Below are 72,089 nucleotides of genomic sequence, written 5' to 3'. Positions count from 1 at the left end.
GAGAGCAATGGGTGTAACTAAATAATGAGAATGATATGAAGTTGTAATTAACTAATTAGTGAAAAATGATAGAGAGATGTAACTAAATAATGAAAAATGGGAGATTCAAAATACACATAATCGATGGGGGGATTCTAGAATGTTTGATAATCATATAGTGTAGAGATGTTCTTGTCTTTATCAAAATAATTAAGGGATTGTTTGTTAACTTTTAACTAATGGAAAGGAAAGGAAATAAGTGGTCTACTATGGAAAGGAAATGAATGGAATGGAATGGAATGGAAAAACAGTTTTAAAATTATGTTTGCTTGGTAAATTGTGGAAAGGAAAGTAAATTGTGCCTGTTTTTTTTTCCCTTTCCTTTCCCTAAAATTTTTAGGCCTGGACTATGAACACAAAACCATTTCCATTCCGCACGGAAAGCAGCATTTCCTTTCCATATGTAAACAAACAACAAAAAAACTATGGAAAAGGTGGACCACACCTCTTTTCCTTTCCTTTCCTTAGCATTTCCTCCAGAACAAACATGCCCTAAATGTTCTTGTAGAATTCTACCGGGGTGAACCCCATGTAGCCACCATGTGGCTTCGCCAATGTCTTTGGACATGGTAAAGTGAACCAATTATCACATATGAAATCAGATTAAGATGTTAAATATCAATGACAGTAGGTTCAATTATTATGTTTAAGTATAAATTTCAAGGTTTCTAGATGTGAATAGGTTTTGTAAAACTGCTCATGCAACAATGCCACAATGGTGATGTAGTTATCTTTCTTCTTTTTTCTTCCCTATTTTTGTTGGGCGTTTATCTATGAGGACGTCTAGGGTACGTCGGGTGCACCCAAATTTCGCATGTGCAGGATTTTCAGCCACATATTTTGAAGGGTAAAATCAGAATAACCGGGTGAAGAAGTTCCAATTGGGTCACTAAGCTACCCATTAAACCACTAGTTGCATCATACTTTAGTTAAACTACTACATATAGCATATACGTTAGTATCGAACAATAAATGACATATTGAATCTAGTGAACGAGATTAGGCACAGCTGGAAGAGGAGATAATGTTGATGGAAAATTCGGTGGGACAATTGGAGCTTCAGGAAGCACCTGTGACCTATTAGCTCGAGACATAGTTGCATGTGGCTTTTTGAAGGGTGTGGTGAAGTGTTAGGGTTTATACCAATACCAATCGATTTCCCCACTACACATGTATTTGAACACAATTCAACTTCAGACAAATTTCTAAATATCAACTACAATCTATGCTAACATGCCCAACTCGCTAAACAACTATTAACAACAGATAATAATGTAAAGCAGAATTAAACGCATACCACAATACAAAGATATACCGTAATTTGGCCAATGATGTCTACTTCCACAAGAGCTAGTCCTTTTATAAAGTGGGAAGGAATATTACAATCTCTCATTTCAGTCTCTCACCTTACTAGATCACTCTTATTTTTTTATAGGGTTGTCTCTCTGTAAAGGTTATCTCTCAATCTTGATAGCTTTGAAGATTAGGTTTTCTCTGACTTTTGTGCTGTCTCTCGTGTGTTTGGTTTTGCCAAAAACCCAAACTTATGATGCAAAACTCGCGGTTCTGCAAAAATAGAATCCTACCAAAATAGGCATGGGCACGTGGCGCGTTCAGAATTGTACTACAAAAGCGCAGGGTGCGCTCTTGTCTTGGACGATGTCCAGGTGCTTGAGCGCTGGGTGCGCTCCAGATTTGCTTATGGAGGGCGCGGGTCATGCCTTGGGCGACGATGTCTTGAGTCTTGAGGGTGGTGCGCAGAATGGCTTGTGGAGGGGCGGCGGCCTCGTCTTCCACACAAGCTAAAAATAAATTTCTCTCCTCTCCTCATGTGAGGGATAACTCTAACATGAAGCACTGTGTTGACTATTGTAGAGAGTCCATGCTCGTTGTCCTTCTATAGCTCATTGTCCTTCCTCTATATAAGCAAAACTTTTGTGCAAAGTATTAGGAAACCCCGTTACTTGCTTGTGGCACTCAAACCATGTCCTATATAAACCCAAGATTAGGTACTTCAGCAATATAATACTTTTACTCACATAGTCAATAATATGGTACTCAAAGTTACATATACTTCAATAGTATGATACTATAAATCACATATTACATAAGATGATACTATTCATTACATATATTGCAGGAATATGATACTATAAAGCCCATAATACTTCAATAATATGATACTCTTAGTCACAAATTCAATAATATGATACTCTAAGTTACATATGCTTCAATAGTATGATACTATTAATCCCATATTCAATAATATGATACTAGTAGTTTCATATATTTCAGGAATATGATACTATCAATCGCATAATACTTCAATAATATGCTACACTTAGTCATATTTTCCATAATATGATACTCGAAGTTACATATAATTCAATAGTATGATACTCTGAGTTTGATATACATTTAAGTGCTACAAAACTGGTGTTGAGATTGCGTTTAATCATATGATAAAAGTTTGTGTTTAATCATATGATAAAACCATTATATCTCAAACTATTTTTCCTAAAAAGTCGGCATACTACCTGAGATTGCGTCTAGTTAGTGCAACTTTGTTTTGTATGTCATTACATTATGGATTCCAAATAGTAAAGAAGATTTATGTTAAAAAGAGAGTTATGGAGTTCTGACAGGTTATTTTCATATTTGTCATGTGTTCACAGTGCAAACATGTTACATCAGATTGTATCTTAACTGCTAGCATGGCTGAACAGACATAACAAAATGGGCTATTACCGAAAAAGTTACAGCAAAATGAGCAAAAAGACACAGATAAGTGTTTCAGTTTAAAAAAGTTGTCAAGCGCTTGTCGAGTGCTTTAGATATATACATTGTGAGCATTATAGAGTTGCAATCATAAAAATGTCAGGTTACATCTTACCAAGTTAAAACTTGCAATCAGAAAAAGAGAGCAAAATGTTATAATACATCTTACAAGGAGCCATCTTACAAAGCTATAACTGTGCAGAAGTTCAAAGTTGAACTTTGCATTACACTTTACATTTTTCAATTTATTTTTAGGTTTGAGAATTCAGACAGAGTCATTTTCAGTGTAACAATGGGTTCCACAGTCAAAGTGGTTGTTTTCTTTCTTGATGCCATCTTCACTGCATCACGAAGCCATTGAAATCCCTGGCAGCTCTTGCATTTCAAATACCTTTCTCCAACATTTAATCCATACTTGGTAGTTGATAAGAGCCTAAAACTGTAGTTTTAACCCCTTAACAATAATACTTTTAGACCAATTATGCGAGTAATAAATAAGAGTTAATGCTAATTACGTGATTTTATGTATTTTAGGCATTGAAATCAATTATGTGCAGAAATGTGCCACTTTGGCGATAACAAGGAGCAAAGGGTTGGTTGCTAAGAAGTTCTAGGATTAATGGCCAAGACGGGCAGAAGCAGCATACAAAAGTCAGAAGAACTTCCGAAGATTGTATCTTTGGACTCAAGCCTCAGGATTGGGCGTACCTTATGTCAAAACGACTGGCTCAGAAAGAGCTTTCCAATGGTCTAAACCTTGACCCAATCAGAGGAGCAAAAGTGGATGAAAAGCCTGTTGAAATCAAAGCCAGCTGAAAAGGGCCCTGTGGACTGAAGAAATTGGGCTTTGGGCTCGATTTTCCAGCCCAAAACATGGACCCTTAGCCCATGCACGAAAATGTGGATCTGGTCTCCTCCATTTCCACATACAAGACTTAGCTCTTAAGAATCAATTAGTTTAGGTTAGAAGGTAGCCATTAGAGTAGCCATTAAAAAGCTTAGTTCTAGATCGAGTTTTTGGATTTAATTAATTAGTTTCATTCTTTGTTTTAGATTAGTTATTTGAATCATTGAATATCATTCATTAGATAAATAAAATAGTTAGTTCTTGTTAAATTCGATCTTGTTAGTTAATGATTGTTTAGATTAATTTCGATTATTGTTATTTAATGATTTCTTAGTTGTTAATGTAGATTTTAATTATTGTTTAGTTAAATTTAATAAAGTTAGGATTTTTATAATATGTCTTATTCAATTTCATTTGGAAATGATAGTTTGATGAATCGAGGCTAAACCTCCATTAGAGGGGTTTGATAAAGCCTTGATGAAAACTTGATTTTGTTAGCTTAGAATTGTTGTAAGAGTCTATTCCACTCTAGAAGGTCATTGATTCGCCATGAGAATGGGTGAACGTCCTCACATGCTAGTTATGAATTGGTGGAGATGCCATGTATAATTAGGGATTAGAACGACCAATTCTTATCGTAAGAACGTAAGAATTGGATTACAACAATCTATGCTAGTTTCTTAAGTTGGATTCAAGGTGGATTCAATTCCCCCCTAATTCTTATTCTAGATTCAACCTTAGTATTCCGTAGCATTTTGTAGTATAATTCGTAATTCTCTCATAGACTTTGGTAGGATTGATAGTCGTAGGAAACTTGAATGCTAAAGAACTAGGAGTGGAACGAATCTTCTATTCCAACTCTACTTCAATAGTATCGAGAGTAGAAATTTTGATAAGTCTAGTACAAGTTCAGTTTTTAGTTTTACTTGCATTTAGAGTTTCATCGCTTTATTCATTAGTAAAACTATCATTTTACCATTATCAGTAGTCTTAACAGTCTTCCTCCCTTTACAGTCTTTTGTATTGCATTCACAGTTTACCCAAGGGCACTCGTTCATCCAATAGCCTGGCTGACCACACTTAAAGCATTCGTTTGTTGATGAGCTTGATCCAGAAAGTTGATTAGAAACAACTTCATCTAACCATTGCAAATAACTTCAACATGAATCATGCTGACACTTCAAGTACTTCCTTCCTGGATTGCTTGTTGTTTGCGATTTGCCCAACAATCGGATCCCATCACATGTAACTTCTTTACAGGGAGAGTACATAAATTGGCACTCAATAGCTGAGTGTCCAAGTTGATCATATACCTGACATTCAACTTGTGGTGAACGAAACATGTACTTCTCAATTTGAAACTCATGAAGATAGCGACAATGAACAAATGTCTCGATCAACAACTAATGCAGAAATTAAACTTCTTAATAGGCTACTTCAGACCAATAGCTCAACCAAGTTCAATTATTCAAGAATTAGTAATTCATGAAGGAAGGAAAACCTTCACATAACCAACAAATTTTTTCATGCTCTTTATACTTGATAAATTAAAATTTATCTCTCTTAACATTTCAAAGATCAAATTCTTTGTGCTCTTTATACTTGATAAAATTATAAGTGAAGAATGCACTCAATAACTCAAAATTTTCTCTTATTTACCCCTTAAACTTAAACTTAATCAAACTCATGAATTTAAAGGGAAATTATCTTTATTTTTGCAAAATTAACGTGTTCTTATGCTTGCTTCGTGCTTTTTATGCTTGATTGGATCTTATGCAGTAGCAATAACTGAGATTTTTTTTAAAAAAAAAAGGTAAAAATCCACCAAACCCTAACCCTAGATGTTTATATAAGAGAAAGGTAAAAGAAGGGACGGGTTATACTGTTGGAGCATACAGAGGGAACAAATGCATTGATTAACTTATATTAAAACAATAGATGTAGCATACTCCAATTAAGCCACTAGATGTAGCATACTACTATTAAATTACTATCTGTAGCATACTCCTATTAAACTACTATCTGTAACAAACTCCCATTAAATCACTATATTGGATTTAATAAGTATTGCGAGCGATGGCAAAGTGGTAGAGCTATATTGGAATAAGAGTCTTTTCCAATGCGTACATCATAATGAAATATGCATGTCGACGATAATTTGAACGCGAAAACGTAGCCGTAATTTGAATGTGAACACTCAAGTACCACACATACCTGTAATTTGAATGTGAACACTTAAGTACCAAATATATTCGTAATTTCATTTAAAAACATAGCCGTGATTCAAAAACCAAACCACAATATTTAGGCATTGAAACACAAACTTAAACACTTAAGTGCAACCCAAGAGTGAAACACCAAACTACGTTACAACTAGTCAACCACAATTCTCATATGCTATTTATTGTATCACAGACACATGCTATAATGATTAAAAGAAGATGAGGGCTGCTCACATTGTGTTTTTCTACATTTTGATTTACATTTCTTTTCATAATTACTTGTCCTACTTTCTACTATATGAGGCCCTAGTATATATGCTATTATTTGATACTAGGACTACCAAATGGCATTGCATATAGTAGCCTAATTACAATTTAGTAGAAAGTCCATTCTCTTTTCTCTTATTTTATGGTTGTCTCCATCAAATGAAGTCCAAATGTATGTTAATTACCAATAAGAAAAGAAAACAATACAAGTTTACAATTTGATATTATGAAGGTCAGCTATACAATACATAATATTTATGTTCTACCTAATCTAACATGAGCAGAATACTTATGCTGTCATTTTCTTTTCATGTGCAGAGTACTTATGTTGTACCTAATCTAACTTGAGCAGCCATCTAACTTCTATAAAGTAAATAAAAAAACAAAGGATCCATCAACAAACACGCCCAAATCTGAAACAATTATATACCTAAGATATGTGACTTTTCTAGAAAAATTTCGGCAGAGTCTCCTCTGTCATTTTCAACATTTTCATAAAAAAACTTGTCATAACCTGAAAATTAAAACAATGTACTTCTCAATCATTAACCCAGCTACTTAATCGTCTCGACGAATGCTAGAGCAGTTAAATAACCGGTTGACAAAAATGAGATCATTGCAATAGAAAGACTTAGTACACCAAAGAACTTAAATGTCTCAACTAATTACAGATCATCCAAGCACCTCGTACAAAGCCATTACTGAAAACACAAATTAAATATATACTTCTATGTCCGATAGCTATCAAAAGGTTTACATCATTAACAAATGGTACTTACTATACAACTTTCAAAAAGAGAAACAAAAGAGGTCCAAAGATAATACCTAGGGACCTTCTGAGTTCTGGTACTTACATCAAAACCCTCCAATTGGTTTGTATAACACACATGTTATGGATACTAAAAATCATACTCCATCTAAGAACTAATACACGATATCCAACCTGCGACATTACAATTGATATGTCAAAAGTAACCTCTAACAAAAAGAAAAAGTTTCCTGTTTTTACCTAGAACTCTACCCCACATTACCTACAATGGTACCACATCAACTATCCAACATTGCACCTCCATTACACAACTTACACAGATATAAACATAAGTTATAAAGTTGTATCATCCAAAAACAAGTTTTATTCCCAAGCTTAGCAACCTAGCTCTCATTCCTGTAACAATTGCCTCTTTGACCTAGTTAGTCTGATAGGTGCTTGTTCTTTTACATCCTTTGCCTTGATGCTTTGCTTCCTCAGATCGGGTATCGGTTCACGGATCCCAAGGATCAAGCATCGTGTCGAGACTAATGGAAGAGTAGCACCTAAGGGAGCAAGACATGGAGGCATAGTCAGAATCCTAATGTGAACTAGTATAATATGCTATACAGCTGAAGCTAGGTCGTACAAGAACAATCTTACATAAGGAATTACAAGCTATTCTTAATGGTTTGAAATTGTGTATACTACCAGGTAGGTTATAAGAAGATAGAGATTGCAACTGACTCGAGATTCATAACAAGAAAGAAACCATGCCATGGTCTATTAAAAATGAGGCGATAGAGATTTGGGAGTTAATGCAACAGCCTAGCCAAGTGAAGGTTGTTAATTTTTTTTAAAAAAAAATCTAATAGAGCAGCTAACTTTTCAGCCTCCCTAAGGGGTCTAGAAGGGAAAGATAGATCTTACATGTAGTAATACTGTTTATGTGGGAAATAGAAATAGGTTGTTATTAGCACAAAAACATAAAATATTCATTAAGTGTTAGTAGAGTTTCACCAAGTTTTGTCGGTAATGCATTTGTTTCCTTTGAAGTCTTCTTTTTCTGTGGGTATTTTCTCTGATACTTTTGGTATTCCATGGTGACGTTGTAATCAGGTTGGAGGAGCTCTGAAAATATTTTGAATTCATGTCATTACCACTTGCAATAATAAGATGCTTCAGAGTAGTGTGGCTTATAAAAGCCCCACGCCGTGACGATAACAATCTCATTAGGAAATTTAAAATTAATATTGGTTAGACAAACTACCTGGAGTGACATCAAGTGAAGCATGTCCGGGTCGTCGGCCCAGGCAAGTTTTATTTAGGAGGCCAGCTTTAATTGCTTGGATTTCTCTCTGTTTGTCCATATCTGGCTTCTTCTTCACTAGACCAACTAGAAAGGGAAATAATAAACATTTTAGATGATAAGTCCTCAAGTCCTTATACCTTATAAAAATTTCTGGAAAAATTTAACTTTCATGATACACAAATAGATAAGGATGATAAGACAGTATCGACTTACCATCCATTCCACAATCCCTGGTGATTTCCACAGTAGTCACAACAGGAGGTGGACTTTGTGGATGACAACCTATTGAACCTGTTGCCTCATCAACGGAGATTGGAGCTGCTTGCTCAATTGTCTCGAACCTCTTTTCACCAGAACATCTATATACGCCACAAAATGATATATATTAAAAAGGCAAATGAAATGGGCGTATATAAAACATATTCTATTTAAAGAAATTCACACTCTATAAAGCAACAACCTCTATTTTAACATTCTCTACACAATCTTAGAACATCACTTAATTAACTCCCTATAATTGGTCCATGTAAAGACAAGAGCAGGAGTACTTCTATTTTTTAATTTATCAAGGCAAATTCAAACTTTGAATATGGTAATAAAAACACATTAAAGTTGCTACGATGAACAGACTTCCTTCTCCTCTCTCCAGTGCGCCTTCCGTGTCCATAGAAGTAGGGAGTGCCTCTGTGCTGCAAAAGGCAAACATGGCTATGGCCCAAGAGTGAAGAATGACGACACCCTACTTCATTGGAAAACCCTATTTGTCACACCCTCCCATGATTTTGAACACATAACCCCTGAACTCCTCGCCAAGAGCATCTCCATTAACCTCTAGTGAAATTGTCTTTTCATAATTATAATTGTAATTGTTTATTGATTTTAATTATTATACACATACATTACTTTATAATATAATAAAACGCGGGAAACACGTTGTTCAATACTTGTTCTCGGTCACTTTTAGTGGATTCTTAGCTTTGGCATAGCACCAACCTTGGATAACATGTAAAAGCCTCAAAGGTGTTCCTATGTCACGAGAAACCGCATCCAACACGCCCTGTGTTAATTTTCCAAACTTATTTTCAATGGAGTTATTATGCACACAACCAAGTTTCAATTTTTTAATAGAGCCCAGATTAGGTGATCATGAGACTGTAGAAACTACATAATCCTCTACAAAACATGCACATCACATGAAATGAAAATGAAAATATCAAAGACCTATTTGGTGAAGAAACTACGTATACATTCCAGTCCAAACATTCCCAAAATTTTACCACTATAACCCAAGTGCATGAGCATGGATCACAATCTAAAGCATGGTTTAATCCTAGGTACAAAAGGAGTTTCCAACTTGCCACCACAGAATGAGCATGGTTTAATCCTAGGAACATAAAAACGTAGGGCATACAAATTGTTTTGCGCTATAAGATGTAGGACCCCATTAGGATCACTGGCCACAAATCCACCCCTGCAGATCTCTGGCTATAATATTAAGGCTACTCTTCTGTCCCTTGTAAGACCAACCGCATTCTTCTATATATCCGAGTGCTAGACAAGTCTTCAGCCTTTTTATTTTCTTATGGCTATTAGCTCCATTTTCAACTGTTAGGACCATGATCGAGCTGTCAAGCAGCACCCTGTTTGTCCATCATGATACCTGAGTAATCAACTTAGGCCCTGGCACTCGTCCTCGTAAGACTACCCATGAGTTTTGAGTTTTATAGTTGACCTTTCCGGAGGTGTCAACAAGAGACGCTTTGGCATCCAAAGAAGCAAGGGTGAGCTAAAACCCCGCATTCCATAATGGCATAAAAATAAGACTCTAAGGGCTTTCGGGCTTAGCATCTGAACAAAGACACGACCCGTATTCTTTTCTGTTTCCAGTTAGTATTTTGTTTTTTGGGAATCAGAGGAGCAGCCAAAGGGGCACCTATTTGCATCTGAAAAGCGGTAGAGTCCTCCCTTGCTTTTCGGGTTAGGAAAAGACTCTAACCTCACCATCTAAAAAATTAGAAGAAAAGTATACCATATCGAAGCGAAGACCGATAGATTTCAGATACATGATTGACCACCGCTTTTCGGCGGCTACAAGAAAACTAGAGTCATGGACAATTACAAGACACTTTTCCCGATTACCCTTTTCCACCAATTGATACAGGGACCTTTGGCTTAACACCAGAAATGCTTTACCAAAGGGAAGTAGGTTCGAAAAAGGCTTGTCCCGTCTGGCCCAAATCAGCTTCATCACTAGCTGCAATAATGACTGCTAATGGCCTTTTCCCGTAAAATTGAATGTAGTAAATATTTTCTTACATAAAGAAAATATCGCCCGGATGTGAATGACATTATAGATATTCTATAGGTCTATTTTCTTCTTTCTTTCTTATTCAATTGATAGTTTGTGATCGAGGAGGTTAACTGAACACCAATTGAGATAGGTTGCAGACTATAGTCGAGAACTCCAACTAGGCCAATATATAATAAAACATGACCATAACTCTTTTTCTCTTTATATCGTTTCTATTATATATAAATAAAATATAGGGTAGGGCTTTTCGCGCCTCACTAATACTGATAAAACACTAATTTGGGGATGTTTCTTTTCTTCCTCTCTTATTAGTATTAATGCCTTTGCCCGGAAGCCTTCTTGCACCAGCTCTTATAGATAAAATACTGTCTTAGTGTATGTCCCACGACAAAAGGGACCGACAGTAGTTGGAATCATCAACTTTATCGATCGCAGCCCTTTATAGGCACCACTCTATATCCAATTTTTACGAATCTAATAGCCAATGTTGAGGGAAACCCTGAGTGGACTCATTGCAGATGAACAAGGAGCCTTCATAAAAGGTAGGCTGATTTATTACAATTCACCGTTTGGAGTCTTTTCACTCTACGGGGAGAACCACCCATGTTAATCAAACATCGACATGGCCGCGGCATACGAGTCAACCTTTTTAAAAATGAAGCAAGAAACGAAATAGCCTTTGCTGAACCTCTGAGAAAATGGATCAGAGCATGCATAGCTAATCAATCTATTGAACCTTTTCGAGGGAGCGGGATTCATCCATGCGACCAAGAGCACAGGGCAGGGATGCCCGTTATCCCCGTAAGGAGTTAGTGGCTAAAATGTTGAACAGAGCCCTCAAGAAAGAACAACAATAGGGGAAACTTATGGGACTAAAAAAACCGGGGATTTCGGCTAATTTGCTGATGACACTGTCATCATAACGGACACTGGGGGAATTTATTATTATTATAGTAAATAAGATTCTATTTTTGAATGTTCCGTCTTGGATAGGGCATTTGATTAAGGATACTAAACCCTTGAGAGTCGGGGATAAAAAAGCTCTGTTTTCCTAAGACTACGTGGATAAAGCAAACTATAGAGCATAGTTACGTCGGGTAGAGCGTAAAGGTGCATCGAGTCTTTGCCGGTCTAAAGAGAAAGAGCTAATCCGAGTTTGTAAGGAGGTTGTAATTTCCTTCTAGCTTCCACCCTCAGATGAAAGAAGTGCACGGGTAGAGCAAGAACTATGAGCGGGTAGACCGGGGATGGGAGTTGGCTATGAGCTAGACTAGAGAGAAAGCTACGAATCTAAGAGTAATGCACTAATCAACCTAATAGGATTGTGTAGGTAAATTAATTAATAAGGGGGTCACAGGGCCTGGCGATGAAAGCTTTTCAAATAAACCTAATAGTGTTAAGAGGGGGGTTTCCCGATTCCTTATCTGATGCCTTTATTTGATCCCGTCCCGAAGTTCCTTTGGCATGATCGTTTCAAAGTTCTTTCTTTCATAAGATAGTATTTTGATTTTCAGAAATCAGAATAGCTGTTGAGCAGAAGGGTTTTGTATTACTTGGTTGGGATAAGGGTGCAACAAAGAATGGTAAAGAGCAAAGAGAACCGATCGCAATGGAAACAGCTTGAGCAAATCCCTTTCTCATTATGAACCTACTTTCTTCCGCCACGGTAAGAAGCCCAAGCAAAGGAACTACATTGAAAGACAAAGAATTTCCCTCCCTCACTACCATCTCTAGAGCAGCACGAAGAAGAAAAAGACAGACGGACAAAGAAAAGCAACTTAGCTTTCTTTGGGTTCGCTTCCAACTAAGGCTAAGGGACTTGGATAGTAAACCTGATAAAAAAAAGCCACCCTAGTGAGGTGCAATGCTGAAACTGTTACCAGTAAGCCCTACAGAAGTCGGAATGGGATCGGGTAGAGAACTAGTCCCTTGCCCGGCCGGGATTAGAGGGGGTCAATTAGCACAGGGACAAACCTGTTAGAAGAATCCCTACGACATCCTTAAGAGGCTCAAAGATCTTGAAAAAAGAACAAGTGAGGACGTGTCCAATCTCTTTTGTGAGGAACCAAGCGAAAAAAGAATAAGGCAGCACACTTTTTGTCGGAATGAAGGCAAACTGGCTTTGATGACAAGATGCTTCTGAATAGTCCTACAAGACTAAAGAAAAGAGGGGATATGTAAGAACATATTAGTATGGATCCTAGGGAATCACGAACCAAAGGAGGAATCTCACAAGCCAATTGTCTTGAACATTGTCTTTGCGGAAACTATCGCCCTAACTAGAGGACTTATATTGAACACAAACATGTGTATGCCTTCCAAAAGCCCTTCCCATAGCAATTAGATTCTTTACTTCTCAATACTCAAGACTGTGCCCTGGAAATCTAACCCATACAAGAGCATGACTTTGAAATTGTTTATCACCAGAAAACTTAGGTGACCACTGATTTAATCTCAAAGATGGAAGTGCCTTGTTCCCAAACCCTATGGTAGTCACTTTCATCAGAAAATGTTACCATGATATAGCCTCTACCGAGAGGGGTTACCAAACATTATTTTTTGGGTGCCCATAAAACCTTAGTGATGAACCCTTTAAATTTTGATCTTTTGGAAGTCTAGTCTACCTACTAATGCAAACTTGCAAAAGTCAGGACCTTTATCCACTTCTTTAATTAAGTTAAGTTAATACAAGTTGGGGTGTACTAAACCTTATAATTTTTTTTTTTAAAAAAAAACTGCATCATTAATAAATTTGAAAACATGTTTACCTTCACGCATGTCTTGCATATCATATTCTGCATGCACTGAGGTGATAATATTGTCAACCGGACTTGAAGAATTACCTGCATAACCAATTGTCCCTAATTCCAGCCCGTAAGCATCAATGATAATTATTACTTTGGGAATTCAATTCTTTGATGCCTATATGTATTTAAACAATTCCAGGTTACCATTACGTATTTCTGGCTCGACTTGGGGACGACCACTAGCAATGCATCCTTCTACATTCTTTACACATCAGTTCAAATATGTGTTTATTCATTTACACTAAAGAGTACATCATTAATTCGATAATACTGTACATCACAACCTAAACTTACCACCACGAGAAGCAGGCAGTGTTGTAGTCAGCGGCATATTTTCATCTAACAACCGCACATTGACTGGAGATGGGACATTGACTGGTTCGTTTACTACATTGATCCGCTCACCTTGTTCATTGACTTCTATGTCATCAGCGCTATCTTCACTTTCATAAGTTGGTACCAAAAAAGGATCAGGCTCACTACTAATGTCATTGGAGCTTTCCTGAACACCACTCGCACTCTCATCACAATGCATATCTTCACTTACATCAGCATCACTCCTGGCTTCACCAGCTCTTACTATTTCTAAATGCACGGTGAGCAAATCTTTTGGCCAGGATTACTTGCTCAGTGATACTCTCAAAGAAAGGCACAAGCAATTAAGCAAGGCAGAAAGAGCGCTTCCTCTACACCAAAACACAAAAACAAATGCAGTTTTAGCTTCACAAGATATACATGGATAACTATCCACATAACAAAGGTTGAAGTTACTAGCAAGAAGAAGTTTTAAGGGAAATCTCATCATATCATAATCAAGCTACTTTCTAAAAGCATGCATTCTAAACAAATGTCGTTAAGAACATGCATTCTAAGCAAACGTCATTCTAAACATAAACATAGTAAACACACGGAATGAATTCATAACATATTAACTTCTTCAGTCAACTTTTCCCTCAGCAATGCCTCATGAGGGTGTAAGGGTCGAATCTACGTGACACTGTGGCTCCTATACCACTCCAAGTAAGCTGCATGACCTGCCTCGGTAAACTCTACTTGTTCCTCCCCAGTACAGTCAGACGTACACCAGATTTCCCAGTCTGCGCATATTTCTTTGGACGGCTTTCGGGATTTAGGATCATCTCTCCACCTAGGAGGTGGATCCGGTATGTGTTGCTTCCGCCCAAACTGCCTCATGCATCTTTCTGGCATATACCTCTCTACAATGTCGAAGTGTATAAGCCATGTCGATATGGGCTTCGTATATGAAGTGTTCAAAACAAACTGGGGAGCAGTCACCCAGGCATCCCATGACTGCCATATTATCTAAAATAGCAAACATCATACCAAGAATAGCATATACACTTCTTTGGCATTCACATTCACACATAAATAAGTAGTGATCAGCTCCAAACAACCTAATTGCACTGGTTTTTTTACAACGTGGTTAATTTGTTTATGCATGACAGATATGAAGTATAAATGCATATCGCTAATACCTAAATATCTACTTAAGATAACCATTGCACGACTAACCTTATCCGCACGTAGCGTGTCCATCTTTGCACTTAGATGCTCATACGTGAGCTTTGAAGGTCTATATTTGACGTGTTTCCACCGGTAAGCAGCTGGGAATTTAACAAAAGCAGGACACCTTGGCTGATACATACGAATCCTTTCGTAAAACCATGCCTAGAAGCGAACATCCACAATTACAATCCAATACATAGTTAATTAATAAAGAACAGTCCATAAAAGAATTTGAAGCTACATTGTTACAACACTTACCAACAGTAGAGTTAAAGAGCCACAAACGTTCAAAACAAAATTATAGTCACTTTTGTGGCCTTTGTTATTTTCTTTACGACGAAGTGATGCCCGCATGAGTGACCTGAATAGGAACGCAAGCACAGCAGTGCCCCAAGCATACGAGACACAATTCTCCATATCAGCCAGGAATGGTAGATACTTTGTATGCACATGATAACCTCCTAGCTCTGAAAAAACTGTGCTTCCAATGAGGGATAACACAAACACAATCACGCGTTGTGCTTCGCTCACACACCGCTTTCGTCGCATCGAAGGTAGTTTGCACCCGGCACAATTTCAGCGATTTCCCTCTTACCTCTGACTCTGGAGGACTTAGGCCCAAATATTTCTTACATGCTTCATGAGCGTCCAATTTTGAGTTGCCCACAATTGGTTTCCCAATTACATTTAAGCCTAGAATATAGGCAACATCCTCTAGTGTAATTGTTACTTCAAAAGTTGGAAAGTGGAATGAATTAGTCTCTGGTCGCCAACGGTTAACCAAAGCAGATATCAAGTCCCGGTCCCCATGGAACTGGTCTATTTTTCTCAGGTGCTTGAAGCCCAAACCCGAGACCATTTTCTTTTGGGCTTTAGATAATATCCAGTCATTTACCTTTTGATTATGCTCATGTGTACGGACCACTGGTCGAACCTGTTACTCATTTAGACAATTTATTGAATGTTAATTAATAGAAGCAAACTGAAAACTTAGAATTAATAAATAGTTGAAGATAGCTAGTCCGTCCATGAGCAAAGATGATATATGATCATCTTGTAAGTATAAATACTGCATAATTTGTAGTATGTTGTCCATGCTGCAGGGTGTAGTAGGAAGTACATTAGTAGAAAAAAGTTAGAGCCGAAATAATTAAACTAGAATAGTTCATACAAGATATAAGAGATTAAACAAATTGCACGTTATATGGATTGAATATCTTATGATAAGGTAGTTAAAATTAATGAAGGGAAAGTAATGGCCAAATCACATATCGAAAACAATCTTAGGCAAATGAGTTGAATGTTCTTATTAATTGAACATTTAATAGTTGCAACATAATTTAACAGAGTTTGCGCAAATGACTTCTGCAGCTGATCAGCAAAACGCAGCCCCAATTTGAAAATGAATAAAGACATCACAGAACACAAGCAACGAGAGCATGACAGCTTCTCAAATACTTCTTAGTAAGTTTCACATTAAATTGAATAGAATATAGGTGTTAGTCGATGCATTTTGCATGTTGTATAGGGAGAAAGTAAAAGTAATCTACACAATTAAAAGGTTACGCAACTCACAGTTTAGGATAGTTCTTCTTGTACTCCAAATACTCAGAATATACCCACGCTACAAATATTGGGATAATCCCGATGAAGAATGAGACCTACAATAAATACATATTTTCAAAACCATATCAGTTACAGACTAACATATAATATGAAAAAATGTGACAATTGACAAAGAAAGGTATTGATAGAGGACTAGATGCATACACACACCCACAAAGATAGAGCATTGAAAATAATTATCATACTTATTATGTGAGAAAAGATATGTTGCAAGATTGAAATGTACACGATCTGAGAGTTATTAATGGTCTCATAATTCTTCTGTTAAGTAAACTGCAGACAAAGAAGGCAAATAGTCATCTTCTGACTATTCTTTTATTATTTACCGCGATCAAGACAATCATGACTTCATGGGAGTTGGGGCTACTTTGGATGTATTTTAGGTCCATAATTTGGATTTCTTACTTCCCTCAATCTAGAGTACTCTCCTCATCTCTAGTCTAAAAAATGATGCAAGAGTAGACTAATGGGAAGAAAATGTTACTGTAAGTCCTTTTTACTCTATTTTTCTATTTTTCGGTTTGATTAAAGGAGTAGTAGCTACTCTATATATCAATGAGGATGAGATATCGTACAGTACAAAACAGACACACGAAACACAAGTAAGACATCAACAAGACAGACCACACAAACAACAAAATACGCCCAAAAGGTACAATACTTCAAGCTATATATCAAAGATATCCAACTGGGAAAAAAAATAGTAAAAACGGATATCTCTCTCAACCTGTGTTGCATAAGTACGGCGTGGACACAACATATCTACCCTAAAAATGCATTGACAGCTCTCTAATTGTCTTCTCATATGACTTAGTCGTTCCCTCAAAATGCAATGACAGAGCTCTAATCGTCTTCTCATATGACTTAGCCGTTCCCTCAAAATGCAATGACAGAGCTCTAATCGTTTTCTCATATGACATTACCCTTCCCTCAAAATGACCTGACAGAGCTCTAATAGTCTTCTCATATGACATTGCCCTTCCCTCAAAATGCAATGAGAGCTCTAATTGTCTTCTCAACACAACATGGCCGAAAATGGCAATGCTTCATAAACCAGTGCCTCTCTAAGGAAAGTATTCGCTGGAACCAAGCAAGAAACTATAACTCCTTCACCAATCCAGGGACTTCCAAATAAACCTCAAACAGAGAGCAAAATGACACCAAATATGCCAAGAAAAATGGAGATTGAATGAGAGTGACTGACACACTCCCCATTCGACATACACAAAAGCCTAAAGCTCGCAATTAGTTTTCTCCTCCCAAAAAGGATATCTCTAGTACGGATATTATTCTTGGTGGTACAACCAAGTAAGAAACGAGAATCAGGAAAGGACTTACCATGCACAAATTTGTGCTTCTTAGTTCTTATGTACAGAGAAGGCCTGCACAACCTTCTCAAATGATGGAAGACTCTCCTCTGAAAATCTAACCCTCGCCCATTCTCAAACCTATATGTGAACTCCCGCAAAAAGATCTTAAGACCTTGGCGAATACCGCATCCATAAGGATCAGGTGATGACCCATTAATATCTCGTTTCTATCTCTCTCCAATTCATCATTAGCCAAAGCAGATATCAAGTCCCAGTCCCCATGGAACTGGTATATTTGGGTATTAATCATCCAAACAAACATTAAATAGATTTCCCAGGACCAAGGCAACTGTTAAATATATTGCCCCAACTAAATCATATATATATATATATATATATATATATATATATATATATATATATATATATATATATATATCCCCGCTCTTAGACGGACGTCCGTTTACGGACTTTACTTAAAAACCGAAATTTCGAAATACTAAATATACTCTCACGAAGGGTTTTCTCATGACTCACTCCTTTTCTCTCCGAAGTCCAAACATATATTACAATTTCCCTCCCTCCTGGTACTCTCTTTCTCTCTCTCATGGGGTTCCTCTTCTCTCAAATTCAAGGCCTTGACCCCTGACCGCTTTGTTTGTACCATGTATTTGAGTGTTTGGCTGCTTGGAAATAACCGACTTATTCATGTCTAGTAGGCTCTCTAGGCTCTTGTTGGTATCCGTCCGAACAAATTGTGCCATTGCTTGCACTGTAAATTTTTATGTGCAAATCTTGGCAAACTTGTTGTTTCGGTGGGAGTTGATCTATTTATGTAAATTTGATACTAGAAAAAATAATCTTAGCATGTTGTCGGGGTTGACGACAATTGGAATAAGTGAATTAGAGAGAGGAGGACGGTCAGAATGAGAGACTCTTCTTTGTGTTTGACGTTGGTTTGCTTTGGTTTTGTAGGAACCAAGTCTGACATTTTTGTATCTGTCTGCACAAGAGACATCACACAACACTACAGCAGTGACCTTTTCATTTTTTTTCCACAATCCAGCTGGTGCTCTTTCGAGGGAACCTTTTTTCGTAACAACATGTATATTTCAAATCGTTCCACAGCAAATCTATAAGTACATTAAAACACTTTAATAACCGTCTCACATTTAACAATTCATCGTTAGTAAATCCACAAATGCTGCTCCAACATTTTATCTGGGTTGGTAACTTGATCTAAATCAGAACTAAAGTGAAGTACCAATCTGTGAACTAGTATGAATTACAAAATAGATTGGGTAGATTGGGATGAAGTAGCAAGTTAAAGATGTATTTTGTTTGTTCTTGGGCGGAGTTTTGTTCTCATCTACGATATAATTTCCATGTTACGCAGAGGGAACCATTTAGCTACTAGAACTTAGATCCTTTAAATCGCAATACATACAGGTGGAATCAAGAACCCAAGTTAAACTAATTACCCATGCTTCCAAGAGACATTCTCTGAGGTTTAAGTAGTTGAGGATGAAGTCCACTCCTCCACTAGCAACGAGTTAATTCTGTCTTAAAACCTATGAGCTCTGAGCTACCTTCAAAAAAGCACATTGTTGTCACAAACACCAAAAATAAAAGGAAATAAAGAAGGCTGAAGAAACTCAAAAACCAGGGAATTGCCAACTCAGTTGAAATGATGTTAATACATCATGTTCACTGAGACTAATATTTGCTAATTTTTCTTGGATGAGAAGTGAAGAGGATTGGTTAGATCTCACTATTACATTCCACATGAGAGATATTTTGGCTGGTCCAGCAGAAACATGAAACCTTGGGCCTTGCATGAAGAGCAGAAGTGAGCTAGATAGCATATTTCTGGAATCTATTGCTACACGAGGCACTATATTAGGATTCACGAAGTTGAGGAATGGCGAGGAGATATTACTAGCTTCTTCCATTAAGAACAAGAATAGACATACTGTCCTTGTATAATTGCTCTGGATTCCACCTAGCAATCATTAGTTCCTCAACAGAGTAATGCTCAAACAAGAACATGAGATTGAATCAAAAGCACTATTCCTGATGTGAAGAACCAACACTATTCCCCATGAGAGAGAGAAAGAGAGTACCAGGAGGGAGGGAAATAGTCACGTAAATTTGGACTTCGGAGAGAGAAGGAGCGAGTCATGAGAAAACCCTTCGTGAGAGTATATTTAGTATTTTCAAATTTTGGCTTTTAAGTAAAGTCCGTAAACGGACGTCCGTCTAAGAGCGGGGAAAGAGAGAGAGAGAGAGAGAGTCCCGCTCCCAAACGGATGTACGTATACTGACTTGGCAAAAAATAAAGAATATCACGCGTGAGAAAAAAAAAAACCCATCGCACTACATTTTAAAACCCCATAAATGAAAAGAGGAAAAAAAAAGGAAATAACCAAAAAGATAATAATATATCCTATATTTCCTCAACTCCTACGTGACTCTCTTTTCCACTCTTTTCTCTCCCTCCAATTTTCTCTCTTTTCCCTCACGTCCTCTCATGGTTCTCTCACGACCATTTTATTTATTTTTTTCTTCACAACCTTTAAAAAAAAAAAAAAAAAAAAAAACTTATTGTTACTTGCCGAGTTGCCGAATAACTTGAAGAGTTGCTGAAGAACTTGGCATGTTACTACCCCTTTACAGCCTTTACTAAATTAGTTTTAAGGACTTATTTCAATTGTATATATATACTAAGTGGGTTATTTCCTTATTTCCTTTTTTTTTCTCTTTTTATTTATGGGGTTTTAAGTTGTAGTGCGGTGGGGTTTTTTTTTCTTTCTCACGTGATATTCTTTATTTTTTGCCAAGTCCGTATACGTACATCCGTTTGGGAGCGGGACTGTATATATACTTAGTATTCTCTCTTCTTCAGTCCTTCGTGACTCTCTCTCTCTTCCGTTATTTTTTCTTCTACACTATTTTCTCTCTCGTCTCTCTCACTCTTTAGTTTAAAAAACAAATGAACAATTCGAGACCAGTCGTTGATTTGTTCTATAGTCCTGTTACTCCTGATGGATTATTTCTCATCAGTTCCATCAAAGATTCAAGTCCGATGCTGAGGAATGGAGAGAAGGGAGATTGGATTGGAGTTGTTGTTTCGATACTAATGCTTTACGTGCTGCTTCTGGGTCAGCTGATTTTACTGCGAAAATATGGGATGCATTGACTGGTGATGAGTTGCATTCATTTGAGCACAATGTCTATTCCTCTTCCAACCAAATTAGGCATGTCATAATTGAGTGTTTAGCCTTTGAGTAGTTTGAGATTGGAATTAAATGTCCATTTTTTGTTCTTCTGTTTCTTTAGGCTCTCAAGCTCTGGTGGAATAATGTTCAATTTATACAACATCCTAGGTATTTCTGTCCGAAATACAGAGAGGAGGCTAGATTGCGTAATAGGATACTACAATGTTGTCAGACAACTGAAGAGAATGAGAACAGTCGTCTTAAGGTTGACAGGAGCCAGTCAAATGGGTTTCAAATGGGTTGGCAGATAGAGATATGATTGGCCGTTGGTGTGTGTGGAGAGATGCTCAATGGCCATGGAATTGATTACTCTGACTATTAGGATTCCAAGTCCACTAGTGTTATTGAGAGCTTGGCCATAAAGAATGCGAAAGAGCACTAAAATCTTAGTAGCTTGACAAATGCCATGCACCAATTTTGGGCTACTTATCCAAAAACAACAGGTGACGCCTTGGAGTTTTCCATAAACTTGTGCAGGTTCATAGTTTTCTATATTGTTTTTGTATGTAAGTTTGTTCATTGATATCTTATTGCCAAACAATTGAGTTGTTCTTATATATTATTTTCCATTGATTATGCTTCATTCGCTTGAATATATTGATCTGTAAGACTTTAACAATGGGAGACATTTGTTCTTTTTCTATCTGTCCTTTTTTTAGGACTTCTCTCTAGAGATTTCATTCTAGACCACCTATGCAAATCACATTCATTTATTGGCCAAATAATACATAAAAACTAAACGCAACTACCTAGCAATGTCTATCATTGTTCCTCTCTTTCCACGCGCTAGGGCTCTTGTGAGTTGTGACTTGGTAGATCATCTCACACCTGCTCCATCTTCTTGTAGAGACTGGTCCATTTACAAGGCTTCAAGTCTTAAAGAGTTGAGGGCATAAAGGGATTCCCCAACCTTTTACTAATCCATACCAGCTGTGCAAATACGTATCAGCTGAATCAGGCATGTCATAATTGAGCACAATGTTAACGCGTTCAATGTCTATCCCGCTTCCAACCAAATCTGTTGCAACGAGCATTCGTTTATGATCCTCCTTGAAACCCTTGTAACGAGTCAACCTTTCTTCCTTAACATGGTTATTCCAGCTTGCGATGTCCAAGCAACAAGCACAATAAAAAAGAAACAAAATACTTAAAAGAAGATCCATGCACTCTTCAAAATACACCCCTCCCAGTATCCTTTAATATGTAAACTTCAAAACTCATCCACTGATTGTTCACCCAAAGAATCATCATCTGTTGCATCCTCATCTATTGCATAATCGTTGTATAAGGAAGATTGTTCACTGGTAGTCAATTAACACTATAATAAGTATGTGGTTGTTTTACAAAACAACAACAACAACAACCAACGAATAATGCAAATTTAATTTCTTACTGATTTATGAGCTCTGGACAATTCCTTGCATCTTCGTCGCATAAGGAAGAATGTGCACTGCAAGTCAATTACCACTATAATTATAAGTATTTGGTTGCTTTACTAAAAAAACAAACAAATAATGCGAGTTTCTTACCGATTTATGAACTCTGGACAATTTCTTTTATCATGAGTCACTCCAACCTGGTTACAACCATTGCATCGTCTGGCTTTATTTTGTTTCTCCTTCCTGAGTGCTTTCTCTTTTCCCCTCTTAAGCCTTTTTCCGCACCCTTTTGCCCTCGCTTGACTTGGTTCACAGTAATTATTTTTTTCAGGTACTCCTAAACATGTACCAGAACCAAAATTTTGACTACCTTTATCTAGCAGTGCTGTTGCACTTGTACCACAACTAACCAAGCTGTTAATATTTTTAAGTGCACTACTTAAAGTATCAGTAAATACTTTAGTTGCTTCCTTACTTCTAAGGGCTTTATCAACTACAAGTGTAGACATGTGAATTAATTCACTCCACTTCATAAGATACGATTTATCATCTGTTATCTCAGTTCCACCATCATCAATGACTATCCCTGTCTTTGCTGTTTTACACCAACGCGTTAAAATGTAATGGTCCGGCAACTTATCAAAATCATGCATCCTGTTCAAATATGACAAAATGTGCCTGCAAGGGATCCCTGAGCTCTCAAATTTTTTGCAAGTACATGAAGCAAAATCTAAATCCTTTTTATACATAATTTCCCGCACCCTAGACTTTTCTACCATTTTTCTTTGAACTTTATGAACTCGACAACTTTCATTCTCACTAAGAAGCTCAAATCTATAACTCAAACTCTCCCACAACTCGTCTTGAAATTTAAAAAACATCTTATGTGTATAAACTTCAACCATGTGTACCAAAAAATTGTGGAGCATTTTCATTTTTGGTTTTTCAACCATATCTTTATTATCCGCCATTAGCTCTTCATGGCATTGGTGCACAAGTCCCATACCAAACTGAACCATAAAATCTACCAATGAATTTTCTTTTGAAACATACCTTTTGAAGAATGAATGGGCACTTTTTGCTCGTTGGCTATTGGACATGCCAGCAGAAAAAATATGATTCACATATGCAGGCACCCATTTGGATCGGATATCATACATTGAAAGTAGCCACTTATTTTCATGTAAGCCACTCCTCTTAACCAGATCCGTCCACTTCAAATCAAACACTTCCTTCGTCTCGAATCCCCATATGCAGTTTGAGAACTCCCCATAGTACTCACTGTATTTAGTTGTATCAAATTTCTCTGAAAACTTCATTAGTATGTGCCAACTACAATACCTGTGATAGAATATACAAAGGCTTTCAGATAATGCGAGTTTCGAAGGCATTCAGATATTTAAACAAAATGCATGCATAGTCTATATATACTCTCCACAAGATTCAAATATCACAATATCAACAATTCTTACAAAATGATTCAAACTAATGCAAAATACAAAATGCATGCATAGTCCTTCACCTTGAACTTTTTGTTCATTTTCTTTGAAGTATCAGATCATGGAGTAGCATGTTGTTTTGTTCAAATTGTTTAACGAGTACGTACTTCTCTTCCCAAAAAACTGAGTCCATTACTCGATACTGCAAAGTTGCATTAAAATAAATGCAGTCGCTTATCTCAAATCAATAGAGCTCGGTTAGGGAATCAGTTTTTGGAAGTCGGCATATAATTGTCGTTCTTTAAAATTCTTTGGAAGCGGCAGCATCAATGGTACCTTCATCTGTGAATTTCAATGCAGAAGTCTCAAAAACCCAATCAAGATCAGTGTTTGAACTTTAAAGGGCAATTTAAATGACTTCTAACTAAATATCAATGTAGAAATGTCAGAGCATTATACATCCCCAAATCAGACATTGTGTCCAAGCAGTACTGAAGCAGAAATAGGGAGAATATAGAAATCAAAACAAACTTAAATAACAAAGTGCAAGGACTAGGAAGTTTACATCATCAAATTGTTTTATTTCATTGACGCACAAATAGAAAAAGCTACCGCAGAAAGCTTATTTCAATAACTCTGCATGGTATACAGATTGTTGGAATCAATTTGTTATAAAGTAAAATTCATTTACTGGTCTGATCAACAACATAGTTCTTGGAATTTATTAGAACTGTAATAGCTAGGCTGGCCTACCCATCCCCGCTTTCCAATGTCTCGATGCGCGATAATCTGCCTTCAGATTTCAGGGGTGCATTTTGTATCTTAGTAATTAGAATCCACCAAGCAAAAAAAAAAAAAAAAAGAAAGTCACACGCTTGTTTCTGGTATATGTTGTCATCACTATTTATTGCTTCACCTATTTGCACTAATGATCAATTGAGATAAATGAAAACTGGATCATCTTATGATCATGTAGCAATGGTCACCTATGCTAAATGACTCAAAAGTCATGGGACATAAAATGTGCTGGCAAACACCTGTCGGTCAAAAGTACATCAAGAAAGGTTGTATATCTTAGCACGCATTGATAGTTTTTACTTCTTGTCTTGTTCCTTGCTTCCTTTATTATACTTCAAAAGATTATTGCAGCATATGTTTTAATCTTTAAGAAGAACAAACATTTTGCTAGTAGATACTGAACTTTCATAAAAAATAAATGCATACAAATAAGTTTCCATGTTATACCTCCTTCTAACCTCATAGCTACCTAATACTTTATTTGCATTTCCATCCAAACAATAGGTAACTCACAAGAAGTAACTACACATAGATACACCACAACGTCACAAACACATAGGAAAGAGGGAGAAAGAGAGTATACCCTACATCAATGAATCCCAAGATCCCAAGTTCCACAAGATACAAAATGCATGCATAGTCTATAGATATGTTTCTAATGACCTAGATGGACATGCTTTAACACGTGAATAACTATAAGCATGTACCAGTACAGTTATGAAATTCTGAATATCAAAACCCTATAACATGAATCCAATGACTTTACATCATTCAAAATACTAATTTAAACTTGCTAACAATGTAACTTTATAATACCTGTGAAAAGTAGTTTGAAGCGTCTGAGAAATTGCTTTTGTCATTCTTTGGATCCCCGACCGTTATAATCATCTTGAGGGCCTCACCGGGCATAGCTTCTAAAAATTTGTTGAATAACCAAACAAAAGATTCCGTAGTCTCATCACAGAGAAAAGAGCAAGCAAAAAGAACGGTCTGACCGTGATTATTAACCCCGAATAATGGTGCAAGTATCAACCCATACCGATTGGTATTGTACGTAGTATCAAAGATGACAACATCACCATAAAACTAGTATGCTCGTCTAGAGGTCGCATCTGCCCAAAAACAATGAGGAATTCTATGTTCATCATCTGCCTCAATTTTATAAGTGAAAGAATGATTCTTTCCATGCTCCAATTTCATATACTCATGAAACATATCTCCATCATGGCCCTTCTTCTTCTTGCGCCTATCCCTTTTCTTATTGTTTAAATCTTTTTGCATGAAACCGATATGTTCTATCCCTCCAGATTGCACTCTAAGAAGGCTAAATTGTTGATGCTGCGGTATATTTACCATGTCAAACTGTTGTGTTAAGCACTTTTGGGCATTAGAAACACCACGATGAGATCTTAGAAATTGTACTCTACTAGGGGTTGACAACGAGTGAGTATGCCCTTCAAAGAATACACTAACTGCAAACAGACCAGAATTTAACTTCACCACTGCAATTCTTGCTTTACAGTATTCTTTTATAATGCCCCGACGCCTTTTTGCCGCAATGTCTGCTATCACTGTACTTTTTCCTTCTTTAAAACAGACATACTCCTTCCTTACAATTTCATCATTCGTTTTTCTCTGAGACCAACTTCGAATACTAAACCCAGCTACTTTTGCATATGCATTGTAAAAATTCTTAACAGCATCAAGTGATTCAAACTCTTGACCCTTTTTAGGCTTGAGATCATGTGGGACTTCAGGACAGTAAATCTCAACACATTCCACAGGCACACTAATAGTCTCCATATCAAAATCTTCATTCTCCATTTCAATATCCTCTGACAAAATTCTACCAACATCAACATCAATATCAGAAGCTTACAAACAATTAAAGCACAAAATAGAACTGCACATAGTCTATTTTTACGTGAAATTTATATGGCGGAATATGATATGACCATCCTCTATTCAAATTATTGAATATGATATGACCGTGATATTAGTTTTGTGAAATCAGTTGTATGTCACAGTGTTCACAGGTCAAAAGAAAATTAACGGTTAATGACTATGTTATTTGAACTTGGCACAATGTAGCGCCAAATATTACGTGTAAAGAGAACACAAAAAAAAATAACTATAAAGTTTATAGATACTTACAATTGAAATAAGTCAGCCAAAAAACTAATTTAGTAAAAAGGTGTAAAAGCGGTAGTAACATGCCAAGTTCTTGGCAACTCTTCAAGTTATTCAAAGAACTTCGGCAAGTAACAAGAAGTTTTTTTTTTTTTTTAAAGGCTGTGAAGAAAAAAAATAAATAAAATGGACGTGAGAGAACCAGGAGAGGACGTGAGGGAAAAGAGAGAAAATTGGAGGGAGAGAAAAGAGTGGGAAAGAGGGTCACGTAGGAGTTGAGGAAATATAGGATATATTATTATCTTTTTGGTTATTTCCTTTTTTTTCTCTTTTCATTTATGGGGTTTTAAAATGTAGTGCGATGGGTTTTTTTTTTTTTTTTTTTTCTTTCTCACGTGATATTCTTTATTTTTTGCCAAGTCCATATACGTACATCCGTTTGGGAGCGGGATTCTATATATATATATATATATATATATATATTTGGAGTACAATCTCTAATTGTTTCCACAGCTAATTCAAAGCTAAAAACACAAAAATCAAAACAAACTAAACTTAAACCAATAAAACTCAAACCTCTTACCTGAAAACCGAAACATTCAGTGGAACTCCCTATACCAAACTCATCCAAATTAGTGTTCCCAAAAACAATCCCACCACATTCCCTCACTTTCTTAACTACCGTGGCATCAAAAGTCGTGACTCCCCATCCTCAAAACACTGTTTTTTGGTGGAATGGAAATGGAGGGTGGATGCACCATTGGACTCAGCCTAAGAGAATTTTTTTTATCCTCTTTTTTTATAATACACATATTTTAAAATATTCCTAATGAGAGATCGTATCCAAATCCTTTAAGGTTTGGAATCAAGCCTTATATATCTTTTAATTCATTTCTAGAATTATTCCTCTTTCTAGGTTTTCTAGGCAACTTGTCAAAGCAATAACTTTCCCTTCATTCATCCAAATGGTACACCAATTGTTAGCATGTCAGTTTTAACAGGTATTGGAAATTCAAAATATATTATTAGAAGATACTAGTAATTACAAGTAACTTCTTAAGAATATAGTCATCCTGAGTAATATATCATTTACCAGAAATACCTGTAACTAGTATCTTCTTATAATTTAACAAGAAGTTAGCCGTTCTTAGAAGATCCCAGTAACATGTACTTCTGGTAAAGTATATTAGACTCAGGATGGCTATATTCTTCAGAAGTTACTTGTTACAGGTAACTTTTGAGAATATAGACACCCTGAGTCTAATATAATTTACCAAAATACCTGTTACTGGTTTCTTTTTAAGAATATAGCCATCCTGAGTTTTCTATTATCCTTTACCAGAAATACATGTAACATGCATATCACTGTCGGCCTTTGGATTTTGCATGTGGGGGATCATTAACCGATTGCCAATGTGTGGTTTTAGGCGGAGTAAAAGGCATCTCAAAAGGAACATGTGGGCTACCTTCATAAGCTGGTGAAGTTTCATCGGTTATTGGATTTTCCATTGGACTGTTAGGCATCTCAAAAGGAGCATGTCAACTGCCTTCAGAAGCAGATGGAGTTCGGTTCTTTGTAGAAAAAGAAGCTAAAAAAACTTTGAAAGCTTCAGTGTTTTCCGCTGTTTGGGAGGCCCACGAACATATCTGCCTACATTTGGTTGTAAGATCACTGAAACGTATAACAGAGGCCACTCGGTCAGAAAAGTTGGGTTCTCCTAATCGAACAAACGATTTAGCATCCCGTGTCCATCTCCTTAAAAAGCAGCCCTGAGGTATCACACCAACGTCTTCATGTTTGTAAACTGAAATGATATGTCTACATGGAAATCCAGACGACTCAAATAGCCCACATGAACAGTTAGCATCCTGCAATACAATATTGTATCTCACAGTCGACTTTTTTTGCCTATTCAAATGGCGACTCATGGTGTACACACAAATATTGTCACCCACATCTTTTTTACCGTCTATAGTGTACATCACTTCGTCCTTTAATTGCTTCTTCAAACAATCAAAAGCGGCTCGCGTATATATAGATGTAGCCTGATTTGCATAATCGGACTGGTTTGGTTACTTTCGTCATCACCTCTTCCTCGTGCTCTCGATGCCGGATATTTGCAACTACCACTTCCATTTTTCCAAACAGCTCAAACAATTGCATTCCAACTTTCACATGAAGCCGGATTACGGAGTTTAACTCTCACAACGTTGGGTGCATAACTCACCATGGAGATATGATTCTGCCCACATCTCATTTTTCTTGTATATCATGTTCACCCATTTGTTATTACTGACTTGGAATTTCTTCACGAGTGTTTCCCACCTTTCTTTGAACTCATTGGACGAGCACTTCATAAACATAATAGAACATAAATCTTTTGAAAATCCAAGGATGTGGATATTTTTTAGGCAATTTTTCATAATGTGCCAACAACACAAGCGGTGTTTCGAATTTAGGAGAGTAGATCTCACAACCTCGCATATCGCCGGGTCACCATCAGTGATCACTGACTTAGGGTGTTTGCCATACATCGCGCCAACTAAAGATTTCAATACCCACTTGTAAGACTCCACACACTTACTCGTCAACAATGCAAAACCAAACGCTATTATTTGTCGACGGTTGTTCATTCCAGCAAACACAACAATCGGCATCATGTACTGGTTGTTCTTGTATGTTGAATCAAACAACAATACATCTCCAAAGCAACTATAGTCCGCACGTGAGGTGGAATTTGCCCAAAACAGTCTAACCAGCTGCCCACCCTCATTTAAGTTATAATTTTAATGAAATAAAGGGTCTCCCTTCACCTTGTTATCCATGAAAGCCAGCAGTGTGTTGGCGTCACCATCAATACATCGATTTCTCATATCAAGCCCCATATGATTATACAAGTCTTTCTTCAAAAAACTAACACTTGAGAAACCTCCAAATTTCTATGTACAAAAAACATCCATCACCTTGCATTTACGAATACCAACATCAACTAGGCTCGTAGCAAATTGCAAATCTTCTTCACTTACATTTCTATGTGATCTTAAGAACATCGAGCTCAGATCTGGTACAAGTGGATGTGTGTGTTCCCCAATAAAATCCTTTACAACCCACAAATTTGATTCAAAATCATAACCAACTTCAAAGCGGGCTTTACATTTAAACCTACTGATGGCCTTCGACTCTCTGGATTCGATGTCGCGTTTTCTGGGTGTCACCCTGTTTACATTTCGTTCACCAGCAGCTGAGCATAGAAATCTCCGCTTAACACGAACACCATCTTTACGCATTCTATAAGTATCTTTACGAACAGTAAAACCGACTAACTTTGCATATTGATTGTAAATTGCAAAAGCCTCCTCAGTCGTCTTGAACTGCATAGAATAGAATGTTGTTTTGTCTGCTTCGAAAACTCTACTAGCCTCACACTCATCACTGTCTCTATCACTGTTCTCATGAATTTCAACATTTTCACCCTCCCCTATAGATGTGACATCCACAAAATCACTATCCTCATATGTAAAACTATCAAAACAGGAATTTCGAAGCCAATCTTATTCGTCATCAGAGAAGTGATTCATCATCGGATTGCTACATGAAATAAGTGCACTTTTATATTCACTCGTTTTCTTACTCTACGAAGTAATCACAGTGGTAATAGTAAAAAAAAAAAACATAAATGCTTGAATAGTATAATGGTCAAAACCAAATAACTATGGTGTTCAAACCATATACCACTTTGAAAAATTTCAATGTCAACTTCATTTGATTCAATGTCAACTTCATTTGACATTAAATCATACACTATTCAATTGTGAAATATTACCTAGACATGAAAAAGAGGAGGAGCCAAAAGAGAAATCAACTAACCTCATACTTATAATTGTTGAAGATCAAAGTACACTACGAGAAATGGAGGCAAGAGTTCTCAAGTTGAACGGATTTTAGTGAGAGGAAAAAGTTTAGTTCGCGCCATTCTAAATGTTAGAGGGAGAGAAGATGTGTTGTTACTTCCTTACCCTTAACTATTCATTTTGCTTGTAGCATACTCCTATTAAACTACTACATGTAGCATACGCATATTAAATTACTAAATATAGCATAACACTATTAAACTGCTAGATATAGCATACTAAAATTAAATTACTATATGTAGCATACTATTATTAAACTACTATATATAGCATATAATTAAGTATCCAACAACAAATGACATTGTAGTGTACTTGTCATTAGATATATCATCCGACCTCATATATCTAATGGCATCCGACCTCATATATCATACTATTTTTGTTTTTGATAAGTGAATTCGGTTTATTGAAATGAGGTATGATCCGACCTCAAACTTATTAATTCGACCTCAAACGATTCAAGCACAACTCTTTTTTGTATGTTTTCTGACTTTTTGGTTTCTGCCATTAAAGCACAACTCTTTTTTGTTTATGGAACATTTATGTTTTTACTCTCACTTGTCGTATTGACATTTTTACTCTCACTTATTGTTCAGTGTTTTTTTTTCTCAAAACTTAAACACCCCGTCAAAAATTAAAAAATATGTGGTTCACAGCCCTGCGCACCCTAGCTTTTCGGTTTACACACCACCCAGACAGGTGAAACATCGAGAGTTGGCGCCGTCACATTGAACCACGCTATCCTCATTAATTAAAGAAAATAAGTAGTTAAAGAGAGAATATTTTTTGGACAAATGAGACAAAACGTAAGCATAAGAATATTTCACACGTTTTCAATCGCCGTAAGCGCGTCTTTTGACGAAAACCAATCATAGATCTTCTTCGAGATTACCATTTCCTGGGCTCCACCAAAGCCACAACCAATGAGAACGCAATAGTTAGAACATGTGGTGTTCGGGCTTCTATTTTTTTTCAAAATTTACGTACTCCCAACTAACACACGAAAAACGAAAAAATAGTATAAATAAACTTGTACTTAATCTTGTTTATAAAGAGGTTAACTAAGTTACGAGTATTTGACTTGTTTGTTACTGCATGGTTTGATTTAGATTGATCGAAGATTGTTGTTACTTTTGTTGGACGTAGTGATGGGTGATAGTAACAAACAGTTTCTAAAGGAATTTTACATTCCTAATTACATACTTGTAGCAGAACCGGAGGTTGAACAAGTTTCTTATGTACCAACTTGCCCCGTATTAGTGTTTATAAACTCCAGAAGTGGCGGTCAATTGGGCGGGGAGTTACTGAAAACATATCGCTCTATCCTCAATAAGAATCAGGTATAATATGTGAGGTCATTAACATTGTATATATTAATTACTTGTTATTCCTTTGTGTTGAATTCCAGGTTTTTGACTTGGGGGAAGAGGCTCCTGATAAAGTGCTTCACAAAATTTATGTCACTCTAGAAAAGCTAAAGTTCAGTGGAGATAACATTGCCCACGAAACATACAATAGATTGAGATTAATTGTGAGTTCAGATTCCAATGTTCTAACTAGGCTGCATTATATTGTAAATTATTCTGCTAATATTTTTAACATTTATTACTTACTTGTTTAGGTTGCAGGTGGCGATGGTACAGCTGGTTGGCTACTTGGAGTTGTTTCCGATCTCAAGCTCTCTCAGCCACCTCCAATTGCAACAGTACCCTTGGGTACTGGAAACAACCTCCCTTTTTCTTTTGGCTGGGTAGGACACTGAAGAATTGATTTTGCATTATTATAAATAGAACTGGTATGACTTTATTTAAAATTGAAATTTCTCAACAATGTCTATGTCTCCACTCACCAATCTTAATTTTTATTAAGATTTCACCTGGGAACTCTCATATATATCATTTTTGTTGTCACATTTTCTTTTTCTCATAGCCACTAAAGCTTACTTCTAACCTTGTTCTTCCTACAATAATGTGGGTCAATGAAGTGTATTTTCTTCACATGGAGTAACATATAGTCATCAAGGCGCGTGTTGTTTGACAACACTTGCATTTCTGACACTGCGTTTTGAGGATCTGAGTATACATGTCTAACGGCACGTTTTTGAGGATCCAATTTTTTAGTATATAGATGCAAGTGGATAAGAACTTTTTATATGGTTCGAAAGACATGAATTTGAAAATGAGAAATGAGATCCACTTTTGATTTGCAGGGAAAGAGGAACCCTGGTACTGATCATCAATCTGTGAAGTTGTTCTTGGATCAAGTATTGACAGCTAAAGAAATTAAGATAGACAGGTACGCCATTTTGTATTTTTGTATGGTTCAATGTTTCATTTAGTAAGAATCTTTTCAACGTATCACACATTAAAAAAATTGTGCACATGACACTGGAAAAAAGAAACTGCTATGGCTTTTCTCTTCATATTATTATGGCTTTTGCATACTTTTGAAATTTCTAATTGATGGTTCGAGTTCACTTTTCTTGACAGTGTCACCTAGAGTTGACTCCTCTCCTATTGTTTAGTTTAAAACTTTATTCTGAAATCTTATTGGAGGCTCCATCAATGTGCACAACTCAAATGCTATGGCTTCTAGAACAGTCTTTGAGTGCTTAGTTTTATGTCGATACATAGCCTTTATTTTTACCTAGCTCTTTAGGGTACTTAACTAATTGACCAGCAAAACATTTGATATAGGTTGCGAGAGAGTGAAATAAAGCTGATACTCAAATAAAGAATTAAAGTAATCAAAGCATGAAGACATATAAGTCATCTTTAAAGAGTTAAGAACATGAGAAATGTGTCGAAGATTATTATTCTGACCACTTCCACAATGGTTCTGCTTTATCAGGAATTTGGCCAACTTCTTGATCAATGTTTTTGCTCACCATCTAATCTTCACCATAATATGTATCCGAGCTCAAGTCTTATCTTGTCTGGAACTTTAAATCACGTAAAAATCCAAATCCAGTCTACGTAATAGCTTAGATTCTAAAGTTACATGTCAAAAGGGTCGTAAGTGCCGTCTTGCTACCCATATGTGAGGCACCGTCTTAGCCTTCCTTGACCAGGATCACTCCCACAGGTCTTTTGACCTGTCAATTAATATTCTCTCTCATTTTTTAAGATATTGTAAATCTATCCACGTAGTCCTTTACTTTTTGCAAGGTGGAACTATAATTTATGAGATTGGCGGGTACTAGTGGTTTTGTACTTCTGTGTGCAAGCACAAATTCTTTTAGTATGAGCATACTAGCATAGTCATTGCTGCTTTGATCTCTGCTATCAACTTCTTCTACTCCAAGAATGTAATGCTGGGAGATTCCTAGGAATACTCAATAGGCCTTCCAATTCTATTTGTTTTTTTTTGTAAAACTTTTATTCTATTACTAACTTAAAGATGTATTTCAGCTGGCACATTCTTATGAGGATGAAATCACCCAAAGAAGGTTCTTGTGACCCAATTGAAGTTCCAGATTTACCACATTCTTTACATGCATTTCACCGTGTCTCACAGACAGACTCACAGAACATGGTAATACACTCCCCTAAATTCTGTACCTCTTGATTCAAGTCTGACATTCACTTGTACAGCATGCTTGCCTAAACTTAAAGAGCAAATGAATAAGATGAAAAAAAATAATGCAAATGAGTAACATGACAGATCGTCTTATCTCTGTTTTTTGTTGTTCCTCTCCCGATATTAAAATATACTGTGTTAAAATATACTGTGACTTTTCATAGCACTAATTCGGAAGATATGAGATAAATCAAATATGAAAAAAAAAACCCTTTCTCATGTAAATGTTGAATTGTACCCGTGCTCATATGCATATTTTTTGTTGATTGTAGGAAGGTTGCCACACATTTCGTGGGGGGTTCTGGAACTACTTCAGCATGGGTAACTGTTTTCTTTTGCACACATTTCTAAGATGATTCTTATCTTTGTTAAGCTTCTATGATCTCAGTAGTTATTTCACTATTTGAGAATATGCGCGCACACTGATAAATAAAATGGCACCTAGGGAAAAAAAGTGCTTTACAGGCTTACGGAAGCACTATATAGCAATGTTTTTCATGAAAATTATTAAATCTTGATATCTATCATTGCTTTACTTTTATGTACTTTGAAATATATGTTTTTACCTGTTTATATATTTTGTGTGGGCACATCAAATTGTTGTCTTTTGCAAAGGATCACAATTTGAAGAAGAACAAACTTTACAGATTTGTTTACGATTTGAAAATTTGAAAATCCTTGACTAAAGAACTGGATGGATAGCTCTGGACAGATTGAACAGATATACAGGATTCCCTCAGCCACTACTAGACATTTGGGATAGGGCACAGTTATGGTTAAAGTACAAAGAAAATTACATGCATGGACAAAAAAATATAGAGAGAGAGAGAGAAAGAGAGGGAAAAACCATTCCATCTCAGAGTATCAAGATACTTTAACAAGCTTGAGTTTAACTCGTGAAGTTTCATGTGTTCTAAATCATCTGATGTTAATACTGGAATAACAAAATAATAGATCACACAGCTATGATGCACGGATACTCCTAAAATGTCATTGCACCCGTATTAGTCGGGTACGATACCAATACGGGTACTGGATACTTTTAGGATATTTGTCCCTCACCCAAAATAAAATAAAATAAAAATGAATCCCAATAAATTTTGAGAGAGAGGTTGGCAGAGGAGATTTAACAAAATTCTTTCACTACTAGAATGACCAAAATTTCCAAATCTCTCTTCTTTCTCGAAAGAGATTGAACTTCTCTAAATGGATTCCAGCTGGAATCCCTGAGAATCCCTGAAATAGACCCGATCCGATAGTTCTGCTCCATTGAAATGTATACTGTTTCTTGAGGCTTCAAGCTGTATTGACTTTGACATGTGTTATAATAGTTTTTCACATGTTCCTGACTTACTTTACTCAAAGAACTACTAAGAGAATTTTCAAAATACACATATATTTTAAAATATTCCTATTAATTAGCCGTACCCATAGGCCGACCCGTATCCTAATATTTAAGAAAAGTCGTATCGTATCCCATACTGGTGTCACCGTATCGATATATGTATCTGTATCCGTGCATCATAGTCACACATAGCATATTCTGTGTTGGGAAATATTAAGTAAATATGCAATTCAACTGTAGTAAGGTATAACTGAACAAACAAGTATTGTTCTTACCTTCGCAGGTATGGATGCTCAAGTATCATATGCATTTCATTCGGAGAGAAAGTTGCATCCAGAAAAATTCAAGAATCAGTTGGTTAATCAGGTATTGATTTATTATTCTACTTGGACTAAGATGTCAACCTTTATGATGATTATATTTTTCCTTGTTATTTGGGACTACAAATTGTAATTCATAAACATGAAAAAAAAAAACTAGAGTAGTTCTTTAGATTGTTAATGAAGTGGAATCTTGATCTTATGGTGTTTGATTGATAGGAAACAATTTATTGAGGTGTATATACTTGATGAAAGTGGAACTGTAGCTCAACCGATTAGATTCCAAACAATCAAAGATTGCAATAAATTAGCTATAATGCTTTTTCTTTTTATTCGCATAGATGAATATCTTGGTTGGTGGAGGAAAGGAAATGATAGCTCAATCATAGTGTCCTCGGCACACCTTTTGGGAAAAAGAAATAAAAGCTATTACGAAGAATATCAACCGTATGTACCTCATGTTGCATGTGTGGAACATACATTATCATACATAGAGGATGTAGTGAATAGGGACCGCTTCTTCCAAACGTTTTGTGAGACTGAACATACAATACTAATTTCTGCGATCATCTTTCTAAATAAATTATTCCACCTTTCCCCTATTGGTCGAGAATGTCCTCTTACTTCCATCTTATGCATATAAATGTGGTGGCTTTAAACAAGTTGAAATTAATCTCTAGACTGTCCCGAATTCCCAACAATGAAAAGCCAACTCATTGATCTGGATTATGGTCACAACTGTTCAGTGTTGTATGAAAATATGAACGCCATTCCTTGTCTAAGAACTATCCATTTGCTTGTTGGTCTATCCAATATGCGAGTCTTGGTGTAGGCGGCATGGTTGTTCCTGACAGGTTTTCGTTTTACGTGAATAGGTTTAATTCTCTAGTTCAATATTGATGTGGTATACTTCCTTGGCATCATTTTGGAATCCAACCTGGACTTTTGACTTTGAAATAGATAATAGCATTCACTACAAACTATTTAATGCTATACTGGATTGGATCTTAAAGTCCTAATTCTAATTTGTGGTAAATTATACGAAAGCCTTCCTTTTCTTTTTCTTTTACTTTTTTCTTTATTTAGGGGTCAACCATCAAAATGAAAATGGTGGTACTTATACTTTTTACTTGATCAGAGTACTTACGCAAAGCTTGTATGGAAACAAGGATGGTTTTGGGCTCCTCTTTTGCATCCTCCATCAAGGTGAGCATTTCAAGGGATAGCTGTTATGATCAAATGTCCAGAGAGCACATATTTAGTATGTTTTTATTGTCTTAAGCATCTGCCTGAGTACTCGGTGCTCAGACTTAAGGTTGCCCAAGTCCTTCTTTATATCTTCACTAGAAAATAAGGTATTTTACGAAATGAAACAAGAGTATTTGCAACTACTTGATATTTCTTAACTATACAATATCGATTGAACAAATCAGGTCAGATCTGGCCAAGGATTTGCACACATTAGGAAATGTGGGAAAGATTGCATAATCCTGATTTTCCCAGGTCATATGAAGTGTGTATGAGAAACTTTGTTGTGCCAAGTGGAGCTCCAACCGAAACAAAAATTAACAATGGGCACAAGGGAATTTTTCTTAGGTCCTAACCTTAGATTATAGTTATCACAATGTATAGACTTTTTATACTGTTTAATTGCAATGTGTTACTTATTTAAACTACTGATAAAAAAAAATGTGTTATTTATTTAAATTATTTACTTCTTGCTCAGGAACATAGCTCAACTTGCAAGGGTCAAGATCATGAAAAGACATGGTCAGTGGGAAGATCTGCACATACCTCGCAGGTAATGGTGCTTTTATGTATACTTCTTGTAATTCCAGTTGCTATATTTTCTTCTTCACTCACAATTCGATTCCTCAACTCATATTTTGGGCAGTGCACACATTAGTATTATGCTGTAGTCCTTTTTATGATATAGACTTTCTTTTCATATGTTTTCTTGCACCCGTATAAGATTTTGGTAAATTTATATATCATGTACCACACAACCTAGTTCTATTAAGTATTAACTCATCAGAGATTCAGAGGGGTGATTTTATGGAAACAAATAGAGACCTATATTGTACAGCATGTAAGCGCATATAAATCCTTTTCAAACTTTTGCTTGACCGGATCTCGCAATTTGCTTTCTGATTAAACCTCTACGTTGCATCTATGATGTTTCATCTTTGTTCTACTCATTTTATGGGCACTTTAGAGTTTAATTTGTAATATGTTCAGTGGAAACTCTTCTGCAGCTACCAGGTATTCAGAATATACTATAAAACTAGCAACTATGTGGAGGACTTTTTAGTAAGAAGCGATGTATTTCAATGGTGGATAAACAACAATCTTCTAGATGGGTCATCAAAAGTTTAGTTTTTTACGATTGCATCTTCTTTTATCAAAACTGTTGATCTTTCGTTCAGTCGACTGTTACAACAGTCAAGACTGAAGAAATAAATAGAACTCCAGATTCCGCTTTCCACTTAAAGTTCCTTTCTGTAAATGAACGGAGCGTCACACGATCCTAAGAAACACTAGACGAAATTCGTCCTTTTTGCTACCAAAACCTGTGTTGCTTTCGTTGGTTTTCTTTGTGGATTCATATATGCTATATAAAGTGAGAAAAGTTACATTCTCTAAAATCACTCTGCTACTTAAAATACCTAATTTTTTTTATTATGGGTTTTAATTAATGAGTAGTCTTGCTAATTAATTTTTTTTTTTCATCATACAGCATCCGATCAATTGTCTGTCTAAACTTGCCTAGTTTTTCTGGTGGACTAAATCCTTGGGGCACACCAAACAAGAGGAAGACACGAGATGTGAGTTCTGATTATTCTATTGCAATATCTTTATCTGTTTCCGGTTAGAATATTAGATGAGTACAAAAACTGGTGGTACCTACTTATAGTTGAACAGGTGAACAGCTTCCTTTGCAATTTGTTTATCAAGAATTTTTTGCTTATGAATCTTTTACGAATTTTCATTTGATGCTGTATTCTATAGAGAGACTTGACAGCACCATTTGTAGATGATGGCTTCCTTGAGGTTGTTGGTTTTAAGGATGCGTGGCACGGACTTGTTTTGTATGCTCCGAAAGGACATGGGACTCGTCTTGCACAGGTTAGACTTGTTATTTTGTTCGTAATGCTAATTGCGACTTGATTTAAAACTGCAGTTTTCTTCCTTTATGCGCATAAATTATGGAGGTGGAAGCACACGTTCAAATGGTTTCACTGTGAGAAGATTTTGTTTCTTAGTAGATTCAGTTGTCATATTGTTGTTAACTCTCAAGGAGATACAAACTTGATGAGTTGATGGTCAGATTTCCAAAAGGACTGCTTCTTCTTGCGATGGTGGGTCCGTATGCCTCTAAAACTGTTTTGTGTACCTCAGGAAAGTGGACATGATCTTCTAAGTTCTAACCCCCCCGCTCTAGACACTAGTTTCACCAACTTTGATAGTTTGTATTAGCCAAACCCTGCCTTTTACTTTCAAGGTTGGGGACAAATCTGCAGTCAATATTGCTAAGCATTCATTATCATAAACCAACTTGAACAAAATTTACATTCATAAACAAACTATTAAACATTATAATCCTTGTTTAGGCACATGGCATCTGCTTTGAGTTTCACAAAGGAGCTGCTGATCATACATACGTGAGAATTGATGGGGAACCTTGGAAACAGCCATTACCTGTTGATGATGATACTGTTGTAGTTGAAATATCTCACCGTGGTCAAGTCAACATGCTCGCCACTAAAGATTGTAGATCCAGAAGTGTAAATGATCCCTCGACTCCACGTAGTCCGCAAGATGAGGAAGATTATAGTTCTGAAGAAGAATCTCGTGAAGATTGGGAAGAGAGGAGAAAATTTGGTGCAGCTGATACATTCAAAATACCCTTCGAGGTTGACATTACAAAACTCTCTTGACCTCTTCAACACCTTCCCTTTTCTACGCTGTGCAGACATGCTCATTTTTACCATTTCTAGTTTAAGTTTACAGTTATGTTATCCCAACTATTTTTTATCGGCAAGTTTGTTAACTCTTTGGGTTTATACTTTATCCCAACTTTAGTTTCATTAATCCCTTCCGAGGTTTAATCTTTGTTGTTCATGGTATATAACATTTACTCTTGTACATGTTTACTGTTTAGGTATATATAACAGTAATTGACCTCGATAAATCCACTGAATGCCCTACCGGGAAACTGTTTGTGGATTCATAGCATGAAATGTAAAGATATTTTTTCCAGCAAAAAAAATATATATTATAAAGATTTTTGCACATTGGTTCTCGAACTGTCTTTGTGCTCCCAAACGATATTACAATATTCTGATTATTTCCCTTATAATTTACTTAATCCACGACAAATGGCTGATTTTAACAAAAATCTTAAATTCTGCATGGATCTATCTATCATTTTTTTCTATTTATTTTTTTTTCCCCAAAAAGTAGATAACATTGAAAATTCACATTGTAACTGATTCAATTTAAAGAGATGTTTTAAAAGATAAGACTATATGCTCTGTTTGGTCACCTGTTTGGTTAGAGTAGTGCAAAAACACCTTATATTTTTTTCATCTTCTTCACAAATATATAACTAACTAAATAACCAGATGATTTTCTGTTCTCTATAATTCTAAATTCTAAATACACACTTTAAGATTAAAACAAATCTTTAAATACTGAATAGTTTATTTTCATATTTTATCTATAAAAACTACTTAAAATAATTTTTTTCTTCTTCAATTTTTAATCTAATTTCGACAGAAATTCAACAAAATTAGTTGATTTGAGTTGGTTTAAATCTTCATATAGAGGAGATGGGAGAAATTGAGATGAACACTTAAACAATATTATGTTTGAAAAGTATTTGCCAAACTTAGTACTGATTACTGAACACTCTAATGGAAAAAGATAATAACACAAAATGGACGATAAGTAATCCAGACCAAGATGAAATTATGAAAAGAGCCTTCGAAGAAGGAAAACTGATCTGAGATAGGTCAGTTGGTTTGCACACAAAGCAACTAATAATAGATTCCGAGTCAGATTAATAAGCGGATACCATTGCCTGATTGCCCACGCACACTACCACAGTTTCTTCTAGTTAACTTCTTTGGCTCCAAAGCCAAATGTATCATTATCCACACAGTTGACAAAACAGTTGACCCATTCACCTAGTTTTCAAATACCGCCAACTCTCTCAAACAGTATAAATCACTTCTACACGTTCTAAATACTAAACCACGAAACCAAAACAAATACAACTTTCTTTCTTCTCTTAAAATCCTAATTCCAATCTTCAAAACACAAACACTTCGTTGTATTTATTTTACCAAATATCTGAGACCATGAGCTTAAGGTACATGAGCCGAGTGTTCTATCAAGTAAGCATGCGAGCAGTGCAAGGGATGAAAGATCAAGCTTCCAAGTGTGATTCTGCTACTACCATCCGATCTCTTAAAGACTCCACTTCTTCATCTTCTAAACAAATTAGAAGGTTCTCAAATGCTCAAGTGGCTAAGAATCGTAATGAGAAGCAGAAAAAGGCCGAGGAATCATTAAGGACTGTTATGTATTTAAGCTGCTGGCTGGGGTCCTAATTGATCATGTTATTTATTTGTATTTTTTTGCTTGTAAATAGTTCTTCATCAGTATATATAAAAATGGAATTGTGTTAATTTGGCAAGGCGTTTAGTACACTTTTTTTGAAACATGAATTAAAAATGGAGTCGTAGCCTTGCAGGTCAAAAGGATTTTGTGTTGGTTCAATTCATTTATTTAAGCATACTTTGCATGCCAATATGTGCAATTTGATTCCCGGCCAATAATTAAGTGCCACAAGTGCAAAATAAAAGAACAGGTTGCGCTATCTAAATTCTAACAAAAGGATTTGGATTGCACCACACCCATATCCCCGTGGGTAAAAAATTATTTTGATGCTAGAACTACATGAAAAGTTGAAAACTAACAAAGGCCGGAGCGTTGGCTGTAGTAGGATGCAAACGCGTTATAGCACTGGAAACAAATGCCTCCGGATAAAGGATGCTACCACGTACTAGCAGTTGGTAGACAGCACAACTTTGAAAAACTATTAGTCCCGCCATCAGCAAATTTGCTACAAAGTGAAAGTGTCAAATGAAGTTCTGTCAAATAATTAAGGACCCAATTCTAACCAGGAATATAAACTTTTCCACACGAGAAATTTAAGCAAATACGAACCTGGAAATAGCAAATACAATCTTTCAAAACGTATTCAATACCACAATACCTTTTTGTTTAGCCCTTCAAACTATAATTAAGTTGATTTTGCAAGTTTTAATGTTTATTTAATGTTAGAAAAATGGATTTGCACAAATCTATTGAGATATGAATCAGTAATTTATTTGTTTCCCAAATTACCCCACTTGAGATGAAATGAGTTTATCTTGAAACAGTACCTAAAGTTGAGAAAAACTTTTTCGAAAGGGTGCACTGGTTCGAAATATTACATTATGCTGAAAAGGTGCGACTTTTCGAAAGGGTGTACTAGTTCGAAACAATACATGATGCCGAAAAGGTGTGACCTTTCGAAATAGGCACTGGTTCGAAACAGTGTTTTATATTGAAATGGTGTGACTTTTCAAAGAATTACTTACTCTTTCTCAACAGTCATTGTGTTGTTTCGAAGAGGCACCACTTATCTATAAATAGTGGATGAATTTTGAGAGAAAGACACACCATATCACACAGAGTTTTGATCTTTATCTTCTCCTCCTGTTCTTAGTCAAATATTATGTTGTGTTTGTTGATTCTGTAGAATTGAAGTGCTAGTTTTCTATAGAAGGAAATCCGTTCTATTTTGGGAGACAGTTTCCATCAACCTTCAAACACCGTGAGAGAAAAAATCTGTCTTGAAGACATAGTATATCTACACTAGGCTCGGATTTAACTAAAAAGTATAAGATACGTACAAAACAAAATATTTATATAGTTTGGTAATTAGTAAAGAGTAAGTACAATTAAATTGTATATTTTTAACATTTAATAGTACAAAAGTACTAAGTGTATGGAGAATTAGAGATACATCTCCGTCCTGTGGTGGTCTGCATATTACTAATTGAAATGATCCTAGCTATAGATTTTTTATACCTTTTTACTTTTTTTTCCTGTCAAGTATTTTGATCCAAGCTATACAGTCATACAGATACTGTGGGGTTGCATGTGGTGGTTGGTGATCGAATTGATTTGAATTTGCATTACACTCAGACAGTTCAAGCTATTTCCTAAAGCATTTGAAGCAAAAGCAGGGTAAAAAAACAGAAGAGTCGACCTGGACATGAATAAAAATGTTATCGGGCATCACATTGACTCAAGTACAACTGGCATGCAGACTCGATGCAGAATTGCAGATAGACATGGTTTCCACATCCCCGGGAAAAGATACAATAAGATATGAAAAAAATATTGACAAAAAACTGTGCCAGTATCATATGCTGGTATCTAATCAACTTGTTGAAAATGATATTTCACCTAATGACTGGATATGCACAAAGCAAATGTGGAAATGAAGGGCTAGATTGTGATCAGATCGAAGCCAAAGAACCTAAAATCCATGCTATCCATCATGGCTAAGTAGATTTATTTGTTGGTACTTGCACAATAATTTCTGATAAAAACCAGAAGGAAATTCATGACCCACAACCTCATTATATTCTATTGTGGGGACTGCTTTTATCACCTTTTTTTCTCTCTTTTGCGCACGTCCTCAATCAATGATTTTCCTATACCACTAGCAAAACCACTGTAGGCATTATCTTGCTTATTATTCAATGTATTTGATTTCGTTGATCTTATCTTGTTCATGCACACTCACTCTCTATATATGAGTTCGTTTCCATCACAAATAACAAAATACAGTTACATTCTAAACTCGTAGAAGAGCAAAACTGAAAAAAGAAGAAGAAAGATGAGTTCGACAACTAGAGCTTGGGTCGCAGCTGCAAGCGTTGGAGTTGTGGTGATGTTGAAAGATCAAGGTGTATGTAGATGGAACTCTCCTCTTAGATTACTACAGCAACATGCCAAAATCAGTGGAAGGTCTATATATGAAAGCAAAAGATTTTCTTGTACATTTTCTTCCATGATGATGAAGAAGTTAAGTGATGAGAATACGAAACAATCAGAGGAGTCACTAGGCAAAGTTATGTTCTTGAGTTGCTGGGGTGCCAACTGAGTTAATGAATGCTGAACAGCGTAAATTGATCTCTTCATATAATGTAAATATCAATTTTCTTATGAAGGAATGAAAAATTAGCCTTCTTGCATTGTCTCAAACTTTTGTTTCATTATTGATCTAAGATAAAGAAGCACTGAAGCACATATAATAATCTCTGCAAATAAAATCATTGTAATCTTGCAAAACCTGGTAACAATAATCCCAAGGCAGCAATAACTTGTGGAATACAATATAGGGTCTTGGGAGTCATATAATACGTTAATTAGGACAACTTACAACAGGCATTTTGATCAATTCGGTTGTTTCAGGGACCGGATCTCCTTTTTCCTGCTATGTGTAGGGTACACGACATTGACGGGGTGTTTGTTTTTTTTTGCTACTTTAAAGTGTTTACTAAAGTGTTTTTTTGCACTTTTGGCGCTTAAGTAGTAAAATTATACCAAATAAAAGGTTTACCACTTATAAGGTTTAGTCCAATGGCCCCATATCTTTATAAAAGTGGAATGGGAAGGAGTGGTTTTTACTTTTTACTCCTCATATATAGAGTGATTTTGAGGAAAGAGTACATTCTACTCGAGATCAGTTGGAGTGATTTGGAAAAACACAAATGGCACCACTTGAAGTGGCACAGACAAACATGCAACAATATGTCATTTGGCGCCATTTGAAATGGAGTACTATTATTTGTGTCCCCACCAAATTTGGAAGGTATCAAACTACTCCAGTTGGAGTGGAAGTAGTATGTTTCACACCATTGGTTGACCAATTACTACTTTGTATCCTCATAACACTGTTTTTTTTAGAGAAATATGGATATGTAATTCTCAACCATTGGACTCAGCCTAAGTAGCTGAAAAACAAACACCCAAAAAAAAAAGTGGGCCATCACTTATAACAAGAATAAATAGTAAGCACTTAAAACTAATGAAAAACAAACACCCCTAAGTTTAGAGTACTAGATCGATCAACCCACTGCTAGATAATCGAATAGAACTAAAAGACAAATAAAAAACACATTGTCAAGGCGTGCCTATCTAGAAGATTTCGCCCAGCCTGCCTACTCTCTGCATGAATTAATGCTTGAAAAAAAAATGGGATTAAGTAGTGTTAGAAAAAATTAAGTTGTCTTTGTTTGATAACTACAAATCTTTATATAGAGGTCCAATGTCACTCACAAAGGATTGGCAAATCAATGTGAGACTAAAGCAATAATATAGAGTGCGAAACTAATTTCCAAAAGATTACCGACCAATGTGGGACTATCACACAAAACACAAGAAGAAAAAGATCACTTATGTTCTTCTTCTCTACCAAGCATACTCAAGTAATTTGAAATATTAATAGGAGAATTCCAACACATTTTGATCATTTATAGTATCCCTGCATGGTCTGGTTCCAAACTTCCAAAACTCAATTGGCTCTTCATGTGAGATTGTCACACACTCACACCTTTCTAAAGGACTTGGTGACTTCCTAGAGTTTGGACAACTACTTATTCATATAGCACATGACCTGCTTTATTTTCAAGGAATGTTTCTATACGGACAAAAATGCATCTCCAGAGCACTCTACCCCTTACTCCACTATACCTATCCATTAGGGGTGACTTCGGATCGGATCGGATCGGATTAACCTCCTTCGGAATTTTTTCAAATTTTTTTCGGAACCTAATATGCTAGCCAAATCCGATCCAATTTTTTTTCGGATTCAAAATATATTTCCAATTTCGGAATTTTCGGAAATTTCGGAATAACTCGGAAATTTCGAAATACTTGGTAAATTTTCAAAGATCTCTTTACTTTCAATTATTTTTGGAATATCATACGCCAATGTTCATTGTAGGGAGAGAAAACCATGTCCACAACACTAATGTACCAACAACAGCAACGCGACTTGTTTTTCTTGAGAAAACCCATTTTCATTCAAACAAGTGATCTAAAAAAAACGAAAAAAAGAACCCGCAGACCACCAATAGCAAAGCATTGCATTCTCGTTGAAGGTCCGGGTATTTGTAATGTTTCAATCTTTTTCGTGTGTATTGAAATTGAAGCGTGAAGTGTCTGCGATAAATAATGGATTATGGTCTTGGACTCTAAAGTAGCTTTACATAATATTCTATTTATTGGAATTTGGCTTTTGGATTGGTGGAAGTCATTGTATGACTCAATGACATTTTTTTTTCATATCATTGTTGTTATGACAGACGGTGTAATGACAGTAGAGTGGTCCAATTCAAGTGGAGAAGTAGAGGCTAGGTTATGTTTTTGTTTTGTTTTTGAAAGTAAAAAACTAGAAAATAAATGAACGGTCGAGATCTAATCAAGTGGATAGTGAGAGAAGTATATATTTTCGGAATAAATTGGCAATAATATCGGAAATTTCGGATCGGATCGGATTTTAGAATTATATCCAAATCCGATCCAATTTTTTTTCGGAATTTTCGGAAATCAGAAAATCGGAAAATCGGCCCATGAAAACTACACCCAGAGCCAGACCAATTTCGGGTCGGATTTCGAAAAAATCGGAAATTCGGCAAAAAGAGACACCCCTACTATCCATTCTAATAGATGAAGTGAACTCCTCTTTGTAACCGTTTTTTGTTCAACAAGTTTGGTTAAAAAGTTATAAAACGTTACTCCTCTTAATTACTCCTTGCTTCCCATCTGTTATTTTTCCACGCAACCGCTCTCTTCTATCCTCAATTCTCACATTCAGTTTTGCCTCTTCATTAGACTACTATCCAACGTATGTTCGGATTGGCGACAATTGGGATCTGATTGATGATGACAATCTTTTTAATGGAGGAAGACTTGAAGAAACCACAATTGCTACCAGGTAATTATTAGACCCTTTCAAGTTTCAACAGATTTTGGCCAAGTCGTTCAGTCCTCTGAGCTCTTTTTTTAAATATGATTGTTCTCCTTTATGTACTTAGTGATTGTGAAGTTGGAACCACAAGAAAATATAAGCAAAAATTGTACGAAGAAAGTGGAGAAGTTGGGACATCGCAAAAATCTGCATGTGGTTTTGTAAGTGCCAACGCTCTTCAAATCGGTTTTTGTGATGGAACTACATCTGCCATTGAATACAGGTACATATCCCTCTATGTTTTATGTGTATGACTTCGCACTATTGTTCTTATTTGCATTGTAATCTTTGAGAATTTTTACTATACTATTGATCTTGAATTTAGTGGATCAATTACTTAATTTCAAAACATTATTGAAGACACCCTTGTGTTAGAGTATGAGGGTGTGCGCCCCTTATTCGCTCTTTGTATGAGGGCGGGCGCCCCCTATATATTGTTAACGTATGTGAAGTCCCACGTTTCTATAAATGTGGACTATCAATTTTGCAATCGTATCTAGTATTTCCTATTCTTATGTATTGGGATACCTTAACACCCAAGGTATGTTAAGTATATATATGAAACTCTGGGAAGAGTATGCTAACTCTTTCTAACCCTATTTTCTCAGCCTCTACTCTTCTCAATTCTTTTCTTTCTTGGTTTTTCCATTACAATCATGTTTCAACTCTCCTAGCATCACCACTAACATGGTATCAGAGTATCAGGTTCAAATCTGAGTTTAATAGTATACTAGGAGAGTTGTCTACAAAAATTAGTACACAAGAAAAAAAAATCAATTCTTTTTAGTTTTCAGTATTCAAGTTTCAATCTTTCTCACAAGAAGAAACGAGTATCAAGTTGTATTACAAAGTGTTGTTGCATATGAGTTCAAAAAGCCAAACAAGAAGGTAATCTAAGGAGACTGACAAAGTTCGGAGTTCTCTCGTCACGGTTCTTAAGCGTGCGACCTATACTTTTTCCCTCAATCATAGGCGTCTGCCCATCTGTATGAAATAACACGTTTCCGCTGATGTTTGTTAATCTAGTATTCTCTTTCTTTAGATAAACTCTTTTATTTTTAGAAGTTCTTTAGCTGACAAGGCTCAAGCTTATCAATCTTTTATTCTTTTTGGTGGTAATTGTTTCTTTGGGTTGGAGATTTTCTTTTCTGGCAAGTAGATCTGGCAGTGTTCTCGTTGACTCTATTCTTTTTATGCTCTTGGGTGTATTGTTCATGGTACTATTCACAGTTACTGTTCACAACACTATTTGCCATACTGTTCATAGTACTATTCACAGTTATTGTTCACTGATGATTTGTTGATATGGTCTTCCTTTTCTCTTGATGCACTATATTTGGAAGTTCTATGGCTGAAAAGCTCAAACTTTCCACGACTTGTTCATGTATGTTTCCACATCAGAGTGTTTGTTAAAATGCCCAACTATGTTTTGTGGTAGTTTTCCACTTCCTCTAAGTATCTCTTGTTTTGCTTTTCAGTGTGTGTTAATTCTTATAAGTTATGAGAATATGGCTATTGGTGATGAATACAATATTGTTCTTTGACGTGGGCATTGGTTGATCTTTGGTCTTATAAATTTATCTTTGCTTTTTTTAAGTGGGTATTGGTTTGTTGTATAACTTTGGGGATGGTCGGTCTATTTATTGCGTTGGTATTTGGTTTCCTCTGTTTCAAGTTCAAGTCGGAATAGACAAACTTTTGTATGTTCCAACTCAGATTTGTATATTCCAACTTGAGCAGGAGAATATGGGGATATGAGGATATTGAGTAGTATTTGAGGCAATAAGAATGTGGAGATGTATGTGAAAGAGTACTCATGTCTTCATATCTCTATAATGTCTTGGCATACTCACATCATGACGGCGTGTGCCCCTTATTCAAAGCATATCCAAAGGCGTGCTCCCCTTTGCATCTCAACAGTATGAGCAATGAATATAATGTCTTGGAGTACTCACCTCATGAGGGTGTGCGCCCTACATTCAGGGACAGGCTACCAAGGGCTATGTTGTATTGCCTCTTGGTCCATTACACAAAACACTCCCTAATACTCATGAAAATACGCATAGTTATAGAGGTATGCATTATCAGTCATATATCCCCACGTGTTTGTAGGATCAGGCAAAGGTACTACCGAAACCAATGCTACCAAAAACTTGCTAAATTCCATTGTCGTGTCATTAACTACGACGGAGAATTTTTGTTCTCTATCAGGTTGACAAAAGAATTTAACATTATTATAGAAATATGCAGTAAGTTGAGGTGAATACGAGTCGCCAGGACTTACCAGTAGATGTCACCATCCAAATTGCACGATCCTGTCGCGGAACCATCCTCCATAGGTCTCGCTTCCTAACATGTCTTCGAAAGACTGCTCCAGTATTATTGTAGGAGATGTCATCACAATAAACACACTCTAGAATTGCTGCAAACAACCTTGGAACAACTCACAAAAAATCAGAAATTTCAGTGGCTACGAAGGTCAGGGCGCGGGGTGCAAGGTGCGCTCGTGTCTTGCTCGAGGTCCAAAGAAGACAGTGCAGGGTGCTCTCTGAATTGGCCTTGGTAGGGTGCTGGAGGCTCTAGTCTTGCTTTCGAGTTCGGGTACTTCAAAATAAAGTGTCTTCGAATGGAATGGTGTGTGTAGTAGGTGGCTCAGGCGGTACTCGAAAGCGGGATGAAGTGAAAAACAAAATAAAAAATTTAGAGGTTTAAGGTGAGAGATGCAAGTGAGAGGTGTTGGTTTGTAAGTGTAGAGTGAATCAAGTATTTAAAGGGGTTTAGTTTCTAAAACGAATATCCACAAGTTGCCAAAAATTTTAAGGCAATTTCCGGAAACAAAATATTCTAAAACCAAAACGGAAACAAATTAGGTGCATATTCCGAATATAAACCAATAGCTTTTTGGTTGAATTCGGAATAACAACTTCCTAATTCTATTCATTGAAATTCTATCACTACAACAATATATAATCTTAGCCACACCAATCTCGGCAACATTCCCAACAACTCATATTTCCACGATTTGCAAAATTTAACTTCTAAAACGGTACATAAGATATAAGCAATGCTAAAAATAATAATACCACCCCCAAACAAGGAAGGTGGGATTTATGCAAAAATCATCGCATGCTTAGACAAACCAAATTAAATTGAAATAGAAATTCAAATAACAATTAACCACAGAATTCAAATTTAACTACTAAATTTAACAACTCAATATCCAATCTACTAAAAACGATCAAAACAACATCAAAACAACAAATTTCCTAAACCACTAGCCACGAGATGAAGATGGGCCCGAGCCATCCGTCCTTCGGTGACGACACTCATGCCTCACAGACTCCTCTAAGAAAGAACCCCCCATGGGTGGCATGTGTTCTAGAATTTCCACTCAGAACCGGCGCTGTGCCTCTATAAATGCCCTCATCTCTTCCCAACACTCATCCTGGCGCTGGACGTTCATCTCCACAGTCTTCTGCAGGTTCAGATTTTCATCATGAATGGCAACCTGCCTATTCCGCAAGTCTTTACAAATATGGTTCAGGGAACGCAAACCACGATGCAGCACTGACATGCGTTCCATATCAGAATTACAATTCGCTGAGGCATCGGAATCAAAACATGTCGTGTCCTCCTCCTCATCATCCGTATCAACCTCTTCCACAACCATTTCTCCAGGCAATCGTCACATCTTCTTAATACAGTCCGTATAAGCGATTGCATTTGTATGCAACTTCAACATAGTCCGCTCAGTTTTCAGTTTCTCACCAAAAGACATCATCCGATCATCTTAGTAATTAAAGCAGGAAAGGGTGCGGTACTTACTCCAACTCCTCTAATCATATTTAACAAGAAGTCGACGATACAAAAATCATTCCTTTGTTTCTGTAGTATCCAGAGTACGTGCAGACAATTCAGACCGATGTCACTGAACTTCTCTTTCCTAATGACATTCTTACCAATCCATCGAGAGCTCTGACCCGGTGGTTAGTTCTCGATCTTGTTGTCCGTCGAATAACATCAACTTCTTATTGTACTAGGATTCTGCCGCGTGTGGCTACAAAGGTGCCTTGGCCCGATGCCCAGAACATGAGTCAACTCCGAAGCACACACTTCTCTCTTCCCACCATTCAACTTCACAAAAATCTTCCTACCCATGATTTCCCATTTTTTATAAAAATTCAAAATCAAATCCTCATGGTCAAAATCGTTCTCCGTATACCACAACCTATGCCAATCCCTATGTTTCATCTCGCCATCGTAAAACGGTGCAAAATGGTCGACAGTAAAAGATTGTTCTGGAAGAATTTTGCATTTTTAGGAAATTGAGTATTGGAATTCGAAATGTGGGTTTGAATAAGGTGGGGGAGGGTAAATGGAACAAGAAATCAAACTTTGGTTTGATTGGTCTCTTGATTTAGGCAAATTTTTTTTTTCGAACTGTTGGAGAGATCTAAGAACTAGAGGGGGCGAAATTCGGTGTGGGTAGTTGATTTGAGTGGAGAGGAATCGGTGGTGGTTAAATTTGGTGGTGATTTCCTCCCTTTTTTTCTTTTCTTTAAGGTTTGGTCGTTAATGGAGCTTGGAGGCGTGAGGAAGAAGAAGAACGCGATGCATTCTTGGGTTGTACTGTGGATTTGGGCCCAAGCCCAAACAATTCGGAAATTCCCATTTTGTGCCTATGCGCGCAAAATTAAAATTGAAATTCCCGACTCGTTACTGGTCCGATTTTTGCGAATGAAATATGAAAATGATCAGGAGAGAATTTCTAATCCAATGATCCATAAAACACTCTATTCTAACCGCGGTTGACATATAAAATGGTGGAAAACGCCTCAAAGTGCGTGAATGACGTAAGTTATGCTAACAAATGAAATCTAAATTCATAGATAATATAAACCCGAATCAAAATACGATTAAACGGCATAAGCAACAAAAATGAAAAGTTTAGCAATCGAGGATGGAAAGACCGATACCCCACTCCTTAACAAATTTTATAGAACAGAGTTTTGAAAATTTGTTTTCAACGTGGGTCTTTTAACATCAAATTCCCGAGACTTCCTAGATTACTATTTTTATGGTTTTAATTTTAATTTTAATTTTTATGAATATAGATTAATATATGGAAAAACAATAAGCAATAAGGACATAATTCATACCATAGAAAAATATGACTCAAAAACCGAGAAAACATGCAAGAGTGGAAAACGTGAATTATGTTAAACGTGGACTTAGGATCCGGTACTTACAGCCACACACTCCATAGGGAGGGCCCGGTTATCTAAATGGTGCACTTACCAATATATAGAAGTGAAAGGAAGTGTACCAAACAACAAAGGTCAGTCCTCATAGACAGGGTCCTATAAAAGGAGTTCTTCCACATCAGGGGACATTAACTCGTGAAATTGTTTTATCCGTTGGCCATTAACTTGAAAGGTACTGTTGTCCTTGGGATTTTCCAAGGTGATTGCCTCGTAAGGGGTGACTTCAGTAACCAGAAAGGGACCAGACCAATGAGTTTTTAATTTATCTGGGAAAATATGCAGACGGGAGTTGTAAGGCAAGACCTTTTGACCTACCACAAACTCTTTACGCAAGATTTTCTTATCATAAACACGTTTCATGTTAGCTTTATAATCATTTGCGAGATCATAAGAATTGCTGCGGATTTTTTCAAACTCTTTCAATTGCAACTTGTGCTTGACACCCACCTCATCAAAATTGAAGTTAAGGCTTTTTATAGCCCACATAGCACGGTGCTCCAATTCAACGGGCAAATGACAAGGTTTCCCAAATACAAGTCTGAAGGGAGACATACCTATAGGAGTTTTAAAAGCTGTCTTATACGCCCATAAGGTATCAGTTAGATGCTTAGACCAATCTTTCTTATCAGGATTTACAGTTGTTTCTAAGATATTTTTTATTTCCCTATTATAAACTTCTACTTGGCCGCTAGTTTGTGGATGATAAGGAGTTGCCACTTTATGCGTAACTCTATACTTTTTAACTAGAGACGCAACAATTCTGTTGCAAAAATGTGTTCCACCATCACTAATGATGGCTTTAGGAATGCTAAACTGACAGAAAATGTATTCCTTAACAAAAAATACAACTGTCTTATGGTCATTGCTACGGCAAGCCATGACCTCTATCCATTTAGATACATAGTCCACGACAACTAGAATATATATAAAACCATGGGAAACAGGAAAAGGACCCATAAAATCAATGCCCCATACATAAAAAAATTCTACTACCATGATGGGATTTAATGGCATCATATTACGCTTAGTGATTCGCCCAAGTTGTTGGCTACGAACACACGTCTTGCAATGCACTTGGGCATCTTTAAAAAAGGTAGGCCAATAAAACCCACATTGAAGAACTTTAGCAGCTGTTTTCATACCACTAAAATGGCCACCACACTCTTTGTCATGGCAGAACGATAGGACCTCATTATATTCCCACTGGGGAATACAACGACGAATAATCTGATTTGCACAATACTTAAAAAGATAGGGCTCATCCCAGTAGTATAGCTTAACTCGGCCAAGAATTTCTTACGTTCATTTCTTGACCAAACATCAGGAATAATATCAGAAACTAAATAATTCACAATGTCAGCATACCATGGTGCAGAAAAAATAGCATAAAGATGCTCATCAGGAAAAGAGTCAGGTATGGACTCAGAATCACTATCATCGTCATTTGCTAGTCTAGATAAGTGGTCGGTAACTATATTTTTGACCCCTCTTTTGTCCGTAATTTCTAAAGTGAACTCTTGCAGGAGAAGAATCCATCGGATTAATCTCTGTTTAGTATCTTTCTTTGCGAGAAGGTACCTAAGGGCTGCATGGTCAGTGTAAACTAAAGTCTTAGTACCAAACAAATAAGAACGAAACTTATCTAAAGCATAAACGACAGCTAAAATTTTTTTTTTTGTAGTTGTATAATTTCTTTGAGCGTCATTGAAAGTTTTACTAGCATAATAAATAACGGTGGACTTATTATCAAGTTTCTGTCCCAACACAGCACCAACAGTATAATCACTAGCATCACACATGAGTTCGAAAGGTTTAGACCAATCGGGAGGCTGTATAATGGGTGCAGATGTTAACGCGGCTTTTAAAGTTTCAAAAGCCTTTTTACAGTTATAATTAAAATCAAAGATGACATCCTTTAAAAGCAGATTAGTTAAAGGCCTAGCTATTTTTGAAAAATCTTTGATAAAACGCCTATAAAAACCTGCATGGCCTAGAAAGGCTCTAATATCATGGATATTCCGTGGTATAGGTAGAGACGCTATCTTATCTAATTTGGCCTTTATCTACTTCGATGCCATCACTAGATACAATATGCCCTAGCACTATTCCTTTTTTAACCATGAAATGACATTTTTCCCAATTTAAAACCAGACTCTTCTATTCACACCATGTCAAAACCTTAGACAAGTTAGATAGGCAGTCACTAAAAGAGTCTCCATTGATAGAAAAATCATCCATGAAAACTTTCATGAAGCGCTCTACCATGTCACTAAATATATGAAGCATACACCGCTGGAAGGTTCCAGGGACATTACAAAGGCCAAAAGGCATTCATTTATAGGCATACATTCCAAAGGGACATGTGAAGGTAGTCTTTTTTTGGTCATCAATATTAATAATAATATGAAAAATAGCCAGAGTAGCCATCTAAAAAACAATAAAAAACATGACCAGCTAGACGTTCGAGCATCTAATCTATAAAGGGTAAAGGAAAATGATCCTTTCGTGTCATGGCATTTAAACGTCTGTAATCAATACAGATCCTCCATTTTATAGGACCACACATGGAAACATATTCACCCTTAGCATTACGTACGATGGTAATCCCCGATTTCTTAGAAACTACATGAATGGGACTTACCCATTCGCTATCGGAGATTTGGTATATGATACCTGCATCGAGTAACCGTAAGACTTCTTCCCTGACCACCTATTTCATGGTAGGGTTCAAGCGACGCTGAGGTTCGCGAGAAGTCTTTGCATTATCCTCAAAATGGATACGATGAGTGCAAACATTAGGGTAAATCCCCTTAATGTCGTCTAGGGACCAACCCATCGTAGAACGATGTTCCCTAATCACCCTAATCAAACGTGCCTCTTCATCTGCAGACAATAGAGAAGATATAATTACCGGATGACTACCATCCAGATCAAGTTGAATATACTTCAACTCAAAAGGAAAAGGTTTAAGCACAGGGGTGGGAGGAATGTCGATAAATGCTTCTAGAGGTTCTTCATCTTGAGTAGTGAAGACTTGTTTAGGTAGCAGGTTTTCAAACTCAGTAGATGGAGCAACAGAAGGGTCTAAAGTAGGTGTAGACTCGAAAAGGGTATTGACTTCCTCTACGTAGGAGTCATCCTCAAAATTTGAACTTCCGAAAGAAAGGAATTTATGCATCTGGTTTTCTGGAGACATGTTATTAAAATAATCTTGAGCTAAGCTCTCGATCATGCTAACCTCCCCATCTATAGTCATATCAGGTAATTGTTTCATTATTTTAAAAACATTTACCTCAACAGAAAGATGGCCAAAAGACATGGACATCGAACCATCGCGGCAGTTTATAAGCGCGTTGGCAGTTGCCAAGAAAGGACGCTCTAAAATGATTGGAACAGAGTCGTTAGCGACTTCTGTATTGAGGATAACAAAATCAGCAAGATAGTAGAAATCATAAACCTTAACAAGCACGTTTTCAACCACACCCTTAGGATACTTAATAGACTGATCAGCTAATTGTAGCGTCATTTTAGTAGGTTGCCTCCTGTAGACCTATTTGTTTGTATAAATAATAAGGGAGTAAGTTAACACTCTTCCCCAGGTCTAATAAAGTAGTGGTCGTACGAGTATCCCTTAAGGTGCATTGTACAGTAGGACGACCAGGGTCCTTGTACTTACCAATTTCATTATGTTCAGATAAATTGGAAATTGTTCAGTTAAAAAGGCATCTTTAGGAATATTTGTTTTACGCCTAGTAGTGCACAACTCTTTAAGAAACTTAGCATGTTGTGGTAACTTTTTATAGCTTCAAGAAAAGGTAGGTTTATCGTTAGATTTTTGAAAACTTCCCTAATCTCATCGAAATTCGTATCCTTGGTCAACATGACTAATCTCTGGGGAAACGGTGGTTTCTCTCTATATTTAGCATATGGATCAACAGGATGTTTAACCTTTGCCTTTTGTTTCTTAGGTTGTGGTTTAACTGGTACTTCTACCGTAGTAACTGAAGGCTCCTATGGTGATGATATTTAGCTCACCTACGTTACCATTTTCATTACTAGTATTACCGTTTACCTTAAAGGTTGCAGTGTTTGTTGTTTTAGGATTAGGTATCGCTTGACCTAGAAACACACCTTTTGGTTGTACTTTCTCTTGGGTTAACTGTTGCAAGGAAAGTTGGATGGACTGTAAAATCTCTTGTTGGATTTGCATAAAGGTGTCGAAACAATCCGGTTGTGGATGAGTGTTTGTTACAGGTTGTGTGACAGGAATTATGTCACGTTGATTATTTACAAGTGGGTTGTGATAGTTATGATTAACCGGAACAATACCTCTATTAGCATTATAATTATTATTGTTATAATTATTATAATTACCTTGTCCTTGTCCTTGTCGTGGTGGAGCTTGGTTGTAATTGTTTACTGGCCTAATATTTTGATTATTGTATCCTGGAGGTGTAACTTGTTGATTATTTCTCCAACTGAAGTTGGGATTTTGTCTCCAAGGGGTGTTAGGAATAGGATAGCTATTAATGGAGCAAACATTATCTAGTTGTGATGGTTATTGTTCATATGCGAGAGGACAATAGGAGTCGGGATGCTCAGGACTCAAACAGAAATTTCATGGGATAGAGTTGACATTCATGACAGGGGTAGGATTTTGTTGAACAGAAATAACTTCTACCTTTTTAGTGAGAGATTCAATTAAAGTTTTAAGCTCAGGATCAGGTTTCATCTCAAACATACCGGCGGTCTTAACTGTTGAAGAAGAACTAGCGGAGTATCGTCACTACCCCCCCCCCCAGTTATTATTACGCTTTGTTTGATCTTCTAAAAATTTCTAAGCCTCTGAGGCTCCTTTACTGAGGAAACTATCCCCATCCATTATATCAAGGACTTCTTTATGGTGGTGTAAAAGTCCTTTAAAAAAGGTACGAACTAACGTGTCTTTCGCGAGGTTATGGTGTGAACACTCTATAAGAAGATCAGTGAAATATTTCTAGGCCTCTGAAAAGGATTCATGAGGATTCTGGCAAAAAAAAAAATGAATCTTAGAAAGCATTTCATATGTCTTCAGTAGTAGGTAAAAATGTTCCATAAACAATTGAACAAATTTGGCCCATGAGTCCACAGAATTAGGCGCTCGGGCAGTTAACCAAGACGCCAGCTTATCGGCTAGGGTGAAAGGAAACACCCTCAGTTTAATTTGTTCCGCACCTACCGTAGGATGATGGAATGTGGTAAGAATTTGTTCAATCCTACGCATATGCTAATAAGGTTTTAAAACTGGTAACAAATTAAATATATTCGGGGGGATTTGGAAATCCCCCACTAGGTCTGCAAGAATAATGCAAGACTTCGGGCTATCGTTCAGGGCTTTGTAAAAGTCAGAGAGAGGAGTCTCTCTCTCTTCAGCCATTATTTCAGGTGTAGTGTGTGGTATACTAGCTAAGTGTGTAATGTGTGGTATAATAGATAGGCGTGCGTGTTGACATTGACGATTGATTACGTTAGGCATTTTTCTTTTACCTGACCTTAATCTCATGCAAGGCTAAGTCTAATATTAAAGAAACATGACAACAATCAAAACAACCCTGATATGCTAGTATAAATCCTCTAACAGAATAGGCGAGGAGTGGAAGAAAGAAGTACCTGAATGCCTCCTTGCTTCGCTTATGAATATCGTCTTATATACACAAGTTCAGTGTATTTAACAAGTTAAAAACACTAAATAACTTGAAGAAATGGAAGTTTGTACTAACCTATGAAAATCGGGCTGTTCAGAAGAGGGCGCGTGGCGCGTTCAAATGTTACCTTTCAAGGGCGCAGGGTGCGCTCGTGCCTTGGCTGATGTCCAGGCACTTCAACGCGGGGTGCGCTCTGATTTTGCCTTGGAAGGGCGCAAGGTGCACTCGTGCCTTGGCTGATGTCTAGGCACTTCAGCGGGGGTGCGCTCCAAATTTGCCTAGAAGGGCGCAGGGTGCGCTTAGTGTATTCCTGCGGAAAAAAAATCAGTTCTAAAGCAAACAACCACAATTAGAATCAAACAAGGGTGGGTGGGTTTAATGGAACTTTGGTAGGATTAACACTACTAACAGAAATAAAACTAAACGTAACTAAGATGGCAGCGACTCCATTTGATAAAAGTAAAAACGATAGTTTTACCTACGCATAAGCGATGAAACTCAAATGTAAGTAAAACTAAAGCTAATTCGTGCTTATATATCAAAGTTTTCTACTCTCGTTATCGATGCAATATGTATAGAGTAGTGAATTTGTTTCACTCCTAGTTTTTTTAGGTGTAACGTTTCCTAGTTCGTGTAAGCTAATAAGTCGTGAGAGTAATGGAATTAAAATTAACTACGATGGTGAATCAAACAATCAAGATGTTATAATTCAAACTACGGAAATACTAAATTAAATTGAAAATATGAGGAGGAATTAGGGGGATTTGATTCCACCTTAATTCGACTTAATAAACTAGCAAGAATTGTCGTAATCTGAATTGCAATGTTTTCGCATAACAATTGGGTCTGTCTAATCCCTAATTGTTCATGGTAATCTCTACCAACTAACAACTAGCATGTGAAGCAATCAAACCTATTCTCATGGTGAACTAATTACTCTCTAGAATGGAATAGATTACTACGACCATTTCTATGCTAATCGAAATCAAGTTTCATCAAGGTTTCCTCAAACCCCTCTAATGGAGGTTTTAGCCTTGAATCATTACACTATCATTTCTAAAACAAGAACAAATCGAACAAGTTATTATTGAAATAAGTATTAAACTTTACTAATCTAATTAGACAAGAGGATAATGATTCGAAATGGATTAATATTGAATTTGAAACTAATTAGAACTAAAATTATGAATAACTAATTATCAATTTAAGATAAACTAAATCTATGAATTAAATATTGAATTAGAAACTAAAACTTGAAATATAAACTAAGTATTTTATTCTAAAACTCAAATCTTGTTCTAACAACTAATAATAATTGACAACTAACTAGATTAATCTATATAAAAACTAATTTTATCAAGTAAAACTAAGTATTTTGATCCTTGACTAACTAAAAACTAAGTAGAAACTAACTAACTTAAAAGCTAAGGTTTTGTCTCTTCATATAGAAGAGACAAGATCCACAAATTCGTGCATGGGCTAAGGAGTCATGTTTTGGGCCGGAAAATCGAGCCCCAAACCTCATTACTTCAGTCCACAAAGGGGTTTTCAGTTAGAAATGACTTCAACAGCCTTTTTGTCCACTTTTATTCCTCTGATTGGGTCAAGGCTTTGACCATTAGAAAGCTCTTTCCGAGCCGGTCGTTTTGACGTAATGTAGGCCCAATTCCGAGGTCTGAGTCCAAAGATACGGCTTTCGGAAGTTTTGTTGATTTTTATGCGCTATTTCTGCCCGCGGTGACTTTAACTTTTCAGCTTTGATGGGATTTAAAAAGGCTTTGTTCTCCTTGAATCTTGATCTTTAATCATATAACTTCTTAACAACCAACCTTTGCTCATTTATCTCGCAAAAGGGACGCATTTCTGCACATATTCGACTCCAATGCCTGAAATACATAAGAACACGGTAACAGTACTAACTCTTATTTATTAATCATATAATTGGTCAAAAAGCGATATTGTTAAGGGGTTAAAACTACAGTTTTGGGCTCTTATCACTGATCATAATGTCCCATCGTATATGGAAAGATTATATCTAAAAGGTAACTCTTAAAGATATGCCATCATGATTCCTTCCTTATCATCAATGGTCGCCCTCTTCAGTTTCCTTTTGTTCAAGAACTGTCCATATCAATTCCTAACGACCTAGAGAACTGTTATACTTAGAGGCGGTCAGTCACGTGCCTGACACATGTCTACTAAACACTCGTGCTAAACAAGAGATCACTTATTCGGAGAACTGATCTGATGGTCCTTGTCTCATTCTGGACATCTATAGACCTGGGTCATTTTCCATAAACGTGTCATTTAACCATTGACGGGAAATCCCCCTTACAACTATCATGTCCAAAATCGTGGGAGGCAATTCTTTTCACTTTGATCAAAATCATGCATTTTCTAAACAAACTAGATAAATGTCACAATTTTTTTTTTTCTCAATATTTTACTTTCCTATTTTACCCCTATTTCTCAAAATCAAAGCTAAAACTCTCACTAACTATAGTTAATTTGTGTGGACACATGGTGACATACTATTTTACCCACATGCCCACATGCAAAAAGACTCACTGCACATACTAAATTTTTCGGTAGAGCACCCACATGGATACAAATCATACAACTACCTGAGTCTGAATGAAGCTATAGATCGGACGTCATCTAAATGCTCCAGATATTTGCCTTTTTGGTTTTTCATTTTCGTAATCAGTGGTAAGATCCTGGTTAGGCATTTTCACTCTTGATAGGTCGAGTCATTGAATACTATTGTGTTTAGGTCCCTCACCATTTAGCTGGAACGACCTAATGGGATCGACTTTGAGGAGCTTGACCGGTCCACCGGCATCGGTTGATGAAATGCTTCTAGAATTTTAGTTCTCCCACGATTTGCTCACATCGGTTGAACTAATGCTCCTCAAATTTTGGCTCCCGAACAATCTGACCACATCGAACCGAAATGAAGTAGCCTGATGCCATCGTGTCGAATAGAACCGAAATTTCACAACTCATCGAAATTTTATAATACTATAAATATAAAGTTAGGTTTTTTACCTAAATAAGTTTTTGAGAGCATTCCCAATGCAAGAAACAACTTGTTACCTCCACATAGACGCCATATAGGACTATTTCCCCTCATAATTACCTTCTTGGTGAGAAGCTACTAGGGGTTGCCCAATATAAATGTGACTTTAAAATTTGGACGAAATGTTTTTATTCCGTTTGAATGTAAAAAATGAAAAAATATGGAAAAAAAAACATGCAGGACGAAATGAAACATCCCGTCCGAAGCAAAAAAAAAAAACCCCAACCCCCAAAAAATAGACCCCGACACCTTCCACATCGAAACAGACCTCACAACCAACACTTCAACACCCCAACACCTTACGCTTTCTCCCAAAAAAAAATCATGATGGTTTGGTTTTTTTTCCTTACTGTTTCTGTAGGCTTTGGTTTGGTTAATCGATTAGATAGGTTTCGTTGTTTGTTGGTTTTGATGGAGTTGGGTTTGCTTCGATGCTAGATTTGTTGTTTGGGTTTGATTTATGGTAGTGCTCTTGTTTGTTGTGGTTTAGATTTGGTTTCGTCTGTTTTTGGGTTTGTTTAGAGCATAGGGTGTAGTCATCATGCTCTCTCAGAAGAAGCATGTGCATTGCCCCTTTCGTGAGTTCGACAAGTGCAAAGATGGGACCAATGGTGGTGATGGTTTTACGGTTCGTATATCGAAACTCACATTAAGAAGCAACACATGAGTGGGCAGGGAGATACAGATAGACTGTGGGATAAAATTAAGGAGGACATAAGTTTATATTATATATCCCTTCTTAACATTTTGAAAATGGTGAACAAATGGATATGTGGCCACTGTCTCAGCATGCATGCGTTAACCATACCATGTTGTCATTCAAGAGGCATCACAAAACCACTGGAAATGACTGATAATGGAGAGTTGGGATGTCTTATTGTCGGTATATTAGAACCACCACCCATCCCTATGACTATGCAACATGTACTCTCATCACAAGGAGACGCCAGTGCTATCCTGAGGCCTCTGGGTGTTGTTCCCTCTTTTGATGAGACATTACTTGATAGGGCATTCCATATACCATTTCGCACTGTGAAAAGTATACCACGTGTTTGTCGTTTGGCTTTTTCTGGTGCATTGAAGTCTACTCTATAGGATATTATAGATGATCCTAGTTCAGTTATGTCATGGGTTCGTCTGCCCTTTCTTCCGTGCTGCACTCTATAGGTTTTTCAACAACAGAATCGTCAGGAATGTCGGTCTGGTAATAGGAAAAACCTTCAGTAGAAACAGATTCTCTATGCTTTGATGATATGGAATGAGCCTGGTGAACTGTTTCGCCTCTTAGAGTCTGCAGTAGAGCCTCCTTCAATCCAACCACCCAGAGATTTGTTTCCACTTAGAATGTGCGTCGGTGCTTACAGAAAATTGTTGATGGGCATTTTACTGCAGCGGTATAAGTGTTGTCATCATCAGGGGTTGCCCCTAACTCAGCGGAGACTATTTTAGCATTAAAGGAGAAACACCCAATGCGACAGCCACCTGTGAGACCAATTGTTCCTTTTGCTGAGCCCCTTTTATTGGTAGAGAGAGACACCCTATTGTCATGCATTAGGTCGTTTCAAGAAGGTACTTCTTGTGGCTGTGATGGTCTCCGAGCTTAGCACTTGTTGGATGCCATGAGTGGTGCTACAGTAGCTATATCGTTTGATTTGCTAGATGCATTGACCCTTGTGGTGAATCTTTGGTTACAGGGACAATGTCCACAGTCGTTAGCGGAATTCATAACGAGTGCTCTGCTTACTCCACTTCTTAAGCTAGATAATAGTATTCGTCCTATAGTTGTGGGCATGGTTTAGCACCGTTTGGTCTCCAAGATTGCAATGAAAGGAGGTTCCAGAGACGTGGTTGGGTACTTACAGGATTTCTAGTATGGGGTGGGTGTTTCTGGTGGAACAGAGGCAATTTTGCACGCTGTCAACCATATGGTGTATGCTAACGGCCGGTGACAATACCTCTCTTTCTATGCTGATGGTAGATTTTCATAATACTTTTAACATGGTTGATTAGACCACCATGTTGAGAGAGGTTCGTATCCGATGCCCAGCTATTGCCCCTTGGGTCGAGTACTTATATTGTTAACCTGCGAGGCTATACGTGGGAAATGGATACATATGGTTGCTACTGGGGTCCAGCAAGGCAACCCTTTGGGTCCCCTTTTATTTGCACTGGTGTTGCATTCACTGATTCTACGGATCCAGTCCAGTTGTCAGTTAATGCTACAGGCTTGGTACCTAGATGATGGGACTCTGATCGGGGATACAGAACAGGTGGCAATAGCTTTGGGTATAATTCAGGAACAAGGACTTTCTTATGGGTTGGTTCTTGATGTGGCTAAAACTAAGATATTTTGGCCATCACCAGATCCACGTCGCTCTACTCCTAGTCTTTTTCCTTCAAATTTGTCCCATCCTCAGCAGGGGGTTAGGTTATTTGGAGGTGTAGTTAGCACTGATGCATCTTTTGTCATGGGCTTTGCTCGCAAGCGTATTGACAAGGCTATGACTTTGATGGACTGTTTAGTTGAATTGGAAGATCCACAATGTGAGTTAGTGCTCTTACGAGCTTATGTTGGGCTCTCTAAGTTGGTCTTCGCGATTCGTACTTGTTCACCATCCATTTTCAAAGAGGCAGCTCAGACTTTTAATCGGCATCTCCGCAGTGTTCTCCAGGTTATTGTGATTTCTGATGGTCCTGGCTTTAGTGATTTGCAGTGGTGTTTATCGACACTCCCATTACGTCTGGGTGGTTTAGGTATTTATTATGCCACTGATGTCTTTACATTTGCTTTTGTGGCATCCCGTTTTTAGACTTTTGAGCTTTAGATCCACATTATTAGGAGTTATGGTCCAATGCCTTTTGATGAGATTCTTGATGTTGCTAGCAGTGCATTGACTCTCTCTCTGCCTACCCGATTTTGACCTCAATTCTCTGGCTGTGAATGCTACCATCCCCTTAAAACCACAAAACATTTTGGCGGAAGCATTCTACGGTAGGATTGTTGCTGGTCTCGAGAGGGAGTTTGATTTATCTGCTCGCCAAAAGGCAGTCATGGGATGCTTGCAGTCGGAACACGCAAATTATTTTCTACTTGCTATTCCGAAGGAGGGACTTGGACAACATATGTCGCCAGTGGAGTATCGTTCTATTCTCTAGTACCGTCTCATGATTCATTTGTACTCTGACTAAAGTTTATGCCCTATTTGCAAAAAGAGTATATTGGATGCTTTCGTGGACCATGCAACACATTGTCGACATTTTCCAGGTTTCAAATACCGACATGATCATGTCAGAGACATTTTATGCTGGGCAGTTAAATCGCTACTCGGTCGCTACTCGGCGGAGGTGCGAGTAGCGAGTAGGTCTACTCGGTCGGGGATTAATCGGGATTACTCGGGTGATTTTTTAAATCGCTACTCGGTCGCTACTTGGTGGAGGAGCGAGTAGCGAGTAGGTCTACTCGGTCGGAAATTAATCGGGATTACTCGGGTAATTTTTTAAAACACTATATTTCTTTACAAATACATGTTACATACATATAAATTAACATTGAAATACCAATATGGTAAATTGGTAACTGGTAATTGACCACTAGAATTTATATAAAATTTTGTGAACTTGTGCAGCCAATATGGGATGAAGGCATGAAGCAGAAGAAGGATGACTCAGTGACTCACACATTGTATATTTGTATCTAGGAGGATGAGCTATCATTGTACTGTTATGTGTTATATACGTTTTTTTGTATGGTTGATTTTAGGCAATACGCCGATGCTGCTATAGATTTCATATGTTTTATAGTTGGACAAAATCCAAGGCAATACAAGTGATAATAAACTAAATATTTTTCGCACTGAAGCAATGCCAAACCCAATGAGTAAAGTCATCTTAGAAATCAGAAGATACACCATTTGATGCTATGTAATGCAAATTCGGTCCCCTGTTGCATAGTTAAAATGCTATGATTAATATGATGAAGACTTGAAAGGTTACACATAAGTCAATCAAGCTAATAGCCAATGAAACAGAATATAATGAAGCAGAATATAACAAAAGTGTTGAGAACAGCTTTTTAGGTGGGTTATCTCTGACAACCAAATCCAATGAAGCAAACTATAACCAAATTACAAAAGTGCACGCCATCAAAGTATCAAACAAAGTAGTAGAATATATGCCAATATCAGGGATTATCAAATAAAAAATACTTAAAAGCACTTGAGCAATTCTCCGTAGTACTAATAGAGTAATAGACTATATTACTAATAGAGTAATAGTTCAAACTTCAAACAAAGAGAACATGTTAACAACAAAAACTCAAAATGCCAGCAAAAACGTCCATAACTAATGACTACTAATCATCTCCAACTTCAATATCAATATCGTCATCACTTCCATTGACATCATCCTCATCTCGATTTTCTTCACCTTGCTCTCCACCTCCTGTGTGGGCCTCAAAGTCCACCTCATCTCCTTCATCATCGGCTTCGTCACGAATTGTAACCGAGTTTCTGGTTCTATTCCTTGTACTTGGCCCCACATTAATATCGGCTCCCCTCGCTGCTCGAACTTGCTCCCAAGTAAGGTCATCACCTTCCACCACGAAGTCTTCAAGCTGCGTCTCGCTTGGTATGATCCAATCATCATTTTCATCAATTTCTTTCAAAAGAATAGGATCACTATCACTGTCGGCCAATCTTTCTTTGAATCGCTTCTCTAACATTCGATTGTATTGAATGTAAACAAGATCATTCAATTTTGATTGAAGAAGGCAATTCCTCTTCTTTGAATGTAACTGAAATTGAAATGAGAGAGGAAAGAAAGAAAACATATTAAAAATAATTACATAGTGATAGAGATAACCACTATATAACTAAAGTAGTTTTGGACATTCTAATGTACTTACATTATCAAAGGCACTCCAGTTGCGTTCACATGGTGATGCACTACATGTTTGCGATAAAACTTTAACTGCAAATTTTGCAAGGCTAGGAGCATCACTCCCATATTGCAACCACCATTCGTCTATATTTAACATGTTATGATGAATTGATGATGTTAAAGTCAATATTTGAAAAGATACAATAAAAAAACTACTAAATAAAATTATTATGTCAAATGAAAGCTTACGAGGTTGCATAGTTGCTCTTCGACTTATGGCGGACTTTATTCCAAATGTCCCCTCTGCATCTCTATAAAGTTTCAGTTCATCCATTGCAGCATCCGACTCGGACTCGGGTATAAGCACCGCCATAGCTTTAAAAAGACCCGTTTTAACTACACTGTTTATCTCCATCAGAGCTTTAGTTTCCTTGAAATAGATTGATGGATTTAGATAAAATCCGGCTTCATACCAAAATGTTTGGAGTTAGTACTTAATATATACCTCAAGGCTCAAGCTGACATCCATGTAAAAAAACTTTAGAAGTTGTTACCTGCATGCAATGGACGATGGAGTTGATATTCCCACCTCCTGTCAATAATGGTCTTCACCTTCGTCCATGTCCTTATGTCCGACCCCAAGTTCTTTTCAATTTTCCCCTCTGCCCTCTTCATAGCCTCATATAAATAGCCCATACATGGCTTCTCTTCTCTATCCACCATTCTCAAAACATCCACCAATGGGGCCATCACTTGACAAGAGTAATAAACATTATCCCAGAAAGACTCCTTTGCAACTATTCTTTCAACTCTCTTTCCATCGGATTTTTTTTGCAAAATCACTATTTCTCCAATATTGAAACAAACAACACCTTGCGTGGTGCCTATTCTCCCACATACTCCATGAATGTAAAATTGAGTAGCAAACCTAGTCACGCAAGATCGTGTAACTCTCTACCTCCGGTCAACTTCCGCAACCAAGCTAACACTCTCCCATGGTTATAGAGATAAACCACCACTACTTTACCCGGATAATGCGGACTTTATTTTGGGCAATGCGGTCTTCTCTCCACTCCCAAAATCTTGAAGCATCAAATTAATGCAATGCGTTGCACAAGGAGTCCAAAACATCGAGCCATGCTCTTATTCCAACATTGCTCCCGCCAATTTATAGTTTGATCCATTGTCGGTCACAAACTATTGAAAAAAGAAATACATCATTAAATTGATAAATGGATTTTTAGCAACTTGTTTTGTACAATGTACACAACTAGTCAACTACACACAAACGTGTAAGTAGCTTACCGAAACAATGTTCTCAGCCCCGACTTCGACAATCACTTCATTAATCATTCTCACAATATAGATTGCTTCCTTAACTTCTTCTGATGCATCAATTGACTTCAAGAAAATTGTGCCTTTCGGACAACTCACCATAAAATTGATCAAACATCTACCTTTTCCATCGGTCCAAAAGTCAGACATAAGTGAACATCCATATAGCTGCCAATGCGGTCTAAAAGAATTAACAAATTCTTTTGTCTCCGCATACACCTCCTTCAGCAAAGTCACCCGCAAATTATGATAGCTAGGCGGGGGCATAGCTGTAAGGGAATAATAATAATCATATAAAGTTATAAACACAATATTTTAAACTAACTAAGTATTTTTAAATTCTAAATAAGTTACCTCTTCCATATTCTCCAATAGCATGAATCATTTTTGTGAAGCTTGGTGGACGTATTGCATTGAAAGGTAATCCAACTTCGTATGCCCACTTTGCTATACAGAGCCATGTTTTTTTCTTCAAAATTTGCTTCTGAGGGTTGTTTTTATCCAAAGTAGATTGCTTCATATTGTCGGTTGTCAATAATTGATCAAGAGGACCTCTAACATTGTCAATGACTTTTCTCCTACCAATGGAAATACCTTGGTTTCTATTACCACCACCACTACAAATATCTTGTTCTTCTACTACATCATCTTCATCTTGTCTCTGAAGAATGTCACGTACTCTAGCCTTATCAAGCTTCTTCTTTTGTACTACCCGTAATGTTGCATTGACTTTATGTTGAATCTCTATAGTCACATTTGGACATGACATCACATTCCCTTTCTTATGAACTAGATGTTCCTTCAACCGATTTATCCCTCCAGACATTCTTTTATCACACAATGTACACCAAACAAATTTTTTGTTATTTGGGTCCCTACACTCACCCCATTCCCATGCCATATCATCGACTTCCTCTCAATTGAGGTGGTTTGTGGGCGAGTTGTTGTGGCACCACTCGCAACAGAGGGCTCATTCGAAGCTCTCGAAGACGACATATCTAAATTTCAGAAAAACAATTCAAAAGAAAAAATCAGTAAACATATCAAATAGTGTTTGGTGTGGTCGTGCTCTCTTTTTGTCTTTACTCTCGATTTAGTTTTTAATTAATCTAATTGCGGCAATTAGAAACAATCCGACTCTAACAGTATCCATTAGTCCAACTGCCCAACCCATTTTCATAACTAAAGTACTAAACCAATCGGGGCAATCACAATGTCACATTGTCACATAATCTATATGCTTAATGGTGCAATACGAAGTTTCAACTTTCAACTCATAAGTCATAACAGTCATAACTACTTCAAACACCATCGCATCACAAGTCCACAATTTAATCTTGGTGTGATTTTGGCTACTTCAAACGGACTTTAGGTGGTGTTTTAACAATATCGCTGAAATCAAAATGTTGTGATTTCAGCTCTAACGCTTTTTTTTATTACAATCAATAATTTTTGGTTTGGATGAAGAACGTAACTAAAGTGATGAGAAGTAGAAGTAGAACCGTAGAAGTGATGGTGATGAGAAGAGAGGATGAAGAGAGAGAACGAAGTGATGAAACGTAAGCGAAGTGATGAGAATTGAGAAGTAGAAGTGATGAGAAGAGAAGTGGTGAGAAGAGAAGTGAGGAGGAGTGAGTACTGTCTCTTTGGATCGTCTTTGGAGTCTTCTGGATCTGTCTTTGGAGCCGAGAAGTAGAGAAGATGAACTGTCTTCTTTGGAGAACCGCGGCTTTTTTTATTTCAGCGAGCCCTAAATTTTGGTTTGGACCTTTTTTTTTTATGTTTAGCGGGCTAAAAAAAAAGCCCGATTTCACACTATTAACTCGCCCGGGCCCGAGTACTCATAAATCGAAAAATCAGCCGATTTTTCAGCGATTTCTCGTCCCCGATCACTCATGGGGAGTAATGGGCTGCCCGGATCGGCTAGGCACCGAGTAGGGAGTACTCGGCGATTTTATAGCACAGATTTTATGCGATGCATTTTAGAGGGTTGGGGTACAAGTGAAGAAGGAGACTCCTATCAATTTTCTCACTGATCCGAATAAGGGAAGATCGACACTTCGACCTGCAGATGTATTGATCTACAGTTGGTTTGAAGGGAAGCATGCATGTGTTAATGTAACTGGAGCCTCTCCATTGGTAGGGCTTAGGAATGAAGTCTTTGAGGTTAGAGAAGCACCTAATAGAGCAACGGCAGGGAAGATTGGTAAACACGAGGATGCTTGTAAGGCTAACCAGTATTGTTTCATTCCATTCAATTTCGACACTTTTGGTTTCTTGGCACAATAGTCTGTTGAGCTGTTTAAGAGGTTGCAGAAAGTTATGGACAGTAACGTAATGACAGTTGGTTATAACAAGTTTGTACTTAAGAGGATGGGATTTGCCATTCAGAAATGACTTGCAGCGCAACTCGCTTGTTCTAATAATTTGTCAAACTAATTATCATTATCAATAAAATTTTCAAAAAAAAAAAAAAAAAAAAAAAACTCGCTGGAAGGAATGAAACATCCCGTCTGAAAAAAAAATACAAAAAAAAACACGCGAGACGGAATAAAAGGTTCCGTTCGAATATCATAAGTCAAAACCTATCTCAGTAGCAAGTGATACACTCATAGTAACTTAGTGAAAAACTACCATCATTGTCACCTTGCATTGGGCCATTGTTTTTGGCTTATAAGGGTGACAAGTTGATATTACTCCTCAAAGCTGCTTGCATTGGGAATGCTCTGAGAGAAACCAATTTTGAGTGCAACCAAAATTGTGAGGAAACTCTTGCAAATAGAAAAAGCTTGTAAGGAGAGAGATAAATGAAGAGAGATCTTAGTAAGTTAGAGATACTTGTGAGGAGTGATTGGAATCTTCCTTCCCATACATATAAAAGGACTGGCTCTTGTGGACGTAGGCATAGTTGGCCGAATCACGGTAAATCTTGTCTCATTGTGTTGTGCTTTTACTTTACATTGTTATTGTTTATTTGTGATTGTTAATTTTATTACTTAGTAGTGTGGAACGGTTATAGTGAAAGCTTAGATTTTGATTGGAGTTTAGAGTGTCCATATACAAGCTATCTTAGTGAGGATCAATTGGTATCATTTTCCCCAACAACTGGTATCAGAGCCGTGGTTAGATCATTCACTAAGGTTATTGTTCCAAGCTTTTGCTCAAAAGGTATTTGATTAAATTCCTAAGAGAAGGTTTAAGTTGAAATAGTTTGTTGAAGATGGATCATTGATAAAACGTTAATTATAGGTTATTGGTTTTAGTACTTAAGTCCGAGGTCCACAGTCCGAAGTCCGAAGTCTGAAGACCAAAGTCCAAGTCCAAAGTCCATATAGTCGTCCGTTTAGTCAAGTTACTTTATTCACGTGGGTTTGGTAGGATAGGTTGAGTAAGGGATTGTCCAAACTTTAGGGCTCGGCAAGGTTCATAACTAGAATTACAACTTTTAGTGAGTAGGATTTTAGGTTTTTTAGTTGGTTTAATTAAATTAACAGTAATGTAAATAATGTAAATTACTAACGGTGATTTCGATGTAAATAAACAAAGATAGAGAAACAGGGATAGGGTTAATCATACTCATGCAAGAATCATTTTTTAACAGTTTATATTACCACATCACTACAGCTCTAATTCGTCTCGAGTTCATAGACAAATCCGAGACGACGTCTAGTATTGATCCCTAATGAAATGCCCACATCTCTGAACCGCATCGCACTAGCATAAGGAGTTGAACTAATATTTCATCTCCGGAATATCATTTCAGCTCCTAGTTCGATTCTACATCAAGCTGGACAAATTGGAGAGCTGTCTGACACCAGAGAGTCGAGCGTGAGACATTTTGGGTCTCTCGCGAGACTATTCTCGAGCATAAGCACTCCAAATTTGTACAGTCTCAGTCATTTTGGAACCGGATGTCTAATCTATACCTAATTCCTAAGTAGTGATTCTAGAATATTAAATAGTCAATCCGGATTCTCACACGAGAAGCATAACCCTCCCCCTGAGAGGGGGGGGGGGATTAGCTCATGGTCATTGAAGGAATAATTAAACTTGTTGTATACTTTAAATAAGTAAATGCATGACAGGAATTAAACTTGAAAAGAAATGACTTTTATTAAGAAGAAATAACTTACAGTATTTAAGCTGCTAAAATGAAAAAGACGGAATGTAAGTGCTGGAAATGAAAAACTACAGACAATTAACTAGGTAATGTATAGACTAAAGCATAAAAAATTTGAAGGCGAATAATGAAGACCCCCCATATATATATATATTTTGGAGAGCACGGTGAAGGATTTAATTGGGTTTTGTCCGCTTCTCAAATTGAGACGTTCAAAACTTTGAATAACAAAGTTTTGTTTTTACCTTGTTTAATTTGCTTTGTCTTTTTTTCCTTATTAAGGTTTTGTCTTTTTATGTTTTGGTTTTGTCTTTTAGCCCAATTCAATTCAAACATTGAATTGGTGCGTGTCTTTCCCATTGCAAGGTGGCACAAAATTGTGACCATCACTTGCCACCGCTTTATCCGACTCGTCATGCCTTTTGGGCCTACAAAGTGGGTCCACTTAGTGTGTCGATTAATGCACCGATTTTGGCATTTTACAACTTTTTTGTCTTTCGTAGAGTTTGTCGCCCAGGTCGCCTCTGGCAGGTTCACTAGCCAACGTCGGCATCAGATTTATCAGATGTGAGCTTCGGAAGTTTGCTGTTTCTTTATATGTAGACCCGTTATGCACTGGTTTTATTTTTTTTGGAAACTTCGGCTCTAGTCAGGCTT

General features: G+C 36.9%; 5 protein-coding genes and 1 long non-coding RNA gene across 6 annotated transcripts; 3 read left to right on the top strand and 3 right to left on the bottom strand.

Annotated features, from left to right (window-relative positions):
• Nucleotides 1-21,941: 21,941 nt before the first annotated feature.
• Nucleotides 21,942-23,770, bottom strand: LOC147504717 (protein FAR-RED IMPAIRED RESPONSE 1-like). The gene is made up of 2 exons (XM_086605328.1): nt 22,602-23,770; nt 21,942-22,173 (listed from the first exon to the last, which is right to left on the bottom strand). Exons 1-2 carry the CDS (start codon nt 23,768-23,770, stop codon nt 21,942-21,944), a joined length of 1,401 nt encoding a protein of 466 aa, XP_086461454.1.
• A 7,916-nt stretch (nt 23,771-31,686) lies between these two features.
• On the top strand, nt 31,687-40,166 carry LOC147504716 (diacylglycerol kinase 5-like). Its single transcript, XM_086557496.1, has 12 exons — nt 31,687-32,070; nt 32,139-32,261; nt 32,352-32,480; nt 32,940-33,025; nt 34,141-34,264; nt 34,582-34,630; nt 35,938-36,020; nt 37,113-37,180; nt 37,701-37,775; nt 38,712-38,799; nt 38,984-39,100; nt 39,586-40,166. Exons 1-12 carry the CDS (start codon nt 31,879-31,881, stop codon nt 39,910-39,912), a joined length of 1,461 nt encoding a protein of 486 aa, XP_086413622.1. The 5' UTR covers nt 31,687-31,878; the 3' UTR covers nt 39,913-40,166.
• Nucleotides 40,167-43,821: 3,655 nt separating this feature from the next.
• On the top strand, nt 43,822-44,286 carry LOC147504715 (uncharacterized). The gene has a single exon (XM_086604083.1). The coding sequence runs from the start codon at nt 43,935-43,937 to the stop codon at nt 44,199-44,201; it is 267 nt and encodes an 88-aa protein (XP_086460209.1). The 5' UTR covers nt 43,822-43,934; the 3' UTR covers nt 44,202-44,286.
• Nucleotides 44,287-46,741: 2,455 nt separating this feature from the next.
• Nucleotides 46,742-64,952, top strand: LOC147504714 (uncharacterized). The gene is made up of 3 exons (XR_015193113.1): nt 46,742-47,039; nt 47,140-47,295; nt 64,726-64,952. It is a non-coding gene; the product is annotated as an uncharacterized LOC147504714 (long non-coding RNA).
• Nucleotides 64,953-65,249: 297 nt separating this feature from the next.
• On the bottom strand, nt 65,250-66,820 carry LOC147504713 (uncharacterized). Its single transcript, XM_086557494.1, has 4 exons — nt 66,532-66,820; nt 66,227-66,442; nt 66,003-66,121; nt 65,250-65,891 (listed from the first exon to the last, which is right to left on the bottom strand). The coding sequence occupies exons 1-4, from the start codon at nt 66,725-66,727 to the stop codon at nt 65,451-65,453; spliced, it is 972 nt and encodes a 323-aa protein (XP_086413620.1). The 5' UTR covers nt 66,728-66,820; the 3' UTR covers nt 65,250-65,450.
• A 198-nt stretch (nt 66,821-67,018) lies between these two features.
• LOC147504712 (uncharacterized) lies at nt 67,019-68,213 on the bottom strand. Its single transcript, XM_086557495.1, has 3 exons — nt 67,667-68,213; nt 67,283-67,581; nt 67,019-67,174 (listed from the first exon to the last, which is right to left on the bottom strand). Exons 1-3 carry the CDS (start codon nt 68,211-68,213, stop codon nt 67,121-67,123), a joined length of 900 nt encoding a protein of 299 aa, XP_086413621.1. The 3' UTR covers nt 67,019-67,120.
• Between the last annotated feature and the right edge of the window lie 3,876 nt (nt 68,214-72,089).

Source organism: Coptis chinensis, chromosome 4, assembly GCF_015680905.1.
Source record: "Coptis chinensis isolate HL-2020 chromosome 4, ASM1568090v1, whole genome shotgun sequence".
Lineage (NCBI taxonomy): Eukaryota > Viridiplantae > Streptophyta > Magnoliopsida > Ranunculales > Ranunculaceae > Coptis > Coptis chinensis.
The sequence above is the reverse complement of the archived record's forward strand: the minus strand, read 5'-3'. Positions and strand labels throughout refer to the sequence as shown.

Bases quoted from the DNA above. Each gene is read 5' to 3' on its own strand.
- LOC147504716 (XM_086557496.1), top strand. From the start codon at position 31,879: ATGGGTGATAGTAACAAACAGTTTCTAAAGGAATTTTACATTCCTAAT. The intron at 32,481-32,939 runs GTAGGACACTGA...TTTGATTTGCAG, and splicing joins TCCCTTTTTCTTTTGGCTGG to GGAAAGAGGAACCCTGGTAC. The intron at 36,021-37,112 runs GTATTGATTTAT...TTACTTGATCAG, and splicing joins AGAATCAGTTGGTTAATCAG to AGTACTTACGCAAAGCTTGT.
- LOC147504712 (XM_086557495.1), bottom strand. From the start codon at position 68,213: ATGGCATGGGAATGGGGTGAGTGTAGGGACCCAAATAACAAAAAATTT. The intron at 67,582-67,666 runs GTAACTTATTTA...ATTCCCTTACAG, and splicing joins TATTGGAGAATATGGAAGAG to CTATGCCCCCGCCTAGCTAT. The intron at 67,175-67,282 runs GTAAGCTACTTA...TTTTTTCAATAG, and splicing joins GGGCTGAGAACATTGTTTCG to TTTGTGACCGACAATGGATC.
- LOC147504713 (XM_086557494.1), bottom strand. From the start codon at position 66,727: ATGGCCCCATTGGTGGATGTTTTGAGAATGGTGGATAGAGAAGAGAAG. The intron at 66,443-66,531 runs GTAACAACTTCT...TTTGGTATGAAG, and splicing joins CCATCGTCCATTGCATGCAG to CCGGATTTTATCTAAATCCA. The intron at 65,892-66,002 runs GTAAGTACATTA...TTTCAATTTCAG, and splicing joins ACTGGAGTGCCTTTGATAAT to TTACATTCAAAGAAGAGGAA.
- LOC147504717 (XM_086605328.1), bottom strand. From the start codon at position 23,770: ATGAAGTTTTCAGAGAAATTTGATACAACTAAATACAGTGAGTACTAT. The intron at 22,174-22,601 runs GTAAGAAACTCG...GGACATCGCAAG, and splicing joins TGTCCAGAGTTCATAAATCG to CTGGAATAACCATGTTAAGG.
- LOC147504715 (XM_086604083.1), top strand. From the start codon at position 43,935: ATGAGTTCGACAACTAGAGCTTGGGTCGCAGCTGCAAGCGTTGGAGTT.